The sequence below is a fragment of the Rutidosis leptorrhynchoides genome, chromosome 7, assembly GCF_046630445.1.
Source record: "Rutidosis leptorrhynchoides isolate AG116_Rl617_1_P2 chromosome 7, CSIRO_AGI_Rlap_v1, whole genome shotgun sequence".
NCBI lineage: Eukaryota > Viridiplantae > Streptophyta > Magnoliopsida > Asterales > Asteraceae > Rutidosis > Rutidosis leptorrhynchoides.
Genome location: NC_092339.1, coordinates 183,623,768 through 183,695,856, shown reverse-complemented (window position 1 = coordinate 183,695,856; position 72,089 = coordinate 183,623,768).

Genomic DNA, 72,089 nt, shown 5'->3' with positions numbered 1-72,089 from the left:
TAACTTAGTGAAATAAAGTAAATTTTTGTTTTTAAATTCACACCACTTAAATTTAAAATGCATAAAATTAAAAATTCATATTTTAAAAATTAAAAATTCACACCAAACTTAATTTAAAAATTAATATTATAAATTCACACCAAACTTAAATTATATTTTTGTTTTTATACATGCAAACTTATATTAAAAATATTAATTTTTCAAATATTTACAATTTTAAGTATATTGATTTTAAAAAGTTTACAATATTATTTTAATATTAATTTTAAAAACAAAGTAAAAATAAAATTAAAAATCTTTTTGGCTTTTATCCCACTTTAATCAATCAAATATTATCAAAAATATGCGCCCCTCTTTTCGGTAAAGCAATTTCGGTTCCATGACCTAATTTAACTCATGACGAATTTTTGAAATATTTTGAGTTGATTGATTAAAGATATTTATACCTTAAAAATAAACGTTAAATTTCGCAGTGATGTAATAAATTTTTGTATGATATCAATAATTTCGGTCGCCAAACCTAATTTTATCGAATACCAATTTAATACTTTATAGCGAACAAATTAGCGTTTATTATCAAAAAATGAAAATAAAAAAAATAAAAACTGTACAGACTTACCTGTGAGATTGTATTCTTAGTGATATGATCTATCCCACTCATAACATAGTCGGTTTAATTGGTTTTCCATAGCTACAAAGGCGTAACCTCGAGCATTCAGTGTTTTTTCTTCTAAACATATGAACGGTCCATCTCTGCATAAAGTAACAAATTCGGTGTTTGAATAGGTTTGATTATTTGAACATTTACCTCCATGTGACCATTTTCCGCATTTGTGACATCTTTCTAGGTGTCGTGCTCTTCTTTTCGCTCCGGATTTTGATTTTCCTTTACCAAATTGTAACTTATTATCTTCGCATCTGGATTCTTTTCTTACTCCGTCCAATCTTTCTCTGATTACTGATACTATTTCACTCGAAAGTGTGTCATTATTACGTTTAGTGATCAACGCGTGTAGCATTAGACCATGGATTAGTTCACAGGAAGTCTTCATTTTGTAAAAACCTAAAAAAAATTAAAAATTCAGAATGGGGGGAGAAGACTAGTTCTTTAGGGTCTGCTAGGGAAAGTCCATTCGGGTTCCATTTTCTAGAACTACACGAAAACAGACAATCTAACTCTAACATAAATACATATTATCCTTTAAAAGACTTGATTCTCCCCATACTTAGTTAGCTGTGGTATCGAAATTGTGATTAACTTCATTATCAACTTCCATTGGACTATCTATGTAATGTTTAACTCTGTGACCATTAACCTTAAATTCAATCCCATTTTGAATTTATTAATTCTATCGTTCCGTATGGGAAAACTTTTTTGACTATGAATGGTCCAAACCATCTTGATTTTAATTTTCCAGGAAATAGCTTGAATCGTGAATTGAAAAGAAGAACTCTGTCTCCTTCTTTAAATTCTTTTGAACTTCTGATTCTTTTATCATGCCATTTCTTCATTCTTTCCTTATAGATTAACGAATTTTCGTATGCTTCATGTCTTAATTCTTCTAATTCGTTTAGTTGACTTAATCGTAGACGTCCGGCTTCATGTAAATCAAGATTACATGTCTTCAAAGCCCAAAATGCTTTGTGTTCAATTTCTACTGGAAGATGACATGCTTTTCCATAAACGAGTCTAAAAGGTGTGGTTCCAATTGGAGTTTTGTAGGCTGTTCTAAAAGCCCAGAGTGCATCCTCCAATTTAATGGACCATTCCTTCGGATTTGATCCTACGGTTTTTTCTAGAATACGTTTTAAAGCTCGGTTGGTATTTTTAACTTGTCCACTTGTTTGTGGATGATATGCGGTGGAGATTTTATGAGTTACTCCATATCTTTTGAGAACTTTCTCAAGTTGATTATTACAGAAATGAGTTCCCCGATCACTTATTAAAGCTTTCGGTGTTCCAAACCTTGCAAAAAGACGTTTTAAAAAGTTGACTACAACTCGTGCATCGTTAGTTGGGAGAGCTTGTGCTTCCGCCCATTTAGATACATAATCAATGGCTACGAGAATATATAGATTATTATGAGATTTTGGAAATGGACCCATAAAGTCAATACCCCAAATGTCAAATACTTCACATACTTGAATGACATTTTGTGGCATTTCATCACGTTGACTTATTTTTCCGGCCCTTTGACAAGCATCACGGGATTTGCAAAGAAGGTGTGCGTCTTTGTAAATTGTAGGCCAATAGAATCCATCATCATAAATTTTTCTTGCTGTTAGTTGAGGCCCATAATGCCCTCCTGTTGGTCCTGTGTGACAATGGTTTAAAATTTTACTAGCTTCATCTCCGAATACACATCGGCGTATTATTCCATCTGGACAACTTTTAAATAGATGTGGATCTTCCCAGAAATAGTGTTTTATATCACTGAAGAATTTCTTTCGTTTTTGGTACGACAATCCTTTTTCAAGGAATCCACATACTAAATAGTTTGCATAGTCTGCAAACCATGGAATTTCATTATAATCTATCTTCAATAGATATTCATCAGGAAAGTTGTCTTGTATGGTCGATTCATTTAGAACTTCTAATTCGAGATTTTAAAGACGAGAAAGATGATCAGCGGCGAGATTTTCTGCTCCTTTTTTATCTCGGATTTCAATATCGAACTCTTGTAAGAGTAAGATCCAACGGATTAATCTTGGTTTAGCATCTTGTTTCGAAAATAGGTATCTAAGAGCAGAATGATCGGTATAGACCACCGTTTTTGCTAGAACGAGATATGAACGAAATTTGTCAAAAGCAAAGACAATAGCAAGGAGTTCTTTTTCAGTAGTTGTGTAATTCGTTTGTGCTCCTTGTAACGTCTTACTAGCATAATATATAGGTTAAAACCGTTTTTCAATCCTTTGTCCTAAAACGGCTCCCATTGCAAAATCACTTGCATCGCACATTAGTTCAAATGGTAGATTCCAATTTGGTGTTATCACGATCGGCGCATTAGTGAGTTTCTCTTTAAGAATATTAAAAGATTTGACGCATTCATCTGAAAAGATGAATGGAGCATCCTTTTCTAGGAGTTTATTCATAGGAGTGGCAATTTTAGAAAAATCTTTTATGAAACGTCGGTAAAAACCAGCATGCCCTATAAAACTCCTAACTCCTCTAACATTGGTGGGATGTGGAAGTTTAGCAATTACATCTACTTTAGCTCTATCCACTTCAATTCCTTCCTTTGAGATTTTATGTCCAAGAACGATGCCTTCTTTAACCATGAAATGGCATTTCTCCCAATTAAGAACTAGATTTGATTGTTCGCATCTAATCAGCATTCGTTCAAGATTAGCTAGACATGTTTCAAAAGTATCACCGAAGACTGAAAAGTCATCCATGAAAACTTCCATGCATTCTTCTATCATGTCGTGAAAAATCGCCATCATGCACCTTTGAAAGGTTGCAGGGGCGTTGCAAAGTCCAAATGGCATGCGTTTGTAAGCAAAAGTACCATAAGGGCACGTGAACGTGGTTTTCTCTTGGTCCTCGGGTGTTATTGGAATTTGAAAATATCCGGAAAAACCATCAAGAAAACAATAGTAACTATTTTCGGCTAATCTTTCCAACATTTGATCAATAAAAGGTAAGGGAAAGTGATCTTTTCTGGTGGCGTCATTTAATTTTCTATAATCAATACATACACGCCATCCTGTTACAGTCCTAGTAGGAATAAGCTCATTTTTCTCATTTGTAATGACAGTCATGCCACCTTTCTTAGGCACGCATTGAACTGGGCTTACCCATGGACTATCAGAAATTGGATAAATTAAACCTGCATCTAGCAGTTTAATAATTTCTTTTTTAACTACATCTTGCATATTAGGATTTAGTCTTCGTTGGCGTTGTACATACGTTTTATGACCTTCTTCCATAAGGATTTTATATGTGCAATACGAAGGACTTATTCCGTTAATATCATGAATCTTCCATGCAATGGCTGGTTTATGAGCTTTCAACACAGAAATGAGTTGTGATTTCTCATTTTCAGTAAGAGAAGACGATATTATTACAGGTAATTCAGATTCACCATGTAAATAAGCGTATTCCAAATGGTTTGGAAGTGGCTTTAACTCTAATTTCGGAGGTTCTTCTATCGATGATTTTTATCGATATCTGTCTTCTTCTTTTAGCATTTGAATTTCTTCTGTTGTTGGTTCATATCCATTTGCTATTAGTGTAGCTAACATTTCAGCTTCATCAATTGGTTCATTACCTTCTCCTAAAGAACATTCTCCTGTTCCTTGTAATTCTGGAAATTCTTCCAACAATTCTGCATGTGAATCTATAGTTTGAATATAATAACATGTATCATCTGCAGATTGTAGTTGTTGCATTGCTCTATCAACTGAAAAGTTAACACTCTCATCCTCTATACTTAGGGTCAATTTCTTACCAAACACGTCTATCATTGCTTTAGCCGTGTTTAAGAATGGTCTTCCTAATATGAGAGGAACTTGAGAATCTTCTTCCATGTCCAGAACAATAAAATCTACTGGAAATACTAAAGTACCAACTTTAACTAGCAGGTTCTCCATTATCCCTCTAGGATATTTTATTGATCGATCGGCTAGTTGTATGCTTATTCTTGTTGGTTTTAATTCTCCAAGGTCTAGTTTAGCGTATAGTGAATACGGCATTAAATTTATACTAGCACCTAAGTCTGCCAATGCTTCTATTGAACTAAGACTACCCAGAAAACATGGAATTGTGAAACTTCCTGGATCAGATAATTTTTCTGGAATCTTATTCAACAGCACTGCTGAACAATTAGCATTCATAGTAACGGCTGAGAGTTCTTCCATTTTCTTTCTATTTAAGATTAGATCTTTCAGAAATTTAGCATATCTAGGCATTCCTGAAATCAAATCAATGAAAGGAAGATTTACATTTATTTGTTTAAACATATCCAAGAATTTGGATTGCTCGGCTTCAAGTTTTTCTTTTTTCATTTTACTCGGGTAAGGAAGTGGTGGTTGGTAAGGTTTAACATAAGGTTTATCCTTAACTGTGTTATCTTCATTAACCTTTTCAACTACCGGTTCTTTTTCCTTATCTTGTTCAGGTTGTGGTTCTTGTGGAGTAGGAATAGCTTCATCAGAAGTTACAGGTATTTCAGGTGGTTTAAGTGTTGTACCACTTCTTGTGGTAATGGCTTTAGCTGTTTCATTCCGGGGGTTAGCATTTATATCACTAGGTAAACTTCCCGGTTTTCTTTCACCTATTAATCTTGCTAGGTTACTTACTTCTTGTTCCAAGTTTTGAATAGAAGCTTGTTGATTTCTAAATGCTTGAGCATTTTGTTCATTAGTTTGTTTTTGAGATGTGAAAAACTGCGTTTGAGTTTCAACTAGCTTCGTCATCATATCTTCTAAATTCGTCTTTTTATCATCGGTTTGTGGTGGTTTGTTTTGAAAATTAGGTCTTTGCTGATTGTAAGTATTATTGGATGCTTGTTGATTGCTAGGACCTTGTTGGTTGTTGTATGGAACATTTCTGTTATAATTCTGGTTTTGAATGTAGATCGGTCTTGGCGGTTGATAATTATTCTGATAATTATTTCCAGGCCTTTGGTTTATGTATGAAATATTCTCTCTTTGTTCCATTGTTAATTCAATACTGAAACAATCTTTTGTCAAATGTGGTCCTCCACACTGCTCACAACTAATTCGTATTGAGTGAATATCCTTAGTCATCTTTTCCATTCGTCTCTCGACAGCATCTATCTTTGCAGAAATGGAATCTAAGTCATGGCTAGAATCGGCTCTAACTGCTTTAGATGATCTAACGATATCTTTTTCTTGGTGCCACTCATGTGAGTGGGAAGCAATGTTATCAATAATTTTGTAAGCATCAGTTTCGGTTTTCTTCATAATAGAACCACCAGCTGCTATATCTATGTCTTTTCTTGTAGTGATGTCGCATCCTTGGTAGAATATTTGTACTATTTGACAGGTTTCTAAACCATGTTGCGGACATCCTCTTAATAACATTCCAAATCTTGTCCATGCCTCATATAGAGTTTCATTCGGTTTCTGTGTGAATGTAACAATTTCTCCTTGAAGTCTTACGGCTTTAGATGCCGGAAAGAATTGTTTAAGAAATTTTTCAACTAAAACATCCCATGTATCGATCGCCCCTTCAGGTAACGATTCCAACCAATCTTTGGCTTCTCCCTTTAAAGTCCAGGGAAATAACATGAGATATATCTGTTCATCCTCAACTTCTCTTATTTTAAATAGTGTGCAGATCCTATTAAAGGTACGAAGATGTTCATTTTGATCTTCCTTCGGTGCACCACTAAATTGGCATTGATTAGTCACCATATGTAGAATTTGTCCTTTGATTTCATAATCTGGCGCATTAATGTCAGGATGAGTAATTGCGTGACCTTGGCCAGTGCGTTTAGCTCTCATTCGGTCTTCCGTACTTAAAGGTTCCAGATTCTCCATAATTGAATTTGTTGAATCCGAATCACTAGAGGATTCTGATTTAATGGTTCGTTCCTCAACAATCTCTGTTTGAATGATTGGTGGTTCCGGAGGAAAATTTAATGGTTCAGGATCTATGAATTGTCCCTGAATATTATCCAGATTCTCAATTGTGAGGTCGGGTTCAAAAAATGGATTATCGGAAATTTGAATTGGAGTACTTGGTCGACTGGATGACGATTCTAAAGGAAAATCAACGGCGGTAATATTTGCTAGATGTCTTGATCTAGTTACAGGTGGTGAACGTACAAAAGGTGGTGAACGTCTTGCTCGGTGCATTCACTGATATCCTATTAGTTTTTAAAAGGAAAGAAAAATTATATAAGTTATCCAATTAATAGACTTTTCTGATTTTGCCCACGTTTCGAATAGCCAAAAGATGCAGCAGAGGGGCAGGATTCGTTTGGTCTCAATATAATTGAGGACTGTTTGGCTCCAATAACCCGGTCCACGTACAAATCCAACTATTACTACGAACCAGAAAATTTTGATGTCTATCAATTTAACCACTTAAAATAAATTTTCGTAATTTTAAGAAGTATAGATAAGAAGTAGAAAAAAAATCTATGTCCTAAAACTAGAATAGCGAGAAATAAGAAAGAAAAAGAGTGCGTCGAAAAAGGTCGAAAAAGAAAAGATCGAAAAAAATAAAAGGCGTCGAAAAATAAGAAAAAAAATGACTTATAGAACTTAAAAACACTCGACTAACCCAACCTTATTACTATCACTAACTTAAAATTATAATCGCAAATTGAGATTACTAATTGGAATGATAATTGATACATAGGTAAAAGGCGTCTAAAAATATTAAAGCTTACTAGTAAAACTATATCCCAAATGGAAATAACTTAAAAAGGTACTAAAACTTAAAAAGGCGTCGCAAAATTCTAAAGCACCTAAATCTTAGTCTAAAGAAAAAGCACTTAAGGGATTTTACGACAAAGCCTAAAAATCTAGAAATAAAAATAACTATGGCAAAAACTAAGTTTTAAAACTAAAAAATAGCGAAAAACACAAATATTACGCTAAAACAATTAAAAAGGGACAAAATATAAAAATATACTAAAAGTTGTAAAAAGTACAATTTTTATAAAAATATTATTTTTATATTATTTATTTTATAAAATTATTAATTTTTTAATTTAATTAAACTAAATAAAATTAAATAAAACAAAATAAACTAATTAAAACTAAATATTATAATAAAAATACCCTAATTAGGGTTTAGAATTAATAATAATAATAATTATCCCGTAATTAATGCTGTTAGGCTTCCTGTGTACCCGTGTCAGGGCTGCTCCGCGGCTTGCGGTGCCCGAAGCTGTAAATCTCCGCGAGTCGCGGGGTTCCAAATTTCAGATGACAGGCTGTTTCGTTTCAGTTTTCGACGTAATTATTTTTTTTTTCTATTTTTAATTTAATTAATATATTTATATAATTTAAATAAAACTTATCTTAAAAAACTAAAATAGAAATAAAATACTTTATAATTTTATAAATAAAAATCTTAAAACTAGATTTATATATATATTTTTTTCGGTTTTTTTTATGTTTTAATAAAAACAAAATATTTAAATAAAACTTATATTTTTTTATAAAATAAAAATAAAGAAACTTTATAAAATTTAAATATTTAACAAACTCTTAAAAATATTTATATTTTTATTTTCTTTTTATGTTTTTGAATATTTAAAACGTATTTTTACAAAAGCGTATTTTTTTTATATTAGCAAACTAAAAATAAATTTTTTTTCTTTTTTATTAGCGTTGCGCTTTCGGCGTTTAAGTTCCCCGGCAGAGGCGCCAAAAATGCTTGATGTTATGCGAGGTGTATATAAAATAGCTTATATTTTACAAGGAAATACTATTAAATATGATACAATTTTACACAAGATATTTATTTATTTATAGAATGGATATACTTAAACCTTGCTACAACACTTATAGGCAGTGTACCTAATCGTACAGTAGTGTAGTTTTTAGTAAGTCCGGTTCGTTGCACAGGGAATCTTTTTCACAAAGCTTAACGCTATATTAGTTTAAATTTATAAAAATACAAATATATATATAAGTAATATTATTATTATAAAGGGGGGGTTTTTACCGTTTAATGACCGGTTTGTCGATTTTAAAACTTTAGTCGCAGTTAAAACAAAATGTAAAATATTAAATAAATAAAAGACTTAATTTAAAGAATAAAGTAAATAACGATAATGAAATTGCGATAAATAAAAGTACGATAAAATAAACTTGCGATAATTAAAAAGTACGATAATTAAAAGTGCAATTAAATACAATAACAATAAATAAAAGTGCGATAATTAGAAGTGCAATTAAATATAAAATAAAGGAAATTAAATATGAAATAAAAGAATTATGCTTATTTAAACTTCCGTAATCATGATGTTTGACGTGTTGATTTTAGTTTTATGCCCATGGGTTAATTGTCCTTTGTCCTGGATTTTTAATATGTCCGTCTGGTTTTTGTCCATAACAGTCCATCAGTCATAAATATAAAGTGCGAGTGTCCTCGTCAAATTATTCTTATACCCGAAGTCAAATATTCCAACTAATTGGGGACTTAAACTGTAACAAGATTTTAATACTTTGTTTAATAATTACACCAGGATGTCGACTGAGTGTAACCCAAGGTTTTAATACTCTGTTATCAATTATGCCAAGTGTCCTTGTACATAATTTCACCCCTGTTTTAATAATTCTAGTGACTATTAATCCATTCCCGTGTCCGGTTAAATGAACGATTATTCGTACATATAAATATCCCGCCCATCGTGTCCGATTGAGTGTATATGGTTATTTATAGGGACGTCCAATTGTAAATCTTTATATTAAAATTAACAAAGTATCATTTAGTTAAACAAATATAAAGCCCATTAATAGCCCATAGTCTAATTTCCTCAAGTGTCGTTCTTTTGTCCAAGCCCCAATTATGGTACAAAGCCCAATTATCCAATTTTAGTAATTAGCCCAACATCATGATTACTTCGTTTTAAATAAGCATAATAATAACTTAGCTACGAGACATTAAATTAAAAAGGTTGAACATAACTTACAATGATTAAAAATAGCGTAGCGTTACACGGACAGAATTTCGACTTACACCCTTACAACATTCGCTAACATACCCTTATTATTAAAATTAAAATTAAAATTAAAATTAAAATATAAATAAATATTACGTATAGATATATTGAGAGATAGAAAAAGATGATGAAAATGATCAAACTGCGTTGCCTTTTATAGGGATTTAAGTCCAGGTAATCTCCGCGAGTCGCGTAATTTTTTGCCTTCAAACTCCGCAACTCGCGGAGTTTGAAATTACAGCTCACACAGCTTTGCCTCTTTGTTTGCCGACGATTTATAAATATATTATAATATATATATTAATTTTAAGAATTAATTATATATTATATTATATTTATATACATAGTTAACTTGTAATTTTTAGTCCGTTGCGTCGAGTGTTGAGAGTTGACTCTGGTCCCGGTTCCGGATTTTCGAACGTCCTTGCGAATAATTTAATATCTTGTACTTTGTGTTTTGAATCTTGTACTCTTGTAATTTCGAGACGTTTCTTATCAATAATTGGAACCTCTTTGATTGTATTTTGTACTTTTGAGCTTTTTGGTCGTTTGCGTCTTCAATTCGTCGAATCTGTCTTTTGTCTTCACCTTTTATTATTTAAACGAATATCACTTTTAAATAGAACAATTGCAACTAAAAGCTTGTCTTTCTTGAGGAATAATGCTATGAAATATATGTTCGTTTTTAGCATTATCACTATGTATTATAATCAAATTTAAATTATATATATATAAACTGTATTCTTTTATTCCTCTTCTTCTTCCAACCCAGATACAAATCGACCAAATGTAATAGCAATCGAATTAATTGATTACTAATTAAGTTTAAGTTCTTAAACTAAACATAGATGATAAGTGACTGATTACTTTAATTAAAACAGAAAAAGATTTAAATAAAAAAAAATTATACAGCTCGTATGAACTTTCATGAACCCAAACCTCAATTTCAGTTTTAAGACTGTTTTGACATAAACTTACAACATGAAATAAGTTTCAAATGACTCTTATAAACTATCTCAATCAACAATTGAACCTGAAACATCATATGGAATTCGAATTTCGCGATGAACATATATGTTGACTTTTTGACTTAAACTTTGACTCGAAAGATTTGGATTTGATATGTAAAATTGAAGATTCAAACTTTGCTGAAAGTTTATATAGATCAATCCTAACAACTCTGCGTTAATACTTTTTAAAATTTGATTCAAATTCGTGAATTGGCAAAATTTATCAAGAACAGAGGTTACAGGCCTGTGTTCTTGTTTTTATGTTTTTAATTTTTGAAGTGCAGAGGAAAACTTTTATGTAAAGTGAATGAATACAGCAGAGGAAAATCTATAAGATTTGATTCTTCGGTGAATAAAGAAATTAGGATCTCTTTAATTAAATGCGATGATCTGCCTCGATTGCGTTATCAAGTAATTTCATTATAAATTTACCTCTTCCGTTTTATTATTCTCACCATTCCTATACTTTCTTCCCTAATCCATACATCTAAAAATTGTAACAATGCTTAATCCAGTTCTGATCCTTGTTCTTATTCTGACTATCGTATCTGTCTTTATTCTTTTCCAACTCTCACCGGAGGATTCTATTCACTTCTACTATTACCTTGGGGTTATAGTATTTCTAATTCTCCCGTGTCTTTATCTTGCTATACGTATTGATATACACGGTTTGTAATTTCTGTGTTTGTGATCGAATTTATATTTCTTGTTATGTTTCGGAGCTTCATGCTCTTATTTTTCTCTTCCCGACTTCAAGTCAAGCGAATAATGGTCCAGAATTCATAGATATAGAGTTTTGATTGATCATATTGTTCTTAGCAGGAGAAAACGAAATCTCACGATTTGAGTTGTTAGATTACCAGAATCACTAAGGATGGAACTATCAAGAATATATGTTTCTTGATATGTTCAGAGGTTAAGCAGAATGAAAGAGTTATGTAACATGTCACATGATAATTGTATGATCTACTGTGAATCATCATGTTTCATTAGAAATTCAGCATGACTTACTGTAGTATAATCACGTTGGCCAAGCGCCATTATATTATACTAACTCATGCTTCAATTTTCGACACTTCTCCACAATTCATTCATAATTTATACTTAGATTTTACAGAAGTTTCCAATATAATGGAATACAGATAGCACGAAGAGGTATATATTTTCGGACGAGAATATTTATGAAAATAACCTCAGAAATATCGAAGATATTTATGATGATATTTTGGAATTTCTAAGTTCGAAGGTTAATGAAGAAAAATTTTTCGCAAGATTTTAACATGACTTCGGAACAAGATATTCTCTAAAGATTTCGGCGGATTCAGAATTACATGGATTCATTGAATATAGGGTTTGGTCCTTGTATTTGTCCTTGGTCTCCTTCGTGGTTAGCTCAATCTGTTTTTCAGTACCAAATTTTCTATCGAGCATTCCTAACACTCTTTTCTTTATCATCAAACTTTGACCATCTACCATTTTTCTGTTTCCTCTGCATATAATGCTACGATATCTTAATCATCGGTTATCAATCCGAGGTGGTTTCATGAGAATTGTATTTTTAGATGATTAAACGCTGATGATAATATGGTGGAATATGAAAGGTTCTTCGATAACAATAAAAGAGCACGCATATAAATCAAGATTATAGTATGGTTGTTTTGAATGAAAGGTCGAAGTTGTCTTGCTAGAGCTGTGACAAAATTGGCTATTTTGTAAAAGAACTGCAAAGTTATTTTGGGTAATAATAACACTAAAGGAATTAGCACAGCTACGTGTTAAACGTTTACTCAGTTTCCGAGAGTTTTTTTTCTTTCTGGTGCATAACTATATACATAAATCTTTCCTTCCGTAGATGAAGTGTAGTTGGTTCATCCTCTTAATTGAGGTGTTTTCAAGAATCATGAAAAGTTTGAACGTAGATTGGAATCGTCAAAATACAAATGAGATTTAAGATGAAATCAAGTGGCAAACTTGAAGAGATGTTTAGTTTCATATGTTATAGTCAATATTTTAATTCATTTTAATTGTCCAAGGTTGGTCCTTAGTTGATAGTTCACAGTTAGCAATTTATTAATTCATATATAATGTTCGAATTAAATAATACGTATCGTAACCCGTGTACATGTCTCAGACTCAATCACAACTCAAAGTATATATATTATGGTAGAATCAACCTCAACCCTGTATAGCGAACTCGATCATTACAGCATATAGAGTGTCTATGGTTATTCCAAATAATATAGATATATGCGTCGATATGATATGTCAAAACCTTGTATACGTGTCCCGACATTTATAATGCGTAAATAACAGTATTTAAATGACGATAAATAAAATTGCGAGAATTAAAATTGCGATAATTAAATTGCGATAAATAAATTGCGATAAATAAATGTAATACGGAATTAACAGTTAGCTAGGAACAGTTAGCTAGGATTTTGTTAGCGTGAATCCTTAACAAAATTCCTCATAGTTAATTTGTCTGTTTCTAACAAATTTTATTTTGTCAAATGTTTTCTTCATTATGCCACTTGTTGGATTCTGATAGGTCAAAATCCAAATATGAAATTGAATGAAAATGGTTATTCTGCGGTGAACGGATACGTATATCTGTGGATGTATGTAGGATAGTAAATGACTGTTGAATCAGATTCGAAGAACATACAATGTAACTTATTAATGTGAAATCTAAATATTCCTCAGGTATTACCTACCCGTTAAAATATTTTCACCATTAACAGTTTGTACAAAAGAATTTTTAATTACAATCTTTATGAAAACATGTATACATATATATTTTTCTCATATGTAATCATGGATTTAATGAGTCAATATGATATTAAAATCATTTGATTTACCATTAGAACAAGAATATATAATCTCTAAAACATTAGAGATTATTTAATCGCCATGTCGAATGAAAATAAAATAGATAGAACGATACGTAGTACGATGATTATATTCGAGGTACAGAATGAGATGTTGAGACATGGATTGTTGATGGTACTGGTGCAGTTATTGATGGTACTGTTAGTGCCGGTGTTGTTGCTGAAGCTGGTAAATTTTGCACCATATTCTCCAAATTGATTACTCGAGCGCGAAGTTCGTTGACTTCTTCTATTATTTCGGGATGATTGTCGGTTGAAACGAGCGGATGAATAAGATCTAGAATTAGAGATAGTATATAATCATGACGAGGTACTCTGGAAATGAGAGAAAAAAAAATGGCATCTCAAACAGGTTCGCCGGTAAACGCTTCAGGTTCTTCGCCAAGTGGTGAATTCGGTTGACGGAAAGGATCGCCTTCTTCACGTCTCCATTGATTAAGTCGACTACGAACCTATCAGATGAATTGGGGATGGCTGATTGGTTGGTTCATTCTGGTGGCACTGCTTTCGGAGCTCGAGTGGAACTCCATATCGGAATAGCTATCGGAATAACTATCGGAATTGCTATCGGAATCTGAGGACTCGAACTGGTTAAGGGATTCCTCTCGTACGATCAGATGAAGGATTTTTGATAAGAAATAGATTATAGGATGTAGATTAGTACCCTGCAATACATAATTTACATATGCATATATAATACTAAAATCCCATAAGTTCCGGAGGAATCTACGGAAGCTGTCAGGCAAAGTCTACAGTAATAGATACGCTATGATATGAATTTTTTTCTATACACTATCGATGCACTAAATGCAGTAAGACGTGTCTAGACTTAAGATAATAAGCAAGTAATTTCCTAAGGGTGATAGTAGGAAATTTTCGACACGAAATGATAAACAAAACTTTTGACATGCAGACACGGTCGAAGTCCAGACTCATTAATGCATCCTAATAATCACTAGTTAGACACACTAATGCAAGACTTGGTTCGCTAAGACCACCGCTCTGATACCAACTGAAATTCAGTTGGGGACGCATCCCACTCAGTGCCTTCCCAGCTAACCGCCTGGTGACCACTGAGCATACCTCAGACACTGATTTTACGGCCCGCCTCTCGGCAACATACAGCCAACCCTAATAGGGACCACGAGGAGTAAGAGCCAATGCTTCATCACAGGTAACACTGTGAGAACCCCCTCTACGATTAACCCACTAATAAACGGCATTAAACCTGGCTCTGATACCAACTGAAACGACCCGTCCTAATCCATCCGGACGAAGTCCATATCGATTACAAACGGTTCATAATAGTTGATTACATCGCGAGGTACTTGACCTCTATATGATACATTTTACAAATATTGCATTCGTTTTTGAAAAGACAATCTTTCATTACATCGAAAGTTGACGGTAGACATACTATTTCATAATATATCCAAACTATAAATGACTTAATAATATTTTTGATGAACTCAACGACTCGAATGCAACGTCTTTTGAAATATGCCATTAATGACTCCAAGTAATATCCCTAAAATGAGCAAATGCACAGCGGAAGATTTCTTTAGTACCTGAGAATAAACATGCTTTAAAGTGTCAACCAAAAGGTTGGTGAGTTCATAAGTTTATCATAACAATCATTTCAGTATATTAATAGACCACAAGATTTCCATTTATAAATATATGTACACTCGCAAGTGTATAAAAGTATTCTATAAGTTATATGCACCCGGTAACAAGCCTTAACATTCATGTTTTACCCTCTGAAGTACACCAGATCAGGTGTGTTTAATATAACTTCGAAGTACTAAAGCATCCCATAGTCAGGATGGGGTTTGTCAGACCCAATAGATCTATCTTTAGGATTCGCGCCTACCGTACATAGACAAGTAGTTTAATGTTACCAAGCTAAGGGTATATTTCTGGTTTAAACTCACATAAAATTTGTTTTAGTACTTGTGCCTATTTCGTAAAACATTATTCTCAGCCCAAAAATATATATTGCAAAAGCAATTAAAAAGGGAGCAAATGAAACTCACCATACTGTATTTTGTAGTAAAAATACATATGATTATATTGAACAATGCAGGGTTGGCCTCGGATTCACAAACCTATATCATTTGTATAATTATTAATATACTTAATTGTAATCGAACAAATATATATATGTATTCATTATTAGTGATATAATTTTTATGTTAATAACCTATATATGCCATTATATATATATAAGTTAAGTAAATAACCATATTTATATAGTTAAGTTTTGTACATGTATATATATATATATATATATATATATATATATATATATATATATATATATATATATATATATATATATATATATATATTTGCATATCTATATTTATTTTATAAGTATCTTTTGTTTGTTGACTTCATGATAATACTAATAACAATAATACTAATGATGATATTATTGATAATAATTATAATACTACTGATAGTTTTATTGACAATTTTAGTAAAATTGATATTAATGAAAGTAAATTTTTTTTTATAATAACAGTACAGATAAAGATAAAGATAATCATAATAATGATAATAAATATTAATGATGATACTTATAACAATAATAATGATAAATATGATATTAATAATTATAAGTATATTGATAAAGCTAACATTTGTAAAATGATAACAATCCTAATATTAATGATAATAATAATATATTTTTATTACCTTCATAATAATAATAATAATAATGATAATCATAATCATAATCATAGTGATGATAAAATTACTTAAAATGATAGGTTTACTACTAATAATAATGTTATCAATACTTATCATAATAATAATGATAATGACTACGTAATATAATACTTGTAAGTATAGTAATAAGTATAATACTAATAATATCAACAATAATAACAATCATACTTATAATAATAATAATAATAATAATAATAATAATAATAATAATAATAATAATAATAATAATAATAATAATAATAATAATAATAATAATAAAATTAGGAAAGCTACCTCACATGAAATGTGTTCCAAAAAAAAATAGCCGTCCTCTAGAATCGATCTCGTGACCACATGCTCACACACAAACAATCTCGACCACCCCACTAATTCTGTTTCTGTGTATTATAATCAAATTTAAATTTTATATATATAAATTGTATTCTTTTATTCCTCTTCTTCTTCCAACCCAGATATAAATCGACCAAATGTAATAGCAATCGAATTAATTGATTACTAATTAAGTTTAAGTTCTTAAACTAAACATAGATGATAAGTGACTGATTACTTTAATTAAAACAGAAAAGATTTGAATAAAAAAAAAATTATACAGCTCGTATGAACTTTCATGAACCCAAACCTCAATTTCAGTTTTAAGACTGTTTTGACATAAACTTACAACATGAAATAAGTTTCAAATGACTCTTATAAACTATCTCACTCAACAATTGAACCTGAAACGTCATATGGAATTCGAATTTCGCGATGAACATATATGTTGACTTTTTGACTTAAACTTTGACTCGAAAGATTTGGATTTGATACGTAAAATTGAAGATTCAAACTTTACGGAAAGTTTATATAGATCAATCCTAACAACTCTGCATTAATACTTTTTAAATTTTGATTCGAATTCGCGAATTGGCAAAATTTATCAAGAACAGAGGTTACAGGCCTGTGTTCTTGTTTTTCTGTTTTTAATTTTTGAAGTGCAGAGGAAAACTTTTATGTAAAGTGAATGAATACAGTATATGACAACTCTGAATAGTCACCATTGTTGTAATGTGTTTGAAATTGACGTTATTATTTGGACAGACAAAAAGTACAGAAAATATTCAATCAGGGAAAAAAATATATCTACCCTTATCTGATTCTTTTTGTTGTTATTGTGAAGTGAATCTGATTTAGGAAAAATTCAAAGACAGAAAGACAAAAGTGATTACAGTTGAAAGCTATATAAAACAGATTACAATACTTCCTGTATATATTAAACTATTTTCTACATGTATGTATATCTGTATACGTATATTGGTATATATGTATATATAGTACCGTATATATTAGTATTTTATCTATATATATTTATAACTATAAATTGTATATGTATGTATTTATATATATCATTATTGGTATAACTATATATATTTGTATATTAAATATATAAAGAAACATAGTAATATTAATAATGTTAATTATATAAATATTAATTTTAACTATTAGTTTTTATAATCATAATGAAATTAAAAATGACAACAATCATAATTTACCATCAAGATTAATAATAATTATATTAGTAATAGCAACACTAATAATATAATAAGTTAAGCTTATCAAATTTTATATTTAAATTACTAATACCGATATCAATATTAATAATGAAAGTAATTAATATTAGTAAAGATAGCAATTTAAATGCATTAGATTTCATATCTATATAATATCTATAATAATATAACTAATATTGATATTAGTTTTAATATTAGTTAGTCATAATAATGAAGTATTAAATATTACTATAACAATTATATCTTTAACTTATTATTATTAATTATGTAGAATTTAATAATCACAAAATATTTATTCTTTATAAATTATATATATATATATATATATATATATATATATATATATATATATATATATATATATATATATTACAATATAATAGTTGTACATAGGAATCATATATATATATATATATATATATATATATATATATATATATATATATATATATATATATATATATATATATATATATATTCATTTTAAATTACACTTAATTATTTTTTTGTATCTTATTTTACATTTTAAATTAAAGTATACTTTATTAATTCGAATTATTATATAAATATATATATATATATACTTATAATTATATTTATATATATATTTATTTACAAACAATTGTTCGTAAATCGTCGGAAATAATCAAAAGGTCAATTGAACATATGAACATAGTTCCAAAGTTTTCGAGACTCAACATTACAGACTTTGCTTATCGTGTCGAAACCATACAAAGATTAAGTTTAAATTTGATCGAAAATTTCCGGGTCATCACAACAACCGATCATAGGGTTTTTCAGTGATCTTTCAGTTTTTGCTTTCTCGAACGCTATTGTTCTTTCCAGGTTTCACTAATTTAAGTTGCTGTTGAACGTTTTCACTTCTGCAGGATACAATAATTCGTTGGAGGAGAATTTTATAAAGTGATACTTTAATTAGCTTCAATTCAGACTTTATTATGGTTAGATTTCCTTTTACAAATGTCTCATAGTTTTGTATTAAAACCAGGTATGGGAGTGGAAAGAAGTACATGGGGGCACAATACTACAACAACTCCGACGCTTGGGTGTATCTCTTGATTGGTCACGTGAGGTAAAAATCATTGAAGGTTTATTAGTCTTCAATTTTGAAATTCTTGTATGCAACTTTCAAGTCTTATTTCGTTTGTTTTGGTCATGTTATTCGAACTTTTGGACTCTGTTTTTTATACATGCAGTGTTTTACAATGGATGAGAAAAGGTCAAATGCTGTAACAGAAGCTTTTGTTAGGCTTTACAAGGAGGGCCTTATCTATAGGTACTATTGACTTCCTTAACGTTTTGTCAAGTTGGTTTATTTTCAACCTTCATTTCGTTAAAATCTGGTTAGTTAAGTATTTGTTCAGATTTTTCTTTAAAAATGTGGGTGAAAATGTGGTCAGTTTAGTAATGAGTATAAATGGGTAGTTTTTTATAGGTGTAAGTTGGATGCATCTCACTAATCTTTTGAATTTTTATAAACTTTTGATTATTTGAGTCTTCGGAGATGGAACATATTTTCTAACCCAACCTTATGTTAATTAATCATCTGGAATTACTTTTTTTTTTGCTTGACGTAACCTTTATTAAGCTGGGAACAATTCTAATTGTTGAGGGATAAACGGTTGGTTTTTGTTGGTGATTCGTTGAATAGAAATATGTGGGTATCGTTTATTTATATTTTAAGAAACTCATTAAAAGATCAAACAAGACTTTATGAAGCGTCTGGGAGGCATCATTTTAGAACTGAACCTTCGTATTCGTATGTATACAACGTAGTTTTGGTACATTGTAGTATTGAATTGTTTGAAAAATTATATTATGTATGTTTCATCAACTTCAATCTATAATATTGTTCTCACTGCTTTTGGATGTGTAGGATTACGATTGTACCTCTATTTATAGTTCATGAATTTGAGACGCAAGACAAAAATGGTGTAAAGAAAGAGACCCTCGGCTTGATTTGGTTGGTGCCTTGGCTGATCACTACAAAGATGCTGACATTGTTGTGTTCAACACAGGTCATTGGTTTACTCATGATAAAACTACCAATGGGTATTAATCTCAATTTGTTATTTGACAAAATTACTTTTTTTTCTTTGATGACACTGTTGTTTCTTACATAGCCAAGATCGAAATTTCGCAGGAAAGATTAATTATCAAGAAAGCAGCCATGTATACTGTGAGCTTAACATTTTATAGGCGTTCCGTAAAGCAATGTCAACATGGGGAAGATGGGTTGATTCCAATATAAATCCGAGCAAAACTATGGTCTTTTTTCATGGTTACTCTACTTCTCATTTCAGGTAAGCCGCAATTGCGTTCTCTCTTTATCTTTGTGTGAGGTTTGTTATACTATTTTATCCAAGAGATCTTCATGTCTAAAAATTCAGATTTACATTAGGTATTTATTGGGCTTTTGAACAATGATTATGTAGGTTTGAACAACAATTTAGTTGTTTTGAACAATGATTTGCTGTTGAATGTCAATGGTGTCTTTTTTATGAAGATATATTGTTTTGCAGGTCCTTCAAAATCGAATGATAAACAGATAACTCCAGATGAATCCGACGATATGTGGATGGCCTATAATCTTGTTGCGCCTGCTGATTCGGTGATGGCGGTTACTACCAGGTAGATTTTTTAACCAATTAAGTAAGTATTTAATGTATCATAATATACCTTAATTAGAAGGTATTACAGTCTTAAATTATTATACTCTGTAATTTAGCTACAACTTGGAAGAACAATCTGGTGTATTGATTTGTGAGAGTTCAAAATTCTACTCCTAATAAAGTAAATTCCACAAATCGTCATTATATTAAAGGCCAATATATATGGATTAAAGGTTTTTTGTAACTCGTAAACGACTTGAGCTCGAACATACCTTCAGAAATTGTGTCTTTGGGTTTTCTCAAATATCTCAATTGTTTTATTCACATTATGTCCTTTAAATTTGTGTTGAAATATTGTTTTTAACATAAATCTTTATATAACTTGCATAAGATTGCCCAAGAAAAATATTTACCTACTTTTTATGTTTGTTTTGTGTCCAGTGCAAAATACTGGAGGGCTTCGAGAAGCAACTTCAATTCTGGATCAAGACAAGCATGTCGTCCTGTGAAATTAGAATTTGAACCTACAATTGTGGTGAAGTTTGTTTATTGTTATTAACTAGTTGTGGTGCCCTCGAGCGGGGCTCCGTTTTGAATGCGAGTTTAAAAAAAAAAGTCTTGATCTATTTTGTAAAAAAGAATTTTTTTCGACATCTAGCATTGAAGGGTTGTTCCCTTTGTGAAAGTTGTTTTTTTTTTTTTTTTTTTTTAAAGTTAGTTGATCTATTTTGTAAAAAAAATGTTTTTCGACGTCTTTTGGTAGCATTGAAGGGTTGTTCCTTTTATGAAAGTTGCCTCTTTTATCGTTGAGGGAAAAAAAAAAGGTAGTTGATTTTTTTGTAAAAAAGAATTTTTTTCGACATCTTTTGGTAAAATTGAAGGGTTGTTCTTTTACGAAAGTTGCTTCTTTTGTCTTGTGCTATGATTAGTGATATGCTCCCATTGACCAGTGATATGTATGATTAGATTGTGCTTTTAGTCAGTGACCAGTGACTGTGATATTATGTGTACACTCAGTGATCCCGTCGAGGTGTTGTGTGTGACGGAAGAGGTCAACTATTCCTAGCGGGGTGTCTTGTACGATAGGAATTGGGTTGGGTTCTTTTGCTACTGATGTGGTGGTATAGTGTGAATGACGAGTGCGTCACGTCTGCAAGACTATACCAGTGTTTCAGTATTAAGAACTATCGGTAAACTCTAGTCCGATCAGCTAGTAGTTAATGGCCCGGCCAGGCCGCCGGTCCTCTTGTGATCAATTCTGTGCTAGTGACTTAGTAGCCTGTGACTTGTGACCTTAAGCTGTGCTTAGAGCTTATAGTGATGTCCTATTTGATATTTCCATTCACTTAGCGGTGCGCTAATTCCCCCACAGTGTTTTGCCTTGCAGGTGTGTATTAGTGGCTTTTGGTGGGTATAGCAGGGCAAATGAAGATGTTTGACACAGTGTGACTCTGATGTTTTATGTAAACGACTTTACAACATGATCTGTAATTAAGTAACACCAGTGATTTTGTGAAATATGACTATATGTGTAATTAATAGTTAATAATTGACTTCCGCTGTGTATTTAAAAAAAAATCTGAGGTGTTAAAACTTGGTATCAGAGCATAGGTTTGGCGGCATGTATACGTGAGTGTCATGTTCCCAAACCCTGAGTTGTGTCAAACATACAAGTGGGGGAAATGGATAAGTGAATGTAGGTGCTATGTGATTAGATAATTGTGGTTAGTGATAGGTACTAACAGTTTATCTAGTAAGCTTTTCTGTGAGATGTTGTGATAAGACAGGTATGGAGATCGATCAAACCCTGCAAATGCCCCGTTGACCCTCTACATTGTCAAAGCTCCATTGGATGATTTTAAGATTGATTTTAACTAGTCATGAGCATCGTGTCAAAGTATTGATGAGCATCGTGTCAAAGTATTGAGATAGATAAATTCCAAATATCCAGTGATCCAAGGAATTACGAGATTTAATGTAAAAGATAAATGAGATAGAATTGTGACAATCGGAATTGATTTCGACTACAGTTACTTCAGTGATGAGGCACTAGTGTTGAGGCGAGGTCTGGGGTGCATGTGAGATCGATGTGTTGATAGATGAGAAGATGTCTTCTTATTAATAAAGGTATGCCTTTGTTACATTATCGTAGTTATTATTGTATTATTTGTTTGTGAACAAATGCTTGTCTGTTTTTGTAATTTGTTGTGATTAGTTGAAGTGGCCTTTTGATATGATTACTTCTTCCTTTAAGGTAGAAGTAAGTGATGGTCTGACGGTTCCAGTCACAACAGATGTGTCTGGAACTACCATTGATATGATTGGGATCTTGTTTCCTTTAACTTGTTTCCAAGTATTGTGCAAATTGACTGCCATGTTCTCTGTGACATCAGATAAGATTGCATGTGACATGTTTGCCATGCTCTTTGTGATTTTATTGTTATAGTTCATGTGAATTGACTGTGGCTTTTCTATTGTGTCAGTCTTGATGTAGTGTTATGCATGATATGATAAAGTTGAGTAGAACTTGTACGAAATGTATTCCCTTTCTTTTGACTGATAAGACATGCGTAGTGACCCATAAGGATCGGGATTGGATAGTAGTCCATTTGTTTTGTGATGAAGGACTTGAACCCTGTGTTTTGTTGTGATATTATATATGATTTGCATGTATATAGATCGTATCTGAAATGTTGTGTGTGATATTTTCCTTGTTGTATTGCAATGTATGACTAGACTAGTTGTGCATGACCCATAGTGATGTCATAAGGAATTGTTTTCCTTTTCTTTGGATTCTGTGTAAATTTTGTGGTGACCCTTAGACAGTGAGTGTGGGTGATACTCCATGTGTTGTCCTTTTAGAAGATAGGGGAACTTTTAACCTGAACGGTGATTCTTCTATAGTCCATATTGTGAATATTAAGACAATGAAAAGAAATAGAATTGGTTGTGATCAGAGTCCCATAATGTTAGAATAACCGAAACTACCTTTCTGTGATGATGATGTTAACAATTTATATGTACTCTCATGATATGGAATTAAACAAGAATAGTGTGAAGAGTAGACATCCTCTCCCTCAAAATAGGATAGTGTTTGATTGTTATTAGAAAGCCTTACTCTTTCCTATGATGGGCATGAGTGCAGTGCTTTATCGTGTTAGATTACCTAGTCTAGTAACTCTAAGAAGATTGTTTGGAATTAATGTTATTTATATGAATGTTCGGTTGGAGTGTGGGTGGTGATTCTAAGTGGTGCTTAGATAGAAGTTAGGAAACCGTAGACCACGGATGTGATTTATCTCAAGCATGTGTTAAGAATTGTGAAGCATGGTAAGGATTTGAAAATATGATTGAATTATATTTAGTGCATGATTGAGTAAGAATCCTTACATGTGATAATTTTGTGACTATGGTGGTTTCAAGGATCTAAATGACAATTATTGGTTTAGCAATTGTGTTGCGAAATCTGTAAATCTGAGAATAGTTTGTAGACTATTGTGTTAATTTATAAGTGCGTTTGTAAATGATAATGAGATCTATTAGAAATATTATTGACTTATAAGTTAGTAATGATTTTTGAAACTGAGAATTTTTGGAACTTGTTGAACATTGTCAGTATGACTAGTGCGTTGAGGGAGTTTGAAACAGGAAAATGACTTTCTCAATGTTAATTGGTTATTGTGACAAATCTTTGTGTAAATTCTAATTGATGAATTTAAAGATTTAACGATTATTACAATTTTTCAGTGATATGAGTGAATGGTATATTGTTATAACAAGGTTGAATATTTGGGTTGAAAAGTTGTAATGATATCGGCTATATTGTGCTAATTATGTTAGTATGTCGATTATGAGGAACTTAGTATATCTCTCACCGAAAGAATTGATTGGGTAAAAAAAAAAAAGAAGATAATAACTTATCATAGACAATAATTGATAAGTTTGTTAGGAATTTGATAAAGTGATCTTTGTCTCCGACACTTTGAATGGTGAGAATCTATAATTAGTGTTAGATCTGTGAATGAGAGTTGTAATATAGTTGACTAATAAGTTGAATTTAATGGTGTCATGTCGTTTAGAATAATTAAATCTGATATTGTTAGGTAACGGTCTGTAAATAACGACATAAGGGTTGAAGACATGTTAAATGGAACTTGTGTACTAATGATATAGTGAATAATCATAAGATATTAATATATTAATGCCTAGCAGAAAAGTGTATTTTAAGTGGATGTCAGTACAATATACAATATAGGATTTCCTTAACTAAGTGACTCGAATGAAAGTATGATTTAGAATGATATAATTGCGTCTGGCCAACGAAATTATATTCTTGTAAACCATAAAGACATTTTGGGAAACTAAAGGAAATTTAAATGACTTAAATCATACATGAACTACACATTTATTGTTGGACAAAAAAAAATGTTAACTGACTAGCCTGGACATTTTTAGTGAATTAAAGATGTGTTTTGTAGACATAAGTACCAAGACTGGTAAAATAAATGGAATTTAGTTGCCGTTGTTTGGAAAAATTGAGGGAAATTAACTGTGCAAAGAGTTAAATCTGATAACAAATTAGTGAATTTGATGGTACCAAGCGATATAATTACATGATTTTGGACCTTGACTGCTAAATTCATCGTGACATTTGTGGACACCAGTGGTTGGTTGAAAGACTTTCGGGGTAAATGTCATTGTACTGGACGATGTGTTGTCATGAAAATATATTATCCTTTGCATTATTGCTGGGAAAAGTGTTTGGTTTCGAATGACAAAGGGTTAGATTTGACTGTTGGTCTTGATAAGTAAGATTGTGAAAACTGTAAATTGAAACTTGTGGACCGTGATTTAACTAATTATGTAAGTTAGAGTAAATGAGTTTTACTATTTGGACTCGAACTTGAATTAGAAAATAGAGGTTGTGATGAGAACCTGTGACTTTAGTGACACAAGGACGAAATCTTCGTTCGAGCATGACCAGATTTCGAGGACGAAATCTTCTTAAGAGGGGTAGATTTGTAACACCTAGTTATGGGCCTAGATGAAATGAGTATATTAAGTTATTTTTGTTATTATAATTTAAATTATGAGTAATTCATATGATTTAATTATAAGGAGTGAAATAATAAATTATGAGTTGATAATTTATTATGTGACTAAATTAATGTGCTTGTGACGATGGTCACGTAAAATATCTATTTTTGTGATTTGGACGTCGTTAGGACTGTCTAACGAATACATCGTGTTTCAGATAACGGATAAAATACTATGTGTTTAATTAATAAAGTTTGAAGTGGTGGTTTTGTTGTAAGGGTACACGTGTGTGGGTATGTGTCTTTTATGCGAACTACTTGTTACTTCCTTGTTCCATATTTTAATTTGATAAAAAAAAAAAATTATATGCACATATACATACTTACACGCATGTCTACCTAACACACCATTTTATGTTTTTAATTTGTGAAGTGGGAATGATTAGTCTCTGATGGCTTTTGTGGTGGGTCACATGTGTTGCTCCTGTGGCTAATTACTTCATTTGTTTCAAGTGCATCTAAAGACACACACATCCTTACCTACTTCTCGGTAAAAAGATATTGCACACATATGCATATACTCTCACGCATACAAATACATATCTTTGATCTCTTGTTATCTTGATTCTATATTTGCAACTAAAAAGATACTAGTGATTCTGGTTCACGAGATTATGAATTTTATAAGAAGGTATTTGGCTTTTAATTCTTATGATTTAAATTAAGTTGTGTGAGTTTAACATATATATACACACATGCGTATCTAACACACCTTAATCTCCTAAACTTTATTAGTTCTTAATTCATGGGTTTAGATAGCAAGCAAATAGGCGTGGCTAGTGTTTTTATAATTTTAACAACTGAATCATGGTAAGTATTACAGGATGTCTTTGATTGTTAAATTAGTTTTTGAGGGTTTTGATCAAATATGAGTAATGATTATTTTATGGCTATATGTTATGTTGTATGTTGTTGAAATTGATAGTGATTATAGCGTGATTATGATATGTGCATGATTCAGGCTTGTTGAATTTGTGTCAAAGTGTATGAAATTGTGATTTAGGGTTTATGGGTTAAGTTTGGGTTTTTATGAGTTAGGTGTTGATTTCTTGCCTTGTGATATATACATGTTTGTGGTTGATTATTAACATGTTAATTTGGTTAAAAAAAAATAGCTCGAACCTTGAATTTCATGGGTGAAACCGAAGGGTGCAGCAGCGTAGCTGCTGCTACTGTTTTCTCCTGCTGTTCTGCTGCAATTTTGCAACTGATTGCTGCTGTTGCAGCCCTGTTTTGGTGTTGTTTGCCCCGTGGTGCAAAGCGGCTTGGCGTGGCCCGCAACCCGTTTGCCCGTACCTTTGTTTTGTGGTTTGTGTGTATTGTTTGATTGCCCGTGTTGCTCATGACCCGCTCGTTTGGACACAATTATTGTATCCTTTCTATTAGGTTGTGTGAATAAATAAGTATATATGTATGTGAATATATTTTTGTATATATCTACATATATGTGTGTGTGTGTATATATATATATATATATATATATATATATATATATATATATATATATATATATGTTGTGCATATATACATGTGTACATATATATGTGTGTGTATACATATGTATGTGTGTGTATATATATATATATATATATATATATATATATATATATATATATATATATATATATATAATGTTATATTGTTAGTAATTGGGATACGATTTACTGACTACTGAGTATTCTTCTCAGGTGATAAAGTGGAAGATAAAGTGGAAGTGAAGACTCAGTAATATTAGACCACTGAGTTGTGCTGGTATCGGTGAGTGGGAATATCCTTTCGGATATTGTTATATAGTGCTAAGACAGTGTAGTGTCTTGTGCTATGATTAGTGATATGCTCCCATTGACCAGTGATATGTATGATTAGATTGTGCTTTTAGTCAGTGACCAGTGACTGTGATATTATGTGTACACTCAGTGATCCCGTCGAGGTGTTGTGTGTGACGGAAGAGGTCAACTATTCCTAGCGGGGTGTCTTGTACGATAGGAATTGGGTTGGGTTCTTTTGCTACTGATGTGGTGGTATAGTGTGAATGACGAGTGCGTCACGTCTGCAAGACTATACCAGTGTTTCAGTATTAAGAACTATCGGTAAACTCTAGTCCGATCAGCTAGTAGTTAATGGCCCGGCCAGGCCGCCGGTCCTCTTGTGATCAATTCTGTGCTAGTGACTTAGTAGCCTGTGACTTGTGACCTTAAGCTGTGCTTAGAGCTTATAGTGATGTCCTATTTGATATTTCCATTCACTTAGCGGTGCGCTAATTCCCCCACAGTGTTTTGCCTTGCAGGTGTGTATTAGTGGCTTTTGGTGGGTATAGCAGGGCAAATGAAGATGTTTGACACAGTGTGACTCTGATGTTTTATGTAAACGACTTTACAACATGATCTGTAATTAAGTAACACCAGTGATTTTGTGAAATATGACTATATGTGTAATTAATAGTTAATAATTGACTTCCGCTGTGTATTTCAAAAAAAAAAAAAAAAAAAAATCTGAGGTGTTAAAAACAACATGGAAAACGAGCATGTAAAAGTGGGTGGCCATCTTGTTTAAATATATTTGTGTTTTAACTTTAAATAATTAGAGGTTATGTTTGTGTAGAGGTAATATAAAGTTAACACTAACTACTCATGTTAATTATCCCTAATTTTGCTACGTACAAATTTGTGGAATGTAAACTCTACTCTATTCAAAAGGAATGAAAGTGGGCGAAGATTTTGTATTGTGTTCAGCAGACATTGATTAACAGCTCACTTGTGACACCTTAAAGTCTTGTAGTTGAATACTTGAATGCAACAAGAAAGGTGGGGTTCGGGCGCTGCTGCTTGAAAAATGTTAGCGATTTAGCTAAATTTTTTTTTTTAAAAATATTATATATTTTAAACCGTGTAATAGCGAGTGTATGTATTCATGTATACTATCCTATCAACTTTCTCCAAATGATAAAGACATAATAGGGCTAAAAAAGACAAAAAAAAATAATTAAAATGATGAACATGCTCGACTAATAGGGATCCGAAGAGAAAAAGAAAAAAAAGTGAAGGGATCCTAAAAAAAAAAAACTGCTGCTTGAAAAGTGTTAGCGATTTAACTAAATTTTAAAAAAAAAAAATTATATATTTTAAACCGTGTAATAGCGAGTGTATGTATTCATGTATACTATTCTATCAACTTTCTCCAAATGATAAAGACATAGTAGGGCAAAAAAAAGACAACAAAAAAATATTTAAAATGATGAACATGCTCGACTAATAGGGATCCGAAGAGAAAAACGGGAAAAAAGTGAAGGGATCCCAAAAAAAAAAAAAAAAAAAAAAGGTGAATAGTGGCCGAGTACTGTTGATGAATAGTGGCCGGCCAATAGGATTTGAGCATTCCACTTTAATCCTTAGTATATATAGTAGTAATAACGGACAAGCCAAGACTTAACGTTCACCCTTTTATTAAGTCAATGTTAAGTCTGCTATAAGAAATCACAACCGTATCAGTTCATTAGACCACTCCCAACCATGACGCCATCATGGACATTTCCTCAGTGCCACATCAGCTTTCTCTCTCCTCATTTCTCACCACTTCCTCCCATAACACTTCCATAACACACCATTGCCAACCATGACATAATTCCTCAATTTTATTATTATTATTATTATTATTATTATTATTATTATTATTATTATTATTATTATTATTATTATTATTATTATTATCATCATCATTATTTATTATTATTATCATTATTTATATTTATTATTATCATCATTATTTATTATTATTATTATTATTATTATTATTATTATTATTATTATTATTATTATTATTATTATTATTATATAACAAATAAAAAATTGTTTTTGAACATCACATTTATTAAACAACAAAGGTTAATACGGTTACATTTTTTTTTTTCAAAAAGAAAACGACATAAACTTGAACATAAATTAAAATTACATAAACTTAAACATAAAAAAAAAACTATTAAACTACTCATCATCATTGTAACAGTCTTCGTCTTCTTCGTTGTCCTCGTCTTCGTCTTCTTCGTTGTCCTCGTCTTCGTCTTGGTCATCATTGGCGGTTGTACCGGAAGGCCCAACTTGCGGTACGTGTCGAACACGGAAATTTGCAGGAAGATTCCAAATGTGTTCGATGAGCTTTTGTCGTAGAAGATGATGAATGGTGGAATCTCACAATTCTTTATTAACCCAAATGTGCGCGTGAACCCTTTCTTCAATTGATCTTCTTGTACGACGAGTAGGCCTATAGTTTTCTTCAAGGTCACACATTGCCATTCCGTTGTCCTCGGTGATCATTGATCAAACCAAAATCGTCAGGTATGAATAGATTTCGGGTTTGAGTGCTTGATGTTGGAAAAAGAGTGGATCGAATGTTTTAACTCCAATAATTGTGCAAACCCTGATTTGAAATCTGGATTCCAAGGGCGTAAAACAATCGATTAGATTAACCTTATTCGATCGGAATCGAATAAGTTAATATCTAAAAGTGATGATTAATTCTGATGACGATCGGAGTATTGATCGGAATTGTGTTAACGACTAGAGAAATGCTATCGTAATTAATTTGGGCAGAGTAACATTAATACATCCAGTGTTGTGAAATAAATGATGTTGTTTACGTATATTTATAGATGTTATGAGGAAATGGTGACGTGGCACCTGTCCCTTTTATGGTTATAACAAACTTTGTCAATCCCGAGGGGTGACGTGGCACCTGTCCTTTTCATGGGAATAATCGATCAGATCCTAACAGACTTTCCTAGATTCATGGGCCGACGTGGAGTGCAGCTTGTTTGTGTTTTTGTTCCGGGATCAAGTGCTCGTTCCGGGACAGTGCACTCACTTCGGGATGAAGTGGCTGTTCCAGGATAATGCACTTGCTCCGAGACAGGTGCTTGTCCTGGGACGTTATCCTTGTACCGGGTCGAAATATTAAACCGGGAAGCTAGTTCTGGCAGTGTGGTGGCCCCGACTAGGTCATTACGGGTGACTGCCTTGATTAGTTGGGAGGGGCTTTGCTTCGTATTTACTCCAAGTGTTTCTTCACGGTGTTCGCAATGACCGGGAAAATTGTTGCCAGTTTATCAACAGGCTTATTTGTGATGATATAATCCTTATCTTCTTAATGCCTCTGCATCCGGCTAGGTGATGCCGGTAGTGTGTATGCTTATCCGGGCTGGATGGCGTTCCCGGCTAGCCATTGTCCGACGTGGTCCTTCCCGGGTGCATGCATAAGTAACCTTCTGGTCGGGTTACTGAGGTGATGCTGGGAAGACGTCCTTTTCCGAGATAGGCCTATGCCGGGGAAAAACCCTAGCCGGGATGCTGCTAATTAGTGTCTTTTTGAGACGGATCATGATACGTATCATCAAGTCCCCCCAGTTTGATGATGGTAGCCGGAACGGTTGCCGTTGTCAAACTTTTGAAACGATGCCATGCTTCCGATTGGATGTGCATTTAATGCTTGTCAGTTTGAAAGGACAGTTTCTGCAAATAAGCCTCCTTTTTGTGTTTTTTTTTTCTTCCATTTTTCAACTTTTTTGGAACGGCGTTCGAGGATCTTCTTTTTGCAATTTTAATCATTACTTTTGTTGATTCATCCTTTGATCTGAGCCGTTGGATCAACTTCCTTGAAACCTATAAATAGCTTTCGTATTTCAATATTTTCACTTTTTTCAGCCTTCATACCCTAAACGCTTCTTCTTCAAAAAACCAACAGTTTTTTCACGAAAGAATGTACCTTTTTCTGCTTCCTTCTATTTTATTACTCTGTAGTTTTCTATTTTCGTATATATGACGAATCAGTCTTCCACTTCCACTAGTGTAGATGCTCCCGAATCATCATCCAGGGCTTATGTAGATATTAGTACTATTATGAGTTGAGTGTGTGAGCAATTCGTCAGTACCAGTTTTGACCCGTTATACTTTGAGGGTGCCTGACGCCATCCACGGGCCCACAAGCCCCCCACGGGCATGGTTGCCATGTACGGTGCAACCATCACCGTGGGCAATTTTCGGTTGCCCTATTCCGAGTTTATATACCAATTCTTTACACATTACGGAATAGCGCCTGCCCAGGTATGTGACGACCCAAAAATTTCCGACTAAATTTAAACTTAATTTTATGGTTTCGACACGATAAGCAAAGCCTACGTAATTGAATCTCAAAATTTTTGAACTATTTCAGGAAATCATTTGACATTGACCATTTCCGAAGATTCACGAACAACTATTTGTAAATGGATATGTATATAAATATATATATATATATATATATATATATATATATATATATATATATATATATATATATATATATATATATATATATATATATATATATGATAAGTTGAAATATTAATTGTTTGAATTAAATATATAAATAACGTACGATAAAATAAAACGTGTTATTTAGAACGTGTTTATATATATTGAATGTATATGATTTCAAATTTACTTAGAAAACGATAGTAACACTCATTTGTCGTTAGATTGTTATTAGTCAAGTTCAAATACAAACATCGGAGGATTTAAAAATAAATGTTGGTTCATTAATAGGTTACGTAAATTATAGTCTTGTTAAAAAAAATATTTTTACTTTGTTGAGTTGAATTTTAATACTCCGTACATGTAACTTGGAACTAAAAATAGGTAATTGACGAACCTTTTTAATTAGGTTTCAAACAGTTAATGATTGAAATAATTAATTATACTTAAGTTAAAAATTTGGGATTCATCGGAACACTTTTATATACTAACTGTTTAGCAATAGACACGATATACCACTCGGTATTAAAGGTGTCGGTAGAATCAAATAAGAAGCTGGCTGCTTCACTTTGTCCTAATATGTTACACGCACTAACATAATAATAATAATATTAATATTAATTCACTAATTACGATTACTTTACAATCTGGAAAGTTATATATATATATATATATATATATATATATATATATATATATATGCATAATTGAAACATCTATTTCCAAATAATGGTTGTCTGGTTCTGTTTAAATTACAAACACCACAATCCCACTTGATCACTAATACCATCATTTATCAACTCTCTCAACTCTCTCTGTATTAATTTCACCTTATAATTCGCACACTTCTCTTTACAATCTAATCAATGGATTATATTGTTTCACATGGCTCGGCAAATAAATAGTCATGGAAAACGTCCTCACTCGCAGTCTGAAAATAGCGATTGTGGAAGGAACAAGAGATCAAAATACCATCATAAAAACCCATTACTATATTTTCTTCATTCTTTCTTTCTATTTATGTTTTGTTGATTCTGTTGAAACCAAAACAAACATCACCTCCATCACCATACTTGGCACCTTCTCCAAACCACCCTTAATCATCATCGTGAGCTCAACCATCACCTTTGGTCTCTCTAAAATTCGATCATCATTTGATTTTGGTTAACTGAGACCACCAACAAAACAAATCTACCCATCACAGAACCATGAACAAAACCATCTGCAATTGCAGCTATCTGCGACTGTAATACTACTTCTATTATTCCTTGTTCGACTAACAACCATCACGAAAACACTGTAAACACCAACGGTTACCACCACCTTCAACCATATACACCCGTCTCCATCATCTAAAGCCGAGACCATCATATCTTTAGTTTTCTTTCTCGTGAACCCTCACCATCTTAAAACCACATCTTCGTTCTCCTGCTCGATTATAATCAACCCGGAATAACCATGAGCTACCACCTTCTCGTTGTTGCTCGAATCACAACCTTCACCACCATGCCCGATATTTATGTTTGACGAACCAATTAACCACCATCTTCACTTGTTCAAGCTATGGTTTAAAGAAACCCAAATCACCTTCGATCTTCATCAAACAACAAACAAGACATCATCACATATTATGACTGTGTTATTGCTTCCTCCTAACAGCTTCTTCTTTTAATTCTGTTTGACCTGCAACTAAACCAAAATACATCGAATTACAAACTGTAGTACGAAGGCTGCTGCCATCTGTTATTTTTTTTTTTTGTTTTTCTGATCGATTCAAATACATCACCCTACCTGCTGTCTACTTTTCGTGTTCGATGAACAATCATCTTGCTGTTGTTTGATATGATCGAATCAACTTGCTGTGTCTGCTGCTTATTGGAGGACGACTTCTTTTCCTTTTTATGGCCGACAATCACTAGTGAGAGATAACTCCACTTGATTATTTTATTAAAGGTTTAAAATAATGAGGTCTGTGTAATAATAAATTTTTGCTCCTAATACCGTGCGAATATTACTCGACCAAAATCATTGTTGGATCGGACCAATAATGGGCTCCCTTTAAACTAGACTTCTATTTTGGGCCGTGTACCTATATGTATTGTTGGGCCATGAACTTTTGACGCCTCCTTGTTTTCTATTTATACGGACCAAGAGTAAATGTGTTGGGCCAAGATTCAAACTTTGATTTTTTGATTGGGTTGGGCTGTGATCCGGCTTTTGTATTTCGGTTAAGCTGGATGATGTCATGGAATGATAAACGTGATGATGAAAACAGTAAAACCGATTGGAGATAATGTTATGGTGTTTGGATTATGAAGTGGGCGAATGATAATGGTGGAATCCATTAAAAACCTTCGATGATGATGACGAGTGTTGATTTTGATTATGATCACGTTGATGGTGATCATGAAGACGATGATAATGAATAACGAATTAAATATAATGATACACAAAATAATAAGACGATGTAGCATGATGATGATTATGATTCGTTAATGATATGTGAAATAATGATAATAATAAATATGGTTAAGGATGTTATCGGGATAGCGGGACGTCGCGGGTTCAAACTCGGACTTGGGCATTTTTTTTAGGACTACTTCTTTGAGGTAGTTTACTTATTATTATTATTATTATTATTAATATTAATATTATTATTATTATTATTATTATTATTGTTATTAACATTAAAATTAACATTTTAATTAAAATTATAACTATCATTATTATTATCATTATTACTATCATTATTATTATTTTCATTAACATGATTTTTATATATAATTTTATTTACAATATTTTATTATCACTATTATTATCATTAGCATTATTATTATTATTATTATTATTATTATTATTATTATTATTATTATTATTATTATTATTATTATTATTATTATTATTATTATTATTATTATTATTATTATTATTATTATTATCATTAATATTATTATTGTTATTATTAAGTATTATGAATACTATTGTTATTATTATTATCATTATTATTATTATTATTATTATTATTATTATTATTATTATTATTATTATTATTATTATTATTATTATTATTATTATTATTATTATTATTATTATTATCATTATTATTAATATTAATTTTCATTAATCTTAAAATTTACAACTTTTATTAAAATTATCATTTTTATTATCATTATTATTATTAATTTTAACATTAATATTATTATTTTAACAATATTATTATTATTATTATTATTATCATTTTATTACTAGTATCATTATTGTTATTATAATAACTATAGTATTATTATTATTATTATTATTATTATTATTATTATTATTATTATTATTATTATTATTATTATTATTATTATTATTATTATTATTATTATTATTATTATTACAACAATAAAAATTAGTTATATAAGAACTATTCTAACAAAACTATATTAATTTTTTTTTATAATAGATAGTAGTTATCTATTTAAAATATATATAATAGTTGCAATTAATTAAAATAACATATAAATTATTATTATAACAAGTATAGTAATTAATATGAATATATATACTTGTTTACTTGTTAGTATATGTGTTAATATATATAATTGATATAGGTTCGTGAATCCGAGGCCAACCTTGCATTGTTCAGTTCCGTCGTATGCATATTTTTACTACAAAATATCGTATTGTGAGTTTTATTTGCTCCCTTTTTAAATGCTTTTGCAATATATATTTTTGGGACTGAGAATACATACGCTGTTTTTATAAATGTTTTACGAAATAGACACAAGTACTTGAAACTACATTCTATGGTTGAATTATTATACCGGATATCACCCTTTTTAGCTTGGTAGCCTAAGAATTTGGGAACATACCCCCTGACGCGAATCCTGAAGATAGATCTATGGACTTTGACACGTCCCATCCGGGTTACGGATGATTTAGTACTTCGATTTTATATACAGATGAGTGTACCTGTATATTTGGGGATATTCTAGATACATTTGTTAATGTTGGTTACCAGGTGTTCACCATATAAATGATTTTTAATTCGCAGGTTATGCGTACTATTTTATACTCGGGTTACGTGTACAATTAAATATCTGAAATCTTGTGATCTATTAAAATATTGAAATGATTGTTATGATAAACCTATGAACTCACCAACCTTTTGGTTGACACTTTAAAGCATATTTATTCTCAGGTATGAAAGAAATCTTTCGCTGTACATTTGTTCATTTTAAAGATATTACATGGAGTCGTTCATGGCATACTTAGGACAATACCTCGCAATGGGACCAAATGTTGAAGACTTCGTCCAGATGGTTTAGGACGGGACTGAAATGTCCCGTTCATATTGATTATAAACGTTCCATATTAATTGATTTCGTTGCGAGGTTTTGACCTCTATATGAGACGTTTTTCAAAGACTTCATTCATTTTTAAAACAACCATAACCTTTATTTTATCGATAAAGGTTTAAAAAGCATTTCGTAGATTATCAAATAATGATAATCTAAAATATACCGTTTACACACGACCATTACATAATGGTTTACAATAAGAATATATTACATCAAAAATAAGTTTCTTGAATGCAGTTTTTACACAATATCATACAAGCATGGACTCCAAATCTTGTCCTTATTTTAGTATGCAACAGCGGAAGCTCTTAATAATCACCTGAGAATAAACATGCTTAAAACATCAACAAAAATGTTTGTGAGTTATAGGTTTAACCTATATAGTATCAAATCATAATAATAGACCACAAGATTTCATATTTCAATATACATCCCATACATAGAGATAAAATTCATTCATATGGTGAACACCTGGTATCCGACATTAACAAGACGCATATAGAATATCCCCATCATTTCGGGACACCCATCGGACATGATAATTTCGAAGTACTAAAGCATTCCAAATTCCAGAATGGGGCTTGTTGGGCCCGATAGATCTATCTTTAGAATTCGCGTCAATTTGGGGGTCTGTTCCCAAATTCTTAGGCTACCAAGCTAAAAAGGGGCATATTCGGCTTCGATCATTCACCCATATAATGTAGTTTCATTTTCTTGTGTCTATTTCGTAAAACATTTATAAAATTACATGTATTCTCATCCCAAAATATTAGATTTTAAAAGTGAGACTATAACTCACTTTCACAGATTTTTACTTCGTCGGGAAGTAAGACTTGGCCACTGGTCGATTCACGAATCTATAACAAATATGTACATATATATCAAAGTATGTTCAAAATATATTTACAACATTTTTAATACGTTTTGCTGTTTTAAGTTTATTAAGTCAGCTGTCCTCGTTAGTAACCTACAACTAGTTGTCCACAGTTAGATGTACAGAAAATAAAGCAATATATATTATCTCGAATCAATCCACGACCTCGTGTATACAAGCCTCATGCTAGATCATAAATCAAAGTATATATAATATTTTGGAATCAACCTCAACCCTGTATAGCTAACTCCAACATTACTGCATATAGAGTGTCTATGGTTGTTCCGAAATATATATATAGATGGGTCGACATGATATGTCAAAACATTGTATTCATGTCTATGGTATCCCAAGATTACATAATATATTAGAATACATGTATAATACAATATGAGTTAGCTAGGATATGATTAATATAGATTTGTTACCAATTTTCACGTAGCTACAACAAGAAAAATTATCAAATCTTGTTTTACCCATAACTTCTTCGTTTTAAATCCGTTTTGAGTGATTCAAGTTGCTATGGTTTCATATTGAACTTAAGTTTATGAATTTAAACAAAAAAATTATCAGTTTATAGTCAGAAATACAGATTACAAGTCATTTTTGTAAAGGTAGTCATTTCAGTCGAAAGAACGACGTCTAGATGACCATTTTAGAAAACATACTTTCACTTTGAGTTTAACCATGATTTTTGGATATAGTTTCATGTTAATATGAAAAATCATTTTCCCAAAAGAATAACTTTTAAATCAAAGTTTATCATAGTTTTTAATTAACTAACCCAAAACAGCCCGCGGTGTTACTACGACCGCGTATATCCGGTTTTACGGTGTTTTTCATGTTTTCAAGTTGTAAATCATTAAGTTAGCATATCATATAGATATAGAACATGTATCTAGTTGATTTTAAAAGTCAAGTTAGAAGGATTAACTTTTTTTTGCGAACAAGTTTAGAATTAACTAAACTATGTTCTAGTGATTACAAGTTTAAACCTTCGAATAAGATAGTTTTATATATATGAATCGAATGATGTTATGAACATCATTACTACCTCAGGTTTTGTGGATAAACCTACTAGAAATGAAAAAAATAGATCTAGCTTCAAATGATCCTTGGATGGCTTGAAAGTTGTTGAAACAAAATCATGACACGAAAACAAGTTCAAGTAAGATTTCCACTCGAAATAAGATTGTTATAGTTATAGAAATTGAATCAACGTTTGAATATGAGTACTACCTTGTATTATAGAGATATCTTACTGTAAATAAGAAATATTTCTTGAGTTTGGATGATCACTTGAAATGGATTTGCAAGATTGAAAGCAAGTTAGCAAACTTGGAAGTGTTGTTGGTGTGTTCTTGAGTAGTTGTTTTGTATCTTGGTTTATGTATGGATTTATGAACTAGATTGAGCTAGATTTTGTTGAAGATGATGAGGAACACTTAGAACAAAGGAAAAGTTCTGGTCACTACAGTACCTACCCGTTAAATAAATTTCGTCCCGAAATTTTAAGCAGTTAGAGGTGTTGACGTATCTTCTAGAAATAAGTGCGGGTATTTCTTCTTCATCTGATCTTCTCATTCCCAGGTAAACTCGGGTCCTCTACGAGCATTCCATCAAACCTTAACAATTGGTATTTTGTTTTGCTTAAGTCTTTTAACCTCACGATCCATTATTTCGACGGGTTCTTCGATGAATTGAAGTTTTTTGTTGATTTGGATTTCGTCTAATGGAATAGTGAGATCTTCTTTAGCAAAACATTTCTTAAAATTCGAGACGTGGAAAGTGTTATGTACAGCCGCGAGTTGTTGAGGTAACTCAAGTCTGTAAGCTACTGGTCCAACACGATCAATAATATTAACACCCCGCCAAATTACCATCTGACGGAGCATTAATCCAGGTCCCACAGTTAACAGTTACGCCCTCTATATGAGACGTTTAAAGCAATCGCATTTAATTTTATTCAAAAATTAACTTTCAAAAACATAAGACAATAATCCCAAAATAGAAACACTGTTGTGATCGTAACCACAAGCCAACAGTATTTAAACAGTATAAAAGTTTTAAATGCGAAAGTAAATAATATTCTTTAAAATCAAATGCTGACTCCACGGCCAGTCATGCAGCAAACACAGCGGAAGCATACCTCTTAAGGACCTGAGAATAACAACACGCAAAAACAGGTCAACAAATAATGTTGGTGAATCTACAGGTTTAAAGTAATGTAACAGTATCTGAAAAATAGTTATCAGAAAAATAGTTTAGTTTCCTTGACCACGAGATTCTATCGTCTGCATAAACCGAGCACTTGAATACTAGCAATGACCCGAGTATAGAAGCCACTATACCCGACCTTACCTCGTAAAATGTTATACACTTGTTCAAATGTATTTAATGTTCAAGGTAAATGCACCGTAGTTTTTATAGCGGGTGAGGTTGTCAACCTAACGGATCCGTCCATCTAAATTGTGCTTACACTGATGGTATTAAAAGTATTCAAGCTAGAGGCTTTTTGAACAAACTCATTATGCATATGTGTAGTACTCATGTCAATACAAAGTATTTGAAAATGTAAATATAACATCGTGTATTCTCATCCCTGAAATTATGTAAAAAGCGGGACTGTAGACTCACCTTTGAAATAAGCTCGGATTGAAAAGTGAACAAATAACTCATACGGTTTATAGCCGAGTAATGCAACCTAAGTATACGTATGTAGGTTGGTCAATATATGTATCTTAAATAAGTGTGGTTTCATAGTGTACGTTGTCTTATTGCTCGACTCGACGCGTTTCCAAATAAAAGTCAACTATGTCATGCAAGTCAAACAAAGTCAACCGAAGTCAAACCGAAAGTCAAACTTGGTCAATGTGGTCAACTAAAGTCAACATCAGTAGGTTCGTGTCAAATATTGGTAAACATGTCAAACCTAAGTCAAACAATACGTTTCAGGTCATAAATGATCATTTTCACAATTTCAGTTTATCGTCATGCACAAAGTTTATGAACACGTAGCATACTTAGCACATTATCTCATAGTACAAAATTCAAGTAAATGTGAAAAACTCCAGATCATAAATATACTTAAAATCAATTCCAAAAAGTCTGGCCAGGGACTCAAACGACAATTAAAAGTCAGGAATTAGAAGAGATACATTTAGGGCTTGCCAAGTCAGTTTCTGACAGCGCACTGATTTCATTTTGGCTATAACCGGAATTAGGAACATGCAATTGATACAAGACCAGTGGCAATAGTTCAAGGACAAATCAAAATCTAGCAAATTTTGTTTAGCCAATTTGTACAGTTTATTCGTACAATTTGATCATTCAGTTTTCAGCTCAATTCAGAATTCACATAAAGTATGGCTCTATTGTGCCCAATGCATAAGGTTTCAGAGATTGACATAAACTAACAATAAGTCACATATTATGTTAAGTTTCATTTTTCAGAAGCATACATGCTCAAACAATTCACATAATCCACAGAGTACAAAATCGTTTGCAATTTACAGATTCGATTCTCATTTAGTTAGTCGCATTCGCACGCGATTATCCGAAGATCTAGATACAATTAGCCTATGATATCCACATGAAGATGAATTAATTTTTGTCTAATTTTCAAATATGCAAAGCTTTAATCACAGAAGTTAACACATTTTATCATACAAGGTTATTTTCATGCAAGTGCTGTATAAAACTACTTTTACACTAATTCAAGCATATCTTGAGCTATACATAAGCAAACAACATGATATCCTAGTCTAACTTGAGTGTTTTTAAATTATCTTTCCAGTGGTATAAGTCTCATATGCTAATTCGTTGTCTATCAATACCAGATTTCTGATCAAACAACAAAAACACAACGATAATTCAAATCGACATAACTTAATCATACGAAAACGAAATCAAGCGAATCCAAAGCCTAAACTCAATAGTTTTTCGCTAGGAATCTGATTATAACATAATAATTATCATTTGAAAAACTTAATTTTTCTGATCAAACAACTACAAATTCGTTTTTAAACCCTAGCGCATCAAACGATCAAAATAACGATTACAATTAACACGTACGCGTATAGACTTGAGATTGACAACATAACTATGAAACTCTTATAAAAATCAGATTTTAAGAGTTAGGGTTTAGCTAAATATAACTTAGATCAACAATCAAAGCACACTAATACGTAGAGGATAACGCGAATTACAACGTTTGTTCTTGAGGTTTTATCAAAAATTGAAAATTGAATGGTATGGTGATGGTGATGATGTCGACGGTATGGGGAGGGAGGAAGAAGTCGACTGGCAGCTTTTTCTTGTGAGGGTTTATGCCAAATTTAGGTTTACACTCTAATTTATATTAAGCCCTAATTCCACAATTAACACTTAAGCCCCTAAAGTTACAAAAATCAAGATATAAGGGGGTATGGGGGAGGGGTCGGCCGAATGGGGCCCTCTATGGCTTCCTGGGCTCTCATTTTGCAATCCTATGTAATCGTGGTCCATTTTAAGTGCCATTTAGTCGTACCGAAGGCCCGGAATGCTAACCCGATCGTTAAACGCAACCAATTGTTTAATTTATTAAAAATCCAATAAATTAAATATTTTAAAAAGTTAATAATTAATAAAATTAATTATTAAAATAAACCCGAGCGTTTCGTTGCTCAAAAAGCTATTATCAAAATCGTATCGTTTTTATCGTATTTAATTATCCGAAATATTTATTTGAATTACTATCAACCCATATTAATTATTGAAACCCTCCAAAGATCAAGTACGCATTTAATACACGTAAACGCATAAAAGTTAAATAATCGCCGTTAAATAAACTAACAGAAGGTTAACGAAAGTAACGGAAAAATCAGGGTTGTTACATTACCCACCTGTTATTGAAAATTTCATCCTGAAATTTTAGTGATCGTCCACTGAAGTAGTTTCCTCAGGAAATAGTTGCGGATATTTCACGCTCCCACGTGAACTCTGGTCCTCTTCTTGCGTTCCACCGAACTTTAACGATAGGAATTCTGCTTTGCTTCAATTGTTTGACCTCACGGCCCAAGATTTCAACAGGTTCCTCAATGAAATGAAGTTTGTCGTCGATACGTAGTTCCTCTAAAGGAATAATCAAGTTATCATTGGCTAGGCACTTCTTTAGATTGGATACATGGAAAACGTCCTGAATACCGCTGAGTGTTTGTGGCAGTTCCAATCTGTAAGCTACCGGTCCAACTCTTTCAGTTATCTCAAACGGTCCAACATATCTAGGACTCAGTTTACCTCATTTCCCAAATTGTACAACACCCTTCCAAGGTGATACCTTAAGCATAACCTTGTCACCAACTTGGAACTCTATGTCCTTCGGTCTAACATCGATGTAACTCTTTTGACGATTTCGAGCCGTTCTCAGTCGTTCCTGAATCTGTAGGACTTTCTCAGTTGTCTCCTGAATAATCTCAGGACCTGTCAACTGACTATCTCCCAACTCGTTCCAACAAACGGGAGATCTACACTTCCTTCCGTACAATGCCTCGAAAGGTGCAGCTTTAATACTTGCATGGTAGCTGTTATTGTATGAGAACTCAGCTAGTGGTAAATACTTATCCCATCCGTTTCCGAAATCAATGACACACGCTCTCAGCATGTCCTCAAAAGTCTGAATAGTTCGTTCGCTCTGGCCATCCGTCTGGGGGTGATATGCTGTACTCATATCTAAACGAGTCCCCATTGCTTTCTGTAATGATTGCCAAAACCTGGAAGTAAATCTGCTGTCGCGGTCGGATATAATGGATATAGGCACTCCATGCCTAGAGACGACTTCCTTAATGTAGATCTGGGCCAACTTCTCCATTTTATCAGTTTTCCCTTATCGGTAAGAAGTGTGCGGACTTAGTGCGACGATCCACGATAACCCAAATAGTATCGTGACCTCCCGCCGTTCTCGGCAGTTTCGTAATGAAGTCCATGGAAATACCTTCCCACTTCCACTGGGGTATCTCTGGTTGAGTTAATAATCCTGATGGCTTCTAATGTTCAGCCTTGACTTTAGCGCAAGTCAAGCACTTCTCGACATAGGTAGCAATGTCAGCTTTCAAATTTGGCCACCAATAAAATGCCTTCAAATCTTGGTACATTTTGTATGATCTCGGATGAATTGAGTATCAAGACTTGTGTGCTTCCTCTAACACTAGTTCTCTCAATCCACCAAACTTTGGTACCCAAATTCGGTTAGTAAAGTACCGTGTTCCGTCCTCCTTGATGTCAAACTTCTTATCCATCCCTTTGAGAAATTCAACATCGACATTCTCTTGTTTCATGGCTTCTTGTTGTGCTTCGCGGATTTGTGATGTGAGATTCGTACGGACAATTATGTTAAGAGCTTTAACCCTAAGGGGTTTCTCTCGCTCCTTCCTACTTAAGGCATCCGCCACAACATTCGCCTTGCCCGGATGGTATTGAAGTTCGCAGTTATAATCGTTAAGTAGTTCCATCCAACGTCGTTGTCTCATATTGAGCTGTTTCTGATCGAATATGTGCTGTAAACTCTTATGGTCAGTGAAGATAGTGAACTTGGTTTCAAACAGGTAGTGTCTCCACATTTTAAGTGCAAAGACAATAGCTCCTAACTCAAGGTCATGCGTAGTGTAGTTCTGCTCGTGAATCTTTAACTGACGCGATCCATAAGCAATAACCTTGTTTTGTTGCATAAGCACGCAACCCATTCCTTGACGTGAGGCATCACAATAAACAACAAAATCTTCACTTCCCTTGGGTAGATACAATACTGGTGCAGTTGTTAACTTCTCTTTCAACAAATGAAATGCGGTCTCTTGCGGTTCTGACCACTCAAACTTCTTGCCCTTATGAGTCAATGCGGTTAATGGTCGGGCGATCTTAGAGAATCCTTCAATGAATCTCCGGTAGTAACCAGCTAGACCCAAAAATTTCCTAATCTGCGTTGGCGTCTTTGGAGTTTCCCAATTCTTAACCGACTCAATCTTTGCTGGATCGACCTGTATTCCATTGGCCCCTATAACATGGCCAAGAAATTGTACTTCGGGTAACTAAAAGTCACACTTAGAGAACTTGGCATACAACTGCTCTTCTCTAAGCATAGTCAATATCGAACGTAGATGCTGCTCGTGCTCTTCTCTGTTCTTGGAGTACACCAATATATCATCAATGAACACAATGACGAATTTATCTAGGTATGTCTTACACACACGGTTCATGAGGTCCATGAACACTGCTGGTGCGTTCGTCAAACCAAACGACATCACTGTAAACTCATAATACCCATAACGTGTTCTAAATGCTGTCTTCGGGATATCAGCTTCTTTGACTCTCAATTGGTGATACCCGGATCTCAAATCAATTTTCGAATAACAACTGGATCCATGCAACTGATCAAATAAGTCATCAATCCTCGGTAGCGGATACCGATTCTTGATTGTCAGCTTGTTCAATTCTCTGTAGTCAATACACAATCTCATCGACCCATCCTTCTTCCTAACAAACAGGACCGGAGCTCCAACTCTAATGTATTTGGTCATGTGGTTGCCTTCTTGCACAATTCATAGATCACACATGATGGCCCTAATGTTCCTCACCATTTGGGGTGTTCCTTAGTACAAAATAGCATAACGTGCTAGCGTCAACAACGTTATAGAAATAGACCAGAAACGAGTGGTGATTGAATAGACTAGTAGTGAGGAATAGTGTTGAATAGCGGTTGGCAATGATATGCAGTAAGGAATTGCGATATGAGATGATGGGTATGTTCAATATATATCAACTAATGATACGTAGTAACAAGTGGGGTCATTAGTGATGAGTTGTAGTATGTACATTTATTATCGATAGGTTATGAGAGATTATTAGGTTCATTTTATAAGCAGTGCAAATTAGAAAAAAAAAATTTCTTTGACTAGCCTCCCATTCCTTATGTCATGCTGTCGAAACTTCCATATAAGTTACCGTAATATAATCCCGGTCATTACATTACGCCGACTCATACTTCCATTTCGACATTACTTCACAAGTTCAGATTAGCAAAACACGTACGGTTAATCCATTGCACGTAGCGAGAATCTACGTGTACTTTTACCCACTGGAAGAAATACTAAACTGAAAATCTGAGATGATAACGTTATCGGCCTTGAAAAACTTCTGAATTTAGACCCGAAATTCACCTTCATACGATTTTTCCACGACTTTATAAAAATTGACAAGGTTCCCTATACTTAAATAAGTGCTGTAAAATTTCAGAGTTATAGTCACGTGCGTTTTGATTTAATGTGACTTTTCCTACGAAACGTTAGGGACGGTTATTTGGATGAGTTATAAGGGACTTCACTACGAAATCTCTGACGTGTATTTCAAGCAAACAGAGCTGTACTTATATTGTATAAAAATTTCAGAGTTGACTGTACGCTATCCTATACCAACATGTAAAGAAAGTGTATGACACTCGTGTTTTAGTTTAAATCAACGTTAGTGTAACTATCCAAACGACATGACCTTAGTGTAAATAAATTGTAGTAATGGTATGAACACCTTTCAACAACACATGCACGAATAAAATAGAAGGAATAGCATTCCAAATATGAAAGTACAATAAAAGTTCTCGAAGTGATTGAATATGTCTCATAAAACAAATAATGAAACACGTCTGCTAGTCTTAACACGAAACAAGGTACTATAGGTAACGTACGTTAAGATAAACTCGATCTCACTCGGAGTCATCTTCATCTGGAAATTTCCGCTCTAAACGGAGGAAACTTGGTCCAACACGCTCTTTGAATGCGGCCAACTCGTCGTGCAGATCAGCATACTTTTCGCTAAGGCGTTCATAGTCTTCTTGGATGGCTGCTGTGGCTTTTTGTTCCTCTTCTAACACTGAAACTCTGGCTACCAAACTCCTAACAATCTCCTTTAACTCTCGAATTTCATCGATAGGGGATGATGAAGGCTTTGCAACACTAGTAGTTGGTATATTAGAACGGTGACGAACAACATGAGGTAGGGGAGTACTTGAGCCTTAGTAGCGTGTAGTATCATTGTCATGAGAACTAAATGTAATCTTACGCTTACGGGAATTCTTGGCGGGTGGCAATACACGAGATTCGGTAAGGATAGTAAGTGTGGTGATAGGTATAATCAGATCCTGGAGTCTTGGTTTAGTAGTGAGCAGTTCGTTAGACCTTTCTTCACCCTCGGAATCCTTTTCCTTCTCGGATCCCTTTTCTTCATCAGAATCTTCCTCATTCACGGGTTCCTCTTCTTCATCGGAATCCTCTCGGTCGAGAAAATTAAACAAAGGATTATCCTCGGCATTGGAATCTTCCTCGTCCTCTTTGGTCTCAGGCTGCCCAGCAGTTTCAGACAATCTCTCTTCATCAGTACAAGGTGTAAGAGTATCCCGAGCAGTCATGGAAGTATCGGACTCGGTATCCGCATCCCAAGCACTTAAGTAAACATCATGAAGATACTTCATCTGGTGTCAGCATGGAAGCACGTTCACATTAGAACATCTAATATATAATAATAGTAGGCATTTATATATAAACATATATGATATACTAAGCAGACATAGAATCAAGTAAAGTAGTAAGTAGTGTAACTACAGTCTATGTAGCTTAACTAGTCTAGGGTTACAGTCCAGACGCACTAGTTGTCCTAGCGTTCGACTCTCTAATGCAGCCTAGTCCTAGGTAACCGAACCTGGCTCTGATACCAACTTTAACACCCCGCCAAATTACCATCTGATGGCGCGTTAATCCAGGTCCCACAGTTAACAGTTACGCCCTCTATATGAGACGTTTAAAGCAATCGCATTTAATTTTATTCAAAAATTAACTTTCAAAAAATAAGACAATAATCCCAAAATAGAAACACTGTTGTGATCGTAACCACAAGCCAACAGTATTTAAACAATATAAAAGTTTTAAATGCGAAAGTAAATAATGTTCTTTAAAATCAAATGCTGACTCCACGGCCAGTCATGCAGCAAACATAGCGGAAGCATACCTCTTAAGGACCTGAGAATAACAACAAGCAAAAACAGGTCAACAAATAATGTTGGTGAATCTACAGGTTTAAAGTAATGTAACAGTATCTGAAAAACAGTTATCAGAAAAATAGTTTAGTTTCCTTGACCACGAGATTCTATCGTCTGCATAAACGGAGCACCTGAATACTAGCAATGACCCGAGTATAGAAGCCACTATACCCGACCTTACCTTGTAAAATGTTATACACTTGTTCAAATATATTTAATGTTCAAAGTAAATACACCACAGTTTTTATAGCGGGTGAGGTTGTCAACCTAACGGATCCGTCCATCTAAATTGTGCTTACACCGATGGTATTAAAAGTATTCAAGCTAGAGGCTTTTTGAACAAACTCATTATGCATATGTGTAGTACTCATGTCAATACAAAGTATTTGAAAATGTAAATATAACAGCGTGTATTCTCATCCCTGAAATTATGTAAAAAGCGGGACTGTAGACTCACCTTTGAAATAAGCTCGGATTGAAAAGTGAACAAATAACTCATACGGTTTATAGTCGAGTAATGCAACCTAAGTATACGTATGTAGGTTGGTCAATATATGTATCTTAAATAAGTGTGGTTTCATAGTGTACGTTGTCTTATTGCTCGACTCGACGCGTTTCCAAATAAAAGTCAACTATGTCATGCAAGTCAAACAAAGTCAACCGAAGTCAAACCAAAAGTCAAACTTGGTCAATGTGGTCAACTAAAGTCAACATCAGTAGGTTCATGTCAAATATTGGTCAACATGTCAAACCTAAGTCAAACAATACGTTTCAGGTCATAAATGATCATTTTCACAATTTCAGTTTATCGTCATGCACAAAGTTTATGAACACGTAGCATACTTAGCACATTATCTCATAGTAAAAAATTCAAGTAAATGTGACAAACTCCAGATCATAAATATACTTAAAATATATTCCAAAAAGTCCGGCCAGGGACTCATACGACAATTAAAAGTCAGGAATCATAAGAGATACATTCGTGGTTTGCCAATTCAGTTTCTGACCACGCACTGATTTCATTTTGGCTATAACCGGAGTTACGGACATGCAATTGATATAATACCAGTGGCCATAGTTCAAGGACAAATCAAAGTAACACATATAAAAAATCTAGCAACTTTTGTTTAGCCAATTTGTACAGTTTATTCGTGCAATTTGATCATTCAGTTTTCAGCTCAATTCAGAATTCACATAAAGTATGGCTCTATTGTGCCCAATACATAAGGTTTCAGAGATTGACATAAACTAAAAATAAGTTACATATCATGTTAAGTTTCATTTTACAGAAGCATACATGCTCAAACAATTCACATAATCCACAGAGTACAAAACCGTTTGCAATTTATAGATTCGATTCTCATTTAGTTAGTCACATTCGCACACGATTATCCGAAGATCTAGATACAATTAGCCTATGATATCCACATGAAAGATGAATTAATTTTTGTCTACTTTTCAAATATTCAGAGCTTTAATCACAGAAGTTAACACATTTTATCATACAAGGTTACTTTTACACTAATTCAAGCATATCTCGAGCTACACATAAGCAAACAACATGATATCCTAGTCTAACTTGAGTGTTTTTAAATTATATTTCCATTGGTATAAGTCTCACAGGCCAGTTCGTTGTCTATCAATACCAGATTCCTGATCAATCAACAAAAACACAACGATAATTCAAATCGACATAACTTAATCATACGGAAACGAAATCAAGCGAATCCAAAGCCTAAACTCAATAGTTTTTCGCAAGGAATCTGATTATAACATAATAATTGTCATTTGAAAAACTTAATTTTTCTGATCAAACAACTACAAATTCATTTTTAAACCCTAGCGCATCAAAAAATCAAAATAACGATTACAATTAACACGTACGCGTATAGACTTGAGCAATTGACAACATAACTATGAAACTCTTATAAAAATCAGATTTTAAGAGTTAGGGTTTAGCTAAATATACCTTAGATCAACAATCAAAGCACACCAATACGTAGAGGATAACGCGAATTACAACGTTTGTTCTTGAGGTTTTATCAAAAATTAAAAATTGAATGGTATGGTGATGGTGATGGTGATGATGTCGACGGTATGGGGAGGGAGGAAGAAGTCAACTGGCAGCTTTTTCTTGTGAGGGTTTATGCCAAATTTAGGTTTACACTCTAATTTATATTAAGCCCTAATTCCACAATTAACACTTAAGCCCCTAAAGTTACAAAAATCAAGATATAAGGGGGGTATGGGGGAGGGGTCGGCCGAATGGGTCCCTCTATGTGTTCCTGGGCTCTCGTTTTGCAATCCTGTGTAATCGTGGTCCGTTTTAAGTGCCGTTTAGTCGTACCGAAGGCCCGGAACGCTAACCCGATCGTTAAACGCAACCAATTGTTTAATTTATTAAAAACCCAATAAATTAAATATTTTAAAAAATTAATAATTAATAAAATTAATTATTAAAATAAACCCGAGCGTTTCGTTGCTCAAAAAGCTATTATCAAAATCGTATCGTTTTTATCGTATTTCATTATCCGAAATATTTATTTGAATTACTATCAACCCATATTAATTATTGAAACCCTCCAAAGATCAAGTACGCATTTAATACACGTAAACGCATAAAAGTTAAATAATCGCCGTTAAATAAACTAACGGAAGGTTAACGGAAGTAACGGAAAAATCAGGGTTGTTACAATAATCTTGAATGGTCCAATATACCTTGGATTTAATTTCCATCGTTTACCAAATCGAACAACACCTTTCCAAGGTGCAACTTTCAGCATGACCATCTCTCCAATTTTAAATTCTATATCTTTTCTTTTAATGTCAGCGTAGCTCTTTTGTCGACTTTGGGCAGTTTTCAACCGTTGTTGAATTTGGATGATCTTCTCGGTAGTTTCTTGTATTATCTCCGGACCCGTAATCTGTCTATCCCCCACTTCACTCCAACAAATCGAAGACCTGCACTTTCTACTATAAAGTGCTTCAAACGGCACCATCTCAATGCTTGAATGGTAGCTGTTGTTGTAGAAAAATTCTGCTAATGGTAGGTGTCGATCCCAACTGTTTCCAAAATCAATAACACATGCTCGTAGCATGTCTTCAAGCGTTTGTATCGTCCTTTCGCTCTGCCCATCAGTTTGTGGATGATAGGCAGTACTCATGTCTAGACGAGTTCCTAATGCTTGCTGTAATGTCTGTCAGAATCTTGAAATAAATCTGCCATCCCTATCAGAGATAATAGAGATTGGTATTCCATGTCTGGAGACAACTTCCTTCAAATATAGTCGTGCTAACTTCTCCATCTTGTCATCTTCTCTTATTGGCAGGAAGTGTGCTGATTTGATGAGATGATCAACTATTACCCAAATAGTATCAAAACAACTTGCAGCCATTGGCAATTTAGTGATGAGATCCATGGTAATGTTTTTCCATTTCCATTCCAGGATTTCAGGTTGTTGAAGTAGACCTGATGGTTTCTGATGCTCAGCTTTGACCTTAGAACATGTCAAACATTCTCCTACGTATTTAGCAACATCGGCTTTCATACCCGGCCAACAAAAAATGTTTCTTAAGATCCTTGTACATCTTTCCTGTTCCAGGATGTATTGAATATCTGGTTTTATGAGCTTCTCTAAGTACCATTTCTCTCATATCTCCAAATTTTGGTACCCAAATTCTTTCAGCCCTATACCGGGTTCTGTCTTCCCGAATATTAAGATGTTTCTCCGATCCTTTAGGTATTTCATTCTTTAACTTTCCTTCTTTTACAACTCCCTGCTGCGCCTCCTTTATTTGAGTAGTAAGGTTAGTGTAAATCATTATATTCATAGCTTTTACTCGAATGGGTTCTCTGTCCTTTCTGCTCAAGGCGTCGGCTACCACATTTGCCTTCCCTGGGTGGTAACGAATCTCAAAGTCGTAATCATTCAACAATTCAATCCACCTGCGCTGTCTCATGTTCAGTTGTTTCTGATTAAATATGTGTTGAAGACTTTTTTGGTCGGTATATATAATACTTTTGACCCCATATAAGTAGTGCCTCCAAGTCTTTAATGTAAAAACAACCGCGCCTAATTCCAAATCATGCGTCGTATAATTCTGCTCGTGAATCTTCAATTGTCTAGAAGCATAAGCAATTACTTTCGTTCGTTGCATTAATATACAACCGAGACCTTGCTTTGAGGCGTCACAATATATCACAAAATCATCATTTCCTTCAGGTAATGACAATATAGGTGCTGTAGTTAACTTTTTCTTTAACAATTGAAACGCTTTCTCTTGTTCATCTCTCTATTCGAATTTCTTCCCTTTATGCGTTAATGCAGTCAAGGGTTTTGCTATTTTGGAAAAATCTTGGATGAATCTTCTGTAGTAACCAGCTAGTCCTAAAAATTGGCGTATATGTTTCGGAGTTTTCGGGGTTTCCCACTTTTCAATGGTTTCAATCTTTGCTGGATCCACCTGAATACCTTCTTTGTTCACTATATGACCGAGGAATTGAACTTCTTCTAACCAAAATGCACACTTTGAAAACTTAGCGTATAGTATTTCTTTCCTTAACAACTCTAGCACTTTTCTCAAATGATCTTCGTGCTCTTGGTCATTCTTTGAGTAAATAAGTATGTCAACAATGAAAAACTTGTCAAGGTATGGTCCACACACTCGGTTCATGAGGTCCATGAACACAGCTGGTGCATTAGTCAACCCAAACGGCATAACCATAAACTCGTAATGACCGTAACGCATTCTAAAAGCAGTCTTTGGAATATCATCCTCCTTCACCCACATTTGATGATACCCAGAACGTAAATCAATCTTCGAATAAACTGACGAGCCTTGTAGTTGATCAAATAAGTCATCGATTCTCGGTAGTGGGTAGCGGTTCTTGATGGTAAGTTTGTTCAACTCTCGGTAGTCGATACACAACCTAAATGTACCATCCTTCTTCTTGACAAACAAAATAGGAGCTCCCCACGGTGATGTGCTTGGTCGAATGAAACCACGCTCTAAAAGTTCCTGTAACTGACTTTGTAATTCTTTCATTTCACTGGGTGCGAGTCTGTATGGAGCACGAGCTATTGGTGCAGATTCTGGTGCAAGGTCTATTTGAAATTCAACGGGTCGATGTGGGGGTAATCCCGGTAATTCTTTTGGAAATACATCGGGAAATTCTTTTGCGACGGGAACATCACTGATGTTCTTTTCTTCGGGTTTAACGTCCTTGATGTGTGCTAGAATGACGTAACAACCTTTTCTTATTAGTTTTTGCGCCTTCAAACTACTAATAAGATTAAATTTCGCGTTGTTCTTTTCTCCGTACACCATTAAAGGTTTTCCTTTTTCACGCATAATGCGACTCGCATTTTTGTAACAAACGACCTCTGCTCTCACCTTTTTTAACCAGTCCATGCCAATTATCACATCAAAACTTCCTAACTCTACTGGTATCAAATCAATCTTAAATGTTTCACAAACCAGCTTAATTTCTCGATTCCGACATATATTATCTGCTGTAATTAATTTACCATTTGCTAATTCGAGTAAAAATTTATTATCCAAAGGCGTTAGTGAAAAACTTAATTTAGCACAAAAATCTCTACTCATATAGCTTCTATCCGCACTCGAATCAAATAAAACATAAGCAGATGTATTGTCAATAAGAAACGTACCCGTAACAAGCTCCGGGTCTTCCTGCGCTTCTACCATATTAATATTGAAAACTCTTCCGCGGCTCTGCCCATTAGTATTCCCCTGATTCGGGCAATTACTTCTAATGTGGCTCGGTTTTCCACATCCATAACAAACAAAGGCGGCATTACTTGTTTCGCCACTATTTGTTCCTTTAGTTCTGTTAAACTTTGGTCCGTAGACCTCACACTTTTTCGCACCATGGCCAGTTCTTTTACACTTGGTGCAAAATGTCGTGCAGAACTCATTCTGGTGGTACTCTTCACACCTTTGGCATTTTTGGTTTTTGTTGCCATTGTTGTTGTTGAGATTGTTGTTGGGATTTTTATTGTTGTTGAAACGATTGTTGTAGTTGTTATTGTTGGGACGTTTATTGTAGTTATTGTTAGGATTGCTGTTATTGTTGCGATTGTTGTTGCGGTTGTTATGATTGTTATTGTGGTTATGGTTGTGATTGTTGTTGTTGTTGTATTGGTGACCCTTGTCACTGGTTTCTTCCCACTTTCTCTTGAGTTGTTTCGTGTTGGCTTCTTCGGCCGCCTGCTCTTTAATTCTTCCTTCAATCTGATTTATGAGTTTATGAGCCATTCGACTTGCCTTTTGTATGGAAGCGGGCTCGTGTGAACTCACATCTTCTTGAATCCTTACTGGTAACCCTTTTACAAACGCGTCGATCTTCTCTTCTTCATCTTCGAACGCTCCCGGACACAATAGGCACAACTATGTGAATCGTCGTTCATATGTGGTAATGTCGAACCCTTGTGTTCGTAACTCCCTAAGTTCTACCTTGAGCTTATTGACTTCGTTTCTAGGACGGTACTGCTCGTTCATCAATTGCTTGAATGCCAACCACGGTAGTGCGTAAGCAGCATTTTGTCCTACCTGTTCAAGATAGGTGTTCCACTACGTTAATACAGTACCTGTGAAGGTATGCGTAACGTACTTAACTTTATCCTCTTCAGTACACTTACTTATGGCAAAAACCGATTCGACTTTCTCGGTCCACTGTTTCAATCCAATTGGTCCTTCGGTTCCATCAAATTCCAAAGGTTTGCAGGCAGTGAATTCTTTGTAGGAGCATCCTACATGATTTCTTGTGGAATTAGTTCCACTGCTAGATCCAGAGTTATTGTTATTTTGCATTGCAGCCGGTACTGCGGCTATGTTCGCAGCAAGGAAAACACGGAAATCTTCCTCACTCATGTTCAAGTTCTGACGAGTCGTCGGTGCCATTTCCTTCAAAAATAGCCAAAAGAATTGAGTTAATCATATAGAATTTAAGAGTAGTCAATAGTATTTCGTAGCATTATATGAACTTATTTATAAAAGCTTTTTCTTCATATTAGCATTTTATAGTGTTAATTCGGGTAATACCTACCCGTTAAGTTCATACTTACTAGATACTATACAACTCAACTACTACGCTTCTATATGAAAAACATATTACAATAATATTTCGCGTTCAAACTTTATACAAAAATTTACAAACTTACAATACCACTATTATACATATAGGGTGAAATATAACACATAATAACTTTGCTACTCGGCAGTTATAAAGGCAATTCTAGTTAATACGCAAGTTGTTCAGCAAAAGAAATAAAGACACGTAATTCATATGTCCAGAAACAAGTCATGCATTCTGGTTTTACTAAGACGACTTCCCATCCTTGGTCTTGTGGAAAGTAACCATTATGACCATTGGCTAGGTAGTATGTAGTAATGTCATGAAAAGGATGAGGGTTTCGTAATGCCCAACAGCCTCGTAGCAATCTAAAAACCTTGTTTCTTACCCCAACTACTGAGTCCGTCACTTGTGAGAATGTTTTATTTAAAAGTTGTAGCCCAATGTTCTTTTTCTCAATTTGATGAGAAGCGAACATTGTTAACCCGTAAGCATAACATGCTTCTTTATGTTGCATGTTAGAAGCTCTTTCTAAAGAACGGAGTCCTATGTTGGGATTTGTTGAGTCAAAATAGGTTCGTAACCCGTAGCGTAAAATTGCATCTGGGTTTCCCGCACTAAATGCCTTAAAGAAAACTTGGCGTAACTTAAAATCTCCCCAATGTGATATACCCCATCTTTCAAAGGAAAGCCTTTTATATACTAAGGCATGCCTGGAATGTCTTTCAAACGTTTGACAAACTAATTTTGCCGTAACTAATTGTGTTGATGAATTCTGCCCGACTCTAGACAAGATTTCATCAATCATATCTCCTGGTAGGTCTTCTAAAATTTTTGGTTGTCTATCCTTAACGTCCATTTTGTGTTTTTATACTGTAAAATAGACAAGGATTAGATTCATAAAAGATAATTAACAAACAATACAAGCAATTTTTACATAGAACATAAAAGTACAAGCACATTACAATACATATAATATACAACATGATTACAACCCTCTAATCTGAATCACTGGTTTCTTCTTCTTCGGACTTGGTTCGTTTTCCTAATTTTCTAGGGATATATGGTGCTCCTCTAATACGAGCCGTCGTTTTCCACAATGGTTTAGAAAAACCTGGTGGTTTAGAGGTTCCTGGGTTATTGTTACAATTTAGGAAATGCGGACGTTGCCGATACATATAAAGTTCATCGGGGTTGGAATCAGGTTTCTCTATTTTTATACCTTTTCCCTTATTATTTTCTTTTGCTATATTAAATTGGGTCAAGGTAATTTCTATAACATCATCGAAATTCTCATCGGGATCCGATTCATCAGAAAATTGGTAATCTTCCCAATATTTTGCTTCCTCGGCGGAAACACCATTAACCATTTTTAACTTTGGTCCGTTGGTTGAGGATTTTCTTTTATTTAAACGATTTACTGTAGGTATCAATATTTCTTCCTCCGAAACCTCATCCGCTTCTGGTTCCTCCTCCTCCTCCGGTTCCTCATCTTCCGGTCCCTCTTCTTCCGGTTCCTCCTCTTCCGGTTCCTCCTCTTCCGGTTCTTCTTCGGGAATTTGTGAATCTTCCAAAATTATATTCGACTCTTCATTATTATTAGGTGAGTCGATGGGATTTGTACTAGTGGTAGACATCTATCACACAATATCAAACATATTAAGAGGTTAATATATCACATAATATTTATATGTTAATAATATATAATTTCCAACAAAAATGTTAAGCAATCGTTTTTAAAGAAAACACGGTCAAAGTCCAGACTCACTAATGTATCCTAACAAACTCGATAAGACACACTAATACAAATTTTTGGTTCTCTAAGACCAACGCTCGGATACCAACTGAAATGTCCCGTTCATATTGATTATAAACATTCCATATTAATTGATTTCGTTGCGAGGTTTTGACCTCTATATGAGACGTTTTTCAAAGACTGCATTCATTTTTAAAACAACCATAACCTTTATTTTATGGATAAAGGTTTAAAAAGCATTACGTAGATTATCAAATAATGATAATCTAAAATATACCATTTACACACGACCATTACATAATGGTTTACAATAAGAATATATTACATCAAAAATAAGTTTCTTGAATGCAGTTTTTACACAATATCATACAAGCATGGACTCCAAATCTTGTCCTTATTTTAGTATGCAACATCGGAAGCTCTTAATAATCACCTGAGAATAAACATGCTTAAAACGTTAACAAAAATGTTGGTGAGTTATAGGTTTAACCTATATAGTATCAAATCATAATAATAGACCACAAGATTTCATATTTCAATATACATCCCATACATAGAGATAAAATTCATTCATATGGTGAACACCTGGTAACCGACATTAACAAGATGCATATAGAATATCCCCATCATTCCGGGACACCTATCGGACTTGATAATTTCGAAGCACTAAAGTATTCTAAATTCCAGAATGGGGCTTGTTTGGCCCGATAGATCTATCTTTAGGATTCGCGTCAATTTGGGGGTCTGTTCCCAAATTCTTAGGCTACCAAGCTAAAAAGGGGCATATTCGGCTTCGATCATTCACCCATATAATGTAGTTTCATTTACTTGTGTCTATTTCGTAAAACATTAATAAAATTGCATGTATTCTCATCCCAAAATATTAGATTTTAAAAGTGGGACTATAACTCACTTTCACAGATTTTTACTTCGTCGGAAATTAAGAATTGGCCACTGGTCGATTCACGAACCTATAACAAATATGTACATATATATCAAAGTATGTTCAAAATATATTTACAACATTTTTAATACGTTTTGCTGTTTTAAGTTTATTAAGTCAGCTGTCCTCGTTAGTAACCTACAACTAGTTGTCCACAGTTAGATGTACAGAAAATAAAGCAATATATATTATCTCGAATCAATCCACGACCTCGTGTATACAAGCCTCAGGCTAGTTCACAACTCAAAGTATATATAATATTTTGGAATCAACCTCAACCCTGTATAGCTAACTCCAACATTACTGCATATAGAGTGTCTATGGTTGTTCCGAAATATATATATAGATGGGTCGATATGATATGTCAAAACATTGTATTCATGTCTATGATATCCTAAGATTACATAATATATTAGAATACATGTATAATACAATATGAGTTAGCTAGGATATGATTAATATAGATTTGTTACCAATTTTCACGTAGCTACAACAAGAAAAATTATCCAATCTTGTTTTACCCATAACTTCTTCGTTTTAAATTCGTTTTGGGTGATTCAAGTTGCTATGGATTCATATTGAACATAAGTTTATGAATCTAAACAGAAAAAGTATCAGTTTATGGTCGGAAATACAGATTATAAGTAGTTTTTGTAAAGGTAGTCATTTCAGTCGAAAGAACGACGTCTAGATGACCATTTTGGAAAACATACTTCCACTTTGAGTTTAACCATGATTTTTGGATATAGTTTCATGTTCATAAGAAAAATCATTTTCCCAGAAGAATAGATTTTAAATCAAAGTTTATCATAGTTTTTAATTAACTAACCCAAAACAGCCCGCGATGTTACTACGACGGCGTATATCGGGTTTTAAGGTGTTTTTCGTGTTTTCAAGCTGTAAATCATTAAGTTAGCATATAATATAGATATAGTACATGTTTCTAGTTGATTTTAAAAGTCAAGTTAGAAGGATTAACTTTTGTTTGCGAACAAGTTTAGAATTAACTAAACTATGTTCTAGTGATTACAAGTTTAAACCTTCGAATAAGGTAGTTATATATATATGAATTGAATGATGTTATGAACATCATTACTACCTCGGGTTTTGTGGATAAACCTACTGGAAATGAGAAAAATAGATCTAGCTTCAAAGGATCCTTGGATGGCTTGAAAGTTCTTGAAACAAAATCATGATACGAAAACAAGTTCAAGTAAGATTTCCACTCGAAATAAGATTGTTATAGTTATAGAAATTGAATCAAAGTTTGAATATGAGTACTACCTTGTATTAGAGAGATATCTTACTGTAAATAAGAAAGATTTCTTGAGTTTGGATGATCACTTGAAATGGATTTGCAAGATTGAATGTAAGTTAGCAAACTTGGAAGTGTTGTTGGTGTGTTCTTGAGTAGTTGTTTTGTATCTTGGTTTATGTATGAATTTATGAACTAGACTGAGCTAGATTTTGTTGAAGATGATGAAGAACACTTAGAACAAAGGAAGAACACTTGAGAGAGAATAGTTTGATTCATGTAAGTTGCAAAATGAAAGTGTTTGTGTACCCTCTAATGCACGTGAACTTTGCCTCATCATATAGGCTCCATTAGTTTGTTATTTTGTTAGATATTTCATGCTAGATGTTAAATGATGGTTCCTACATGGTTAGGTGACTCACATGGGCTGCTAAGAGCTGATCATTAGAGTGTATATACCAATAGTAAATACATTTAGAAGCTGCATATTGTACGAGTACAAATACGAGTGCATGCGAGTAGAATTGTTGATGAAAATGAACGATGATGTAATTGTAAGCATTTTTGTTAAGTAGAAGTACTTTAATAAGTGTCTTTAAGTCTTTCAAAAGTGTATAAATACATATTAAAACACTACATGTATATACATTTTAACTGAGTCGTTAAGTCATCGTTAGTCGTTACATGTAAGTGTTGTTTTAAAACCTTTAGGTTAACGATCTTGTTAAATGTTGTCAACCCATTGTTTATTATATCTAAAGAGATGTTAAATTATTACATTATCATGATATTATGATGTATTAATATATCTTAATATGATATATATACAATTAAATGTCGTTACAATGATAATCGTTACATATATGCCTTGTTTCGAAATCCTTAAGTTAGTAGTCTTGTTTTTACATATGTAGTTCATTGTTAATATACTTAATGATATGTTTACTTATCATAATATTATGTTAACTATATATATATATATATATATATATATATATATATATATATATATATATATATATATATATATATATATATATATATATATATATATATATATATCCATAGATATGACATCATATAGTTTTTATGTAGTGACCCGAACTTTTCCATGTTTATATATTTTAAATGAAATTAATATTTACATGATTAAGTGTTTCCAACATGTTAAGCATTCAAACTTGTTAAGACTTGATTAACTAAAATAGGTTTCATATAGACAATTGACCAACCAAGTTGACCGGTGATTCACGAACGTTAAAACTTGTAAAAACTATATGATGATATATATATGATTATATATATAATTAACATTATATTATGATAAGTAAGTATCTCATTAAGTATTTTAACAATGAGTTATATACATAAAATTGAGTTTATTGAATTAAGAAACTCGAAACGATATATATAACGATTATCGTTGTAACGACATTTAAATGTATATATATCATATTAAGATATACTAATATATCATAATATCATGATAATATAATAATTTAACATCTCATTAGATATAATAAACATTGGGTTAACAACATTTAACAAGATCGTTAACTTAAAGGTTTCAAATCAACATTTACATGTAACGACTAACGATGACTTAACGACTCAGTTAAAATGTATATACATGTAGTGTTTTAATATGTATTCATGCACTTTTTAAAGACTTCAATACACTTATCAAAATACTTCTACTTAACAAAAATGCTTACAATTACATCCTCGTTCAGTTTCACCAACAATTCTACTCGCATGCACCCGTATTCGTACTCGTACAGTACACAACTTTTAGATGTATGTACTATTGGTATATACACTCCAATGATCAGCTCTTATCAGCTCATGTGAGTCACATAACACATGTGGGAACCATCATTTAGCAACTAGCATGAAATATCTCATAAAATTACAAAAATATTAGTAATCATTCATGACTTATTTACATGTAAACAAAATTACACATCCTTTATATCTAATCCATATACCAACGACCAAAAACACCTACAAACACTTTCATTCTTCAATTTTCTTCATGTAATTGATCTCTCTCAAGTTCTATCTTCAAGTTCTAAGTGTTCTTCATAAATTCTATAAGTTCTAGTTTCATAAAATCAAGAATACTTCCAAGTTTGCGAGCTTACTTCCAATCTTGTAAAGTGATCATCCAACCTCAAGAAATCTTTCTTATTTATAGTAATATATCTTTCTAATACAGGGTAATACTCATATTCAAACTTTGATTCAATTTCTATAACTATAATAATCTTATTTCGAGTGGAAATCTTACTTGAACTTGTTTTCATGTCATGATTCTGTTTCAAGAACTTTCAAGCCATCCAAGGACCCTTTTAAGCTAGATCTATTTTTCTCATTTCTAGTAGGTTTATCCACAAAACCTGAGGTAGTAATGATGTTCATAACATCATTCGATTCTTATATATAAATCTACCTTATTCGAAGGTTTAAACTTGAAATCACTATAACATAGTTTAGTTAATTCTAAACTTGTTCGCAAACAAAAGTTAATCCTTCTAACTTGACTTTTAAAATAAACTAAACACATGTTCTATATCTATATGATATGCTAACTTAATGATTTAAAACCTGGAAACACGAAAAACACCGTAAAACCGGACATACGCCGTCGTAGTAACACCGCGGGCTGTTTTGGGTTTGATAATTAAAAACTATGATAAACTTTGATTTAAAAGTTTTTCTTCTGGGAAAATGATTTTTCTTATGAACATGAAACTATATCCAAAAATCATGGTTAAACTCAAAGTGGAAGTATGTTTTTCAAAATGGTCATCAAGACGTCGTTCTTTCGACTGAAATGACTACCTCTTACAAAAATGACTTGTAACTTATATTTCTGACTATAAGCCTATACTTTTTCTATTTAGATTCATAAAATATAGTTCAATATGAAACCATAGCAATTTGATTCACTCAAAACGGATTTAAAACGAAGAAGTTATGGGTAAAATAAGATTGGATATTTTTTGATTGTTGTAGCTACGGGAAATATTGTAACAAATTTATATTAATCATATCCTAGCGAACTTATATTGTATTATACATGTATTCTAATATATTATATAATCTTGGGATACCATAGACACGTATGCAAATGTTTTGACATATCATATCGACCCATCTATATATATTATTTGGAACAACCATAGACACTCTATATGCAGTAATGTTGGAGTTAGCTATACAGGGTTGAGGTTGATTCCAAAAATATATATACTTTGAGTTGTGATCTAGCCTGAGACGTGTATACACTGGGTCGTGGATTGATTGAAGATAATATATATTAATTTATTTCTGTACATCTAACTATGGACAACTAGTTGTAGGTTACTAACGAAGACAGCTGACTTAATAAACTTAAAACATCAAAATATATTAAAAGTGTTGTAAATATATTTTGAACATACTTTGATATATATGTACATATTTGTTATAGGTTCGTGAATCGACCAGTGGCCAAGTGTTACTTCCCGACGAAGTAAAAATCCGTGAAAGTGAGTTATAGTCCCACTTTTAAAATCTAATATTTTGGGATGAGAATACATGCAGTTTTATAAATGTTTTACGAAATAGACACAAGTAAATGAAACTACATTATATAGGTGAATGATTGAAGCCGAATATGCCCCTTTTGCTTGGTAGCCTAAGAATTAGTAAACCGATCTACTAATTGACGCGAATCCTAAAGATAGATCTATTGGGCTTAACGAACCCCATCCAAAGTACCGGATGCTTTAGTACTTCGAATTCGTTTTTATCATGTCCGAAGGATTTCCTGGAATGATAGGGGATATTCTTATATGCATCTTGTTAATGTCGGTTACCAGGTGTTCACTATATGAATGATTTTTATCTCTATGTATGGGATGTATATTGAAATATGAAATTTTGTGGTCTATTATTATGATTTGATAATATATAGGTTAAACCTATAACTCACCAACATTTTTGTTGACGTTTTAAGCATGTTTATTCTCAGGTGATTATTAAGAGCTTCCGCTGTTGCATACTAAAATAAGGACAAGATTTGGAGTCCATGCTTGTATGATATTATGTAAAAACTGCATTCAAGAAAATTATTTTTGATGTAATATATTTTTATTGTAAACCATTATGTAATGGTCGTGTGTATACGGTATATTTTAGATTATCATTACTTGATAATCTACGTAATGCTTTTTAAACCTTTATCGATAAAATAAAGGTTATGGTTGTTTTAAAAAATGAATGCAGTCTTTGAAAAACATCTCATATAGAGGTCAAACCCTCGCGACGAAATCAATTAATATGAAACGTTTATAATCAATATCAACGGGACATTTCAGTTGATATCCGAGCGTTGGTCTTAGAGAACCAAAAATTTGCATTTGTGTGTCTTATCGAGTTTGTTAGGATACATTAGTGAGTCTGGACTTCGACCGTGTTTTCTTTAAAACTTTTGTTGGAAACTATATATTATTAACATGTAAATATTATGTGATATATTAACCTCTTAATGTGTTTGATATTGTGTGATAGATGTCTACCACTAGTACAAATCCCATCGATTCACCTAATAATAATGAAGAGTCGAATATATTTTAGGAAGATTCACAAATTCCCGAAGAAGAATAGGAAGAGGAGGAACCGGAAGAGGAGGAACCAGAAGAAGAGGAACCGGAAGAGGAGGAACCGGAAGAAGAAGAGGTTCCGGAGGAAGAACTATTGATACCTACAGTAATTCGATTAAATAAAAGAAAATCCTCAACCAACGGACCAAAGTTAATAATGGTCAATGGTGTTTCCGCCGAGGAAGCAAAATATTGGGAAGATTATCAATTTTCCGATGAATCGGATCCCGATGAGGATTCCGATGATGTTATAGAAATTACCTCGACCCAATTTAATAAAGTGAAAGAAAATAATAAGGGAAAAGGTATAAAAATAGAGAAACCCGATTCCAACCCCGATGAACTTTATATGTATCGGCAACATCCGTATTTCCTAAATTGTAACAATAACCCGGGAACCTCTAAACCACCAGGTTTTTCTAAACCATTATGGAAAATGACGGCTCGTATTAGAGGAGCACCATATATCCCTAGAAAATTAGGAAAACGAACCAAGTCCGAAGAAGAAGAAACCAGTGATTCAGATTAGAGGGTTGTAATCATGTTGTGTATTATATGTAGTAGTGTGCTTGTACTTTTATGTTCTATGTAAAAATTGCTTGTATTATTTGTTAATTATCTTTTACGAATCTAATCCTTGTCTATTTTACAGTATAAAAACAAAATGGACGTTAAGGGTAGACAACCGAATATTTTAGAAGATCTACCAGAGGATATGATTGAGGAAATCTTGTCTAGAGTCGGTTAGAATTCATCAGCACAATTAATTATGGCAAAATTAACTTGTCAAACATTTGAAATACTTTCAAGAAATGCCTTAGTTTATAAAAGGCTTTCCTTTGATAGGTGGGGTATATCACATTGGGGAGACCGTAAGTTACGCCGTATTTTCTTTAAAGCTTTAAATGCAGGGAACCCAAATGCAATTTTACGCTACGGGTTAAGAACCTATTTTGACTCAACATATCCCAACATAGGATTTCGTGAATTAGAAAGAGCTTCTAACATGCAACATAAAGAAGCATGTTATGCTTACGGGTTAGTGATGTTCGCTTCTTACCAAAGTGAGAAAAAGAACATCGGATTGCAGCTTTTAAATAAAACCTTCCCACAAGTGACGGATTCAGTAGTTGGGGTGAGAAACAAGGTTTTTAGATTATTAAGGGGCTGTTGGAAATTACGAAACCCTCGTCCTTTTGACGACATTACAACATGCTGCCTATCCAATCATAACGGTTATTTTCCACAAGACCAAGGATGGAAAGTCGTCTTAGTAAAATCAGAATGCATGACTTGTTTCTGGACTTATGAATTACGTGTCTTTATTTCCTTTGCTGAACAACTTGCGTATTAACTAGGTTTATCTTCAAAACTATCCTATATCAAAGTGTAATATATTTCATGTTATATGTAATATAGCGAAGTTGTAAGTTTGAAGAATATTTGTATGTGATATATTATTATAATCAGTTTTTCATATGAAATTGTAGTAGTTGAATTGTATATTAGCTACTAAGTATGAACTTAACGGGTAGGTAGTACCCGAATTTAAACTTATAAAACGCTAATATGAAGAAAAAGCTTTTATAAATGAGTTCATATTATGCTACGAAATACTATTGACTACTCTTAATATTCTGTATGATTAACTCGATTCAGTTGGCTATTTTGAAGGAAATGGCACCGACTACTCGACACACCATGAATATGAGCGAAGAGGAATTTTGTACCTTTCTTGCTGCAAACATAGCCGCAGTACAGGCTGCGTTACATACAAACAATAACTCTGAATCTAGCAATGCAGCTAACGGCGCAAGAAATCGTGTAGGATGCTCCTACAAAGAATTCACTGCCTGCAAACCTTTGGAAGTTGATTGAACCGAAGGACCAATTGGATTGAAACGGTGGATCGAGAAAGTCGAATCGGTGTTTGCCATAAGTAAGTGTACTGAAGAGGACAAAGTTAAGTACGCTACGCATACCTTCAGAGGTACTGCGTTAACGTGGTGGAACACCTATCTTGAACAGGTAGGACAAAATGCTGCTTACGCACTACCGTGGTCAGCATTCAAGCAATTGATGAACGAGCAGTACCGTCCTAGAAACGAAGTCAATAAACTCAAGGCAGAACTTAGAGAGTTACGAACACAAGGGTTCGACGTTACCACATATGAACGACGATTCACAGATTTGTGCCTATTGTGTCCGGGAGCATTCGAAGATGAAGAAGAGAAGATCGACGCATTTGTAAAAGGGTTACCAGTAAGGATTCAAGAAGATGTGAGTTCACACGAGCCCGCTTCTATACAGAAGGCAAGTCGAATGGCTCATACACTCATAAATCAGATTGAGGGAAGAATTAAAGAGCAGGCGGCCAAAGAAGCCAACACGAAACAACTCAAGAGGAAGTGGGAGGAAAACGGTGACAAGAGTTACCAGTACAACAACAACAACAATTACCACAACAATCGCAACAACTATCCCAACAACCACAACAACAATCGCAACAATAACCGTAATCCTAACAATAACTACAACAAACATCCCAATAACAACAACAACAACAACTACAACAACCGTTTCAACAACAATAACAATCCCAACAACAACCTCAACAACAACAACGACAACAAAAACCAAAAATAGCTATGTCATAGGTGTGAAGAAAATCATCAGGGGTTTTGCACGACATTTTGCAACAGGTGTAAACGAAATGGTCATAGCGCGACAAAGTGTGAGGTCTATGGATCAAAGTTTAATAGAACTAAAGGAACAATAATGTCGGAACAAGTAATGCCAAAACGAATAGTGTCGGGGCAAGTAATACCAACGCTGTTTGTTATAAATGTGGAAAACCAGGCCACATTATTAGAAATTGCCCGAATCAGGGAAATACTAATGGGCAGGGCCGTGGAAGAGTTTTCAATATTAATGAGGCAGAAGCACAGGAAGACCCAGAGCTTGTTACGGGTACGTTTCTTATTGACCATACATCTGCTTATATTTTATTTGATTCGGGTGCGGATAGAAGCTATATGAGTATGGATTTCTGTGCTAAATTAAGTTGTCCATTGACGCCTTTGGATAATAAGTTTATACTAGAATTAGCAAATGGTAAATTAATTGTAGCAGATAATATATGTCGGAATCGAGAAATTAAACTGGGTAGCGAAACGTTTAAGATTGATTTGATACCAGTAGAGTAAGGGAGTTTTGATGTGATAATCGGCATGGACTGGTTGAAAGAGGTGAAAGCAGAGATCGTATGTTATAAAAATGCAATTCGCATTGTACGAGATGAAGGAAAACCCTTAATGGTGTACGGAGAAAAGAGCAACGCGAAGCTAAATCTTATTAGTAATTTGAAGGCGCAAAAGCTAATAATAAAGGATTACTATGCTGTTCTAGCACACGTCGAGAAAGTACAAACTGAAGAAAAGAGCATCAATGATGTTCCCGTCGCAAAAGAATTTCCCGAAGTATTTCCGAAAGAATTACCGGGATTACCTCCATACCGATCCGTTGAATTTCAAATAGATCTTGTACCGGGAGCTGCACCAATAGCTCGTGTTCCATACAGACTCGCACCCAGCGAAATGAAGGAACTTCAAAGCCAATTACAAGAACTTCTAGAGCGTGGTTTCATACGACCAAGTACATCACCATGGGGAGCTCCTGTTTTGTTTGTCAAAAAGAAGGATGGTACATTCAGGTTGTGTATCGACTACCGAGAGTTGAACAAACTTACCATCAAGAACCGTTACCCACTACCGAGAATCGACGACTTATTTGATCAACTACTATGCTCTTGGGTTTATTCGAAGATCGATTTACATTCCGGATATCATCAAATGCGGGTAAAGGAGGATGATATTCCGAAGACTGCTTTCAGGACGTTATACGGTCGTTACGAGTTTATGGTTATGCCTTTTGGTTTGACTAACTCACCAGCTGTGTTCATGGACCTCATGAACAGAGTGTGTGGACCATATCTCAACAAGTTTGTCATTGTCTTCATCGATGACATACTTATTTACTCAAAGAATGATCAAGAGCATGAAGAACATTTGAGGAAAGTTCTGGAATTGTTGAGGAAAGAAAAACTGTACGGTAAGTTTTCAAAGTGTGCATTTTGGTTGAAAGAAGTTCAATTCCTCGGACATGTTGTGAGCAAAGAAGGTATTCAGGTTGATCCGGCAAAGATTGAAACCGTTGTAAACTGGGAAACCCCGAAAACTCCGAAGCATATACGTCAATTTTTAGGATTGGCTGGTTACTACAGAAGATTTATCCAAGATTTTTCCAAAATAGCAAAACCCTTGACTGCATTAACGCATAAAGGAAAGAAATTTGAATGGAAGGATGAACAGGAGGAAGCGTTCCAATTGTTGAAGAAAAAGTTAACTACGGCACCTATATTGTCATTGCCTGAAGGGAATGATGATTTTGTGATATATTGTGATGCCTCAAAGCAAGGCCTCGGTTGTGTATTAATGCAACGAACTAAGGTAATTGCTTATGCGTCCAGACAATTGAAGATTCACGAGAAAAATTATACAACTCACGATTTGGAATTGGGCACTGTTGTTTTTGCATTAAAGACTTGGAGGCACTATTTATATGGGGTCAAAAGTATCATATATACCGACCACAAAAGTCTCCAACATATATTTAATCAGAAACAACTGAACATGAGGCAGTGTAGGTGGATTGAGTTATTGAATGATTACGATTTCGAGATTCGTTACCACCCGGGGAAGGCAAATGTGGTAGCTGACGCTTTGAGTAGAAAGGACAGAGAACCTATGCGGGTAAAAGCTATGAATATAATTATTCATACTAACCTTACTACTCAAATAAAGGAGGTACAGCAGGGAGTTGTAAAAGAAGGAAAGTTGAAGAATGAAATACCCAAAGGATCGGAGAAACATCTTAATATTCGGGAAGACGGAACCCGGTATAGGGCTGAAAGAATTTGGGTACCAAAGTTTGGAGATGTGAGAGAAATGGTACTTAAGGAAGCACATAAAACCAGATACTCAATACATCCCGGAGCAGGAAAAAAGTACAAAGATCTCAAGAAGCACTTTTGGTGGCCGGTTATGAAAGCCGATATTGCTAAATATGTAGGAGAATGTTTGACGTGTTCAAAGGTCAAAGCTGAACATCAGAAACCATCAGGTCTACTCCAACAACCTGAAATCTCAGAATGGAAATGGGAAAACATTACCATGGATTTCATTACTAAATTGCCAAGGACTGCAAGTGGTTATGATACTATTTGGGTAATAGTCGATCGTCTCACCAAGTCAGCACACTTTCTGCCAATGAGAGAAGATGATAAAATGGAGAAGTTGGCGAGATTATACTTGAAGGAAGTTGTCTCCAGACATGGAATACCAGTCTCTATATTCTCTGATAGGGATGGCAGATTTGTTTCAAGGTTTTGGCTGACATTACAACAAGCATTGGGAACTCGTCTAGACATGAGTACTGCCTATCATCCATAAACCGATGGGCAGAGCGAAAGGACGGTACAAACTCTTGAAGACATGCTACGAGCATGTGTTATTGATTTTGGAAACGGTTGGGATCGACATCTACCATTAGCAGAATTTTCCTACAACAACAGTTACCACTCGAGTATCGAAATGGCACCGTTCGAAGCACTTTATGGTAGAAAGTGCAGATCTCCAATATGTTGGAATGAATTGGGGGATAGACAGATTATGTGTCCGAAGATAATCTAAGAAACTACAGAGAAAATCATCCAAATTCAACAACGATTGAAAACTGCCCAGAGTCGACAAAAGAGCTATGCGGACAGTAAAAGAAAAGATATAGAATTTGAGAATGGAGAGATGGTCATGCTTAAGGTTTCACCTTGGAAAGGTGTTGTTCGATTTGGTAAACTGGGGAAACTAAATCCAAGGTACATTGGAACATTCAAGATTATAGATCGTGTCAGACTAGTAGCTTACCAACTGGAGTTACCTCAACAACTTGCAGCTGTACAAAACACTTTTCATGTCTCGAATCTGAAGAAGTGTTTTGCTAAATAAGATCTCACTATTCCGTTAGACGAAATCCAAATCAACAAAAAACTTCAATTTATTGAAGAACCCGTCAAAATAATGGATCGTGAGGTTAAAAGACTTAAGCAAAACAAGTTACCAATTGTTAAGGTTCGATGGAATGCCCGTAGAGGACCCAAGTTCACCTAAGAACGAGAAGATCAGATGAAGAAGAAATACCCGCGCTTATTTCCAGAAGATACGTCAACACCTCCAACTGCTTAAAATTTCGGGACGAAATTTATTTAACGGGTAGGTACTGTAGTGACCCGAACTTTTCCATGTTTATATATATTAAATGAAATTGATATTTACATGATTAAGTGTTTCCAACATGTTAAGCATTCAAACTTGTTAAGACTTGATTAACTGAAATAGGTTTCATATAGACAATTGACCACCCAAGTTGACCGGTGATTCACGAACGTTAAAACTTGTAAAAACTATATGATGACATATATATGATTATATATATAATTAACATGATATTATGATAAGTAAGTATCTCATTAAGTATTTTAACAATGAGTTATATACATAAAATTGAGTTTATTGAATTAAGAAACTCGAAACGATATATATAACGATTATCGTTGTAACTACATTTAAATGTACATATATATCATATTAAGATATATTAATATATAATAATATCATGATAATATAATAATTTAACATCTCATTAGATATAATAAACATTGGGTTAACAACATTTAACAAGATCGTTAACTTAAAGGTTTCAAATCAACATTTACATGTAACGACTAACGATGACTTAACGACTCAGTTAAAATGTATATACATGTAGTGTTTTAATATGTATTCATACACTTTTTAAAGACTTCAAGACACTTATTAAAATACTTCTACTTAACAAAAATTCTTACAATTACATCCTCGTTCAGTTTCACCAACAATTCTACTCGTATGCACCCGTATTCGTACTCGTACAATACACAGCTTTTAGATGTATGTACTATTGGTATATACACTCCAATAATCAACTCTTAGCAGCCTATGTGAGTTACCTAACACATGTGGGAACCATCATTTGGAAACTAGCATGAAATATCTCATAAAATTACAAAAATATTAGTAATCATTCATGACTTATTTACATGTAAACAAAATTACATATCCTTTATATCTAATCCATATACCAACGACCAAAAACACCTACAAACACTTTCATTCTTCAATTTTATTCATCTAATTGATCTCTCTCAAGTTCTATCTTCAAGTTCTAAGTGTTCTTCATAAATTCTATAAGTTCTAGTTTCATAAAATCAAGAATACTTCCAAGTTTGCTAGTTTACTTCCAATCTTGTAAAGTGATCATCCAACCTCAAGAAATCTTTCTTATTTACAGTAAGATATCTTTATAATACAAGGTAATTCTCATATTCAAACTTTGATTCAATTTCTATAACTATAACAATCTTATTTCGAGTGTAAATCTTACTTGAACTTGTTTTCGTGTCATGATTCTGCTTCAAGAACTTTCAAGCCATCCAAGGATCCTTTGAAGCTAGATCTATTTTTTTCATTTCCAGTAGGTTTATCCACAAAACCTGAGGTAGTAATGATGTTCATAACATCATTCGATTCTTATATATAAAACTACCTTATTCGAAGGTTTAAACTTGAAATCACTAGAACATAGTTTAGTTAATTCTAAACTTGTTCGCAAACAAAAGTTAATCCTTCTAACTTGACTTTTAAAATCAACTAAACACATGTTCAATATCTATATGATATGCTAACTTAATGATTTAAAACCTGGAAACACGAAAAACACCGTAAAACCTTACATACGCCGTCGTAGTAACACCGCGGGCTGTTTTGGGTTTGATAATTAAAAACTATGATAAACTTTAATTTAAAAGTTGTTCTTCTGGGAAAATGATTTTTCTTATGAACATGAAACTATATCCAAAAATCATGGTTAAACTCAAAGTGGAAGTATGTTTTTCAAAATGGTCATCAAGACGTCGTTCTTTCGACTGAAATGACTACCTCTTACAAAACGACTTGTAACTTATATTTCCATAAATAAACCTATACTTTTTCTGTTTAAATTCATAAAATATAGTTCAATATGAAACCATAGCAATTTGATTCACTCAAAACGGATTTAAAACGAAGAAGTTATGGGTAAAATAAGATTGGATATTTTTTGATTGTTGTAGCTACGGGAAATATTGTAACAAATTTATATTAATCATATCCTAGCTAACTTATATTGTATTATACATGTATTCTAATATATTATGTAATCTTGGGATACCATAGACACGTATGCAAATGTTTTGACATATCATATCGACCCATCTATATATATTATTTGAAACAACCATAGACACTTTATATGCAGTAATGTTAGAGTTAGCTATACAGGGTTGAGGTTGATTCCAAAAATATATATACTTTGAGTTGTGATCTAGCCTGAGACGTATATACACTGGGTCATGGATTGATTCAAGATAATATATATCAATTTATTTCTGTACATCTAACTATCGACAACTAGTTGTAGGTTACTAACGAGGACAGCTGACTTAATAAACTTAAAACATCAAAATGTATTAAAAGTGTTGTAAATATATTTTGAACATACTTTGATATATATGTACGTATTTGTTATAGGTTCGTGAATCGACCAGTGGCCAAGTGTTACTTCCCGACGAAGTAAAAATCTGTGAAAGGGAGTTATAGTCCCACTTTTAAAATCTAATATTTTGGGATGAGAATACATGCAGTTTTATAAATGTTTTACGAAATAGACACAAGTAAATGAAACTACATTATATGGGTGAATGATCGAAGCCGAATATGCCCCTTTTGCTTGGTAGCCTAAGAATTAGTAAACCAATCTACTAATTAACACGAATCCTAAAGATAGATCTATTGGGCCTAACGAACCCCATCCAAAGTACCAGATGCTTTAGTACTTCGAATTCATTTTTATCATGTTCGAAGGATTTCTCGGAATGATAGGGGATATTCTTATATGCATCTTTTTAATATCGGTTACCAGTTGTTCACCATATGAATGATTTTTATCTCTATGTATGGGATGTATATTGAAATATGAAATCTTGTGGTCTATTATTATGATTTGATAATATATAGGTTAAACCTATAACTCACCAACATTTTTGTTGACGTTTTAAGCATGTTTATTCTCAGGTGATTATTAAGAGC